Consider the following 72,089-nt stretch of genomic DNA (forward strand, 5'->3'; position numbering starts at 1 on the left):
AGTTAGCTTTGAAAAATCCTTCTTAAAAACAAACTACTATTGATCAAAAAGAGAATGGAAAATGATGACTTCGAAAGATAGAACAAGAAAAATCTTTCTGAACAACTGTTTGAAGAGAAAATAACTTATCTGAATGGTATAACCGATTCCAATGGTCATGTCGTGCATTTTTGGATTAATCAACCCAGTCTGTTTACATCAATCAATCTTTCTGATGTCCCTACTTTGCATTTCAAAGGTCCCGCAACCCATCTTCTTTTCCCGAAACAACATCTATATTCTGCTTAATGTCTCGACGGATCCTTTCTATCAAGCTTATCTCGTTTGCCCCCTTTTAATTCCTTGTCGCCTTATAGTTCCCTTCGAGGGGTTTTCACTAATAAGACTCTCTCGTTTTTCTCAACTCTCGTCGCCTTATGATGCCTGTAAAGGTTTTCACCAATAAGACTCTCTCACTTTATTTCTCTCAACTTCCGTCGCCTTATGGTGCCTGTGAAGGTTTTCACCAATAAGACTCTCTCATTTTATTTCTCTCAATTTCTGTCGCCTTATGGTGCATGTGAAGGTTTTAACCAATAAGACTCTCTCATTTTATTTCTTTTCAGCTGGGGATTGGGTTGTTACTGATAAGATTCTCTCATTTCATTTCTTTTCTGTTGGGGATTCTCTCATTTCATTTCTTTTCTACTGGGGATTCTCTCATTTCATTTCTTTTCTGCTGGGGACCAGAGTGTTACTCTAGACTTCCATTTGCCCGACTTGGCACTTCTCGGATACTGATCGGAAGGTCTTTTGGACATAAATATGGGTTTCTGGTGTATGGCTAAAGAAAAAATTTAAAATAATTTTGATGGGTAAAACATTACAACTCTTGGAATAAACTTTCTTTCCAAAATTATAAACACAACTTCTGCCCCAGTTTTTCTTGCTTGGGGATTTTTGATTCTTATTACACTATGACCGAGCCGTGAGGCACCTACGTATCCTTTTTGAGGAATCAGGTCAAACGTAGTTCCCATTTCCTTTGTTTTTCTTGTGACTTTTCTTTTGTTTTTATTATCATTATTTTTCTTTTCTCCCTTTTTTCATTTTCATTATTGATTCCAAAAGAGGGGTATGAAAGAATAAATAAGGCTCAAAAGGGGAAGCAAAGGTTGAAGTATTTGGATGGAAGAACAAATTGCCTTCATCATTTCATTCTCCGATATCATGCCAAATGCAAACAAACAACAATTACAATTAAAAGAAATCATACATAATATCTCTTAACTGCGTCAGAATTGATAGCCATGTCGATGCACTTTCCTTCGATATCTGTTAAACATAAAGCACCATTGGACAACACTCTGGTTACAATTAATGGCTCTTGCCAATTCGGGGCGAACTTGCCTTTTACCTCAGTCTGATGTGGAAGGATGCGTTTTAGCACTTGCTGGCCCACTTCAAACTTCCGGGGACGCACCTTTTTGTTGTATGCTCTTGCCATTCTCTTTTGATATAACTGGCCATGACACACAGCTGCTAATCTTTTTTCATCAATCAAGTTCAACTGCTCCAGACGAGTTTTGACCCACTCATCATCATCAATCTCAGCTTCAGCGACAATCCGAAGGGACGGGATTTCAACTTCCGCAGGTATTACGGCTTCAGTTCCATATACCAACAAATAAGGAGTTGCACCTACTGAAGTACGGACAGTGGTGCGATAACCCAACAATGCAAATGGTAATTTTTCATGTCATTGCCTCGAACCTTCTACCATTTTCCGAAGTATCTTCTTTATGTTTTTGTTGGCTGCCTCAACTGCTCCATTTGCCATGGGACGATATGGGGTGGAATTGCGGTGTGTAATCTTAAACTGTTGACATACCTCTTTCATCAAATTGCTGTTAAGATTAGCACCATTATCCTTGAGGATCACCTTTGGGATTCCAAATCGACAGATGATATTTTAGTGAACAAAATCGACCACTGCTTTCTTGGTCACAGACTTGAAAGTTTTGGCCTCAACCCATTTGGTGAAATAATCAATGGCTACCAGAATGAACCTATGCCCGTTGGATGCTTCTGGCTCAATTGGTCCAATGATATCCATGCCCCAAGCGACGAAGGGCCATGGCGCTGACATTGTGTGCAATTCCGATGGTGGAGAAACAAATCTCCGTGTATCTGGCACTGATGACATTTGCGCACAAAACTAATACAATCTCGCTCCATGGTGAGCCAATAATAACCTGCTCGGAGAATTTTCTTCGCCAACACATATCCGCTCATATGTGGTCCGCAGACTCCTGAATGTACTTCGGACATGACAGCCATAGCCTGTCTAGCATCTATGCATCTTAACAATCCTAGGTCTGCTATTCTTTTATACAGAACTCCTCTACTCAAGAAAAATCCACTTGCCAACCGTCGAATTGTTCTCTTTTGATCCCCCGTGGCTTGCACTGGGTATATCCCCATTCTGATGTATTCCTTGATATCGTGGAACCATGGTTCGCCATCCAGTTCTTCTTCAATCATGTTACAATAAGCATGCTGATCTCGGACTTGAATATGCAAAGGATCGACATAAGCTTTGTCCGGATGGTGCAGCATTGATGCTAGGGTAGCCAAAGCATCAGCGACCTCATTATGGACCCTTGGAATATGCCTGAACTCCACTGATCTAAACCGTTGGCAAAGATCATGTAAGCATTGTCGGTATGGTATGAGCTTCAGATCTCGCGTTTCCCATTCTTCTTGAATTTGATGTACCAGAAGGTCCGAGTCTCCCAAGACCAAGACTTCCTGGACATCCATGTCCGCAGCTAACCTTAAACCCAAAATGCATGCTTCGTACTCAGCCATATTGTTGGTACAATAAAAACGAAGTTGAGCCGTAACAGGATAGTGATGCCCTGTTTCAGAAATAAGCACAGCTCCTATTCCAACTCCTTTCATGTTAGCAGCCCCATCAAAGAAAAGTTTCCAGCTTGGTTTTTCGGCCTGTTCTAGTTCATCAATATGCATCACCTCTTCATCAGGAAAATAAGTCCTCAGTGGCTCATACTCTTCATCGACCGGGTTCTCGTCCAAATGATCAGCCAATGCTTGGGCTTTCATCGCAGTCTGAGTCACATAGATTATGTAAAACTCTGTGAGCCAAATCTGCCATTTTGCAAGTCTTCCTGTCGGCATAGGCTTTTGAAAGATATACTTCAATAGATCCAAGCGTGAAAAGAGGTAAGTAGTGTATGATGACAAATAATGTTTCAACTTCTGTGCCACCCAAGTTAGGATGTAACATGTCTTTTCCAAGTGAGTGTACTTAACCTCATAAACTGTGAACTTTTTGCTAAGATAGTAGATGGCCTGTTCCTTTCTGCCGGTGGCATCATGCTGCCCCAGTACACAACCAAATGAATTTTCTAGGACAGTCAAGTAAAGAATCAAAGGTTTCCCTGGTTCTGGTGGTACCAACACAGGCGAGTTAGACAAGTATCCCTTTATCTCGTCGAATGCTTCCTGACATTCATCAGTCCACTTGACCGCAGCGTCCTTCTTCAACAACTTGAAAATAGGCTCGCAAGTCGTCGTGAGCTGAGCGATAAACCTGTTGATATAGTTCAACCTTCCTAACAGACTCATCACTTCAGTTTTGTTCCTCGGAGGTGGCAATTCTTGTATGGCTTTGATCTTTGATGGGTCCAACTCGATGCCTCGCCGGCTGACTATGAATCCCAACAGTTTTCCGGATGGGACACCAAATGTACACTTGGCGGGGTTAAGCTTGAGTTTGTACCTGCGAAGCCTCTGGAAGAATTTCCTCAAATCCCTGACGTGGTCGGCCTGATGCTTTGATTTTATGATCACATAATCTACATATACCTCAATCTCCTTGTGTATCATATCATGAAACACAGTAGTCATTGCCCTCATATAAGTTGCCCCAGCATTCTTCAAACCAAATGGCATTACCCGGTAGCAATAAGTTCCCTAGGGTGCGATGAATGCCATCTTTTCTGCATCTTCTTCATCCATTAGAATCTGATGATACCCGACATAGCAATCCACAAAGATCCGATCTCACGCTTGGCACAATTATCGATCAAAATGTGGATATTGGGTAGTGGAAAGTTATCCTTCGAACTTGCTTTGTTGAGATTGCGGTAATCGACGCATACTCTGATCTTGCCGTCCTTCTTCGGTACAGGCACGACATTAGCCAACCAGACAGGATATCGAGTGACCCGAATAACCTTTGCATCCAACTGCTTGGTAACTTCTTCTTTAATCTTCACACTCATATCAGTTTTGAATTTCCTCAACTTTTGCTTGACGGGTGGGAATGCTGGATCAGTGGGCAATTTGTGGACCACTAAATCAGTGCTTAAACCTGGCATGTCGTCATATGACCACGCAAAAACATCTTTGTACTCAATGAGTGCTTTTATTAACTCCTCCTGGATTTTTGGCTCGAGGTGGACACTTATTTTAGTCTCTCGGACGTTGTCTGTGTCCCCTAAATTGACGGCTTCTGTGTCATTCAAATTGGGTTTGGGTTTTTCTTCGAAGTGAATTAACTCCTTACTAATTTCTTCGAAGGCTTCATCCTCATCATCATATTCTGATTCGTAATCACAATCTACTTCTTGAACTATCATTTCGGAATCAGATTGATTTTTAAGACTGGGCTGAGGATTCCTTATGCACGCCATGTCATTAAGACCAGTATAAAGAGAACTGTACAAAAAAAGAAAAGAAGAAAACAAAATTAAAATAAAATAAGGAATGAAGAAGAAACTTTTTTATTTTATTGAATTACGGGATAACAAGGTTTCACACTTTGATGAACACAACAAAAATAAAAGAAATTTGGATTACAACCCTGGAATAATCCAGAAAACAGGAAGGAAAATCAGAGCCAACTACCAAGACTCCCTCCGAATGGGAAAAGGAGTAGCCATCCAATTGTTGATTTTTGCCTTTGGCCCCACAAACTGCACATCCGCCTTGCTGGACCCCTCCCCAACTTCTACCATGTTGATTTCGGTGAATAATCTTTCAAAGCTTTCATTTAAGTCTCCATCTGCACCAATCAATGGCCCTGTAACCTTGGACAACAATTGTTTTTTGATGCTCGGCCTGACAAAAGATCTAGACAGGCGCGAGATTGGCTTGGAAAGGACCCAGACTCTTTTCTTCAACTTGCGTGCCCGTCTCACATCCGCCACTGTAGGCTTGAACCCCAGCCCAAAGGTATCCAGATTTTTGGGTAAAGAAACCGGTTGAACAATACCCTGAAGATCAGCCCCTAAACCTTTGCCTGGCACAAACCCGTTTTTCAACATCTTCGAGGCTACCCTGACAGTTACAACTGCTATTTTGGGAAGTGGGATGCTTTCACCCTCGGGAACTTTGTCCACTGAAACTGTATCGAAGACCTGGTAAACCCAGGGCCCCTTGTCATCGTCAGCCTCTATGAAGGGTACGATGGCATCACTTACAGCGCTTGCATTGTCTTTCCCATGTACTACGATCTCTTGCCTATCCCACTCGAATTTGACCATCTGATGTAATGTAGAAGGCACTGCTTTGGCGGCGTGGATCCAGGGTCTCCCCAACAAAAGATTATATGACACTGCCACGTCCAACACTTGAAACTCCATGGTGAACTCGACCGGACCAATTGTTAATTCAAGTATGATGTCACCCACTGTGTCTGTACCACCTCCATCAAACTCTCGAACATAGATGTTGTTCTTGTGAATTCTGTCACCATCGACCTTTAGTTTGTTCAACGTGGTCAAAGGACAGATATTGGAACTGGACACATTATCAATCAGTACTCGAGTGACTACCGAGTCTTCACACTTCACGGTCAAATAGAGGGCTCTATTATGTTATGTACCCTCCACGGGCAACTCATCATCTGAAAAAGTGACCCTGTTGACCTCGAAAATCTTGTTTGCTATTTTCTCCAGATGGTTCACAGAGATCTTATCCAGAACATGGGCTTCGTTCAGAATTTTCATCAATACCCGGCGGTGCTCATCTGAATGGATCAACAAGGATAACAATGAGATCTGTGTCGGGGTCTTCCTCAACTGCTCCATAATGGAGTAATCTTGCGCCTTCATTTTCTTTAAAAATTCTTCCGCCTCTTCCTCGGTAACTGGATTCTTTGTCGCTACTGGATTGGCCCTTCTTAACTCTGCGGGAGCAAAACACCTTCCCGAATGAGTTAGACCTTGGGCTTCACACACTTCTCCTTTGACTTCTTTCCCTTTGTAAATCACCGTCACCCGTTCATAATTCCAAGGAACAGCCTTGTTGTTGATCACTGGAAGCTGAGTTACCGATTTTATAATAACAGGCTCCGTGCGAGCACAACAAGTTTACTTGCAACCCCTGGCACTACCACTTTAGCTTTCTCGGGTTTCACTGCAACAAGGCTCGACGACCCTCTCTCGGCTACCACAGCTGGCTTATCATCTACCCCTCTCAACTGGACCACTGATTTCCCACTGGTTACTTTTTCTTTTGAGCTGGTTTCGCTGGAACGGATCATCATTACTGTCTGTGAGGGCTTCCTGGACTCCCCCTTTTTGTGTATCAACTCAATCATGTGTGTCTCATGGTGAGCTGGCAGTGGATTCTGATTAATATTTGGTGCTTCTGGGGCTTGAACCTCGATCCGATGAGTATCGATAAGCTCTTGCACAGTTGTTTTCAGCTTCCAACATTTCTTTGTATCATGCCCTGGGGCCCATGAACAGTACTCACAACTCACCGAATGGTCAAGATTTCTAGGGGGAGGATTTGGCATTTTAGGCTCAATTGGATTCAACATGACCAACTGCCTCAATCTGTGGAAAAGACTGGTATATGATTCCCCCAGTGGAGTGAAAGTCTTTTGCTTCTGTGACCTCTCATTCTTGAGGGCTGGGTTTGGTTGAAAACCTGTCCCGAGGGATTTCTGTAGGCCCTTGGGGGTGGATATGTGTTTTGTGGAGCTGGGTATGGATTTTGTGGAGCTGGCGCGCGCCATTGTGCGTGTGTCAGGGTTTGGGTATAGGCTTGTGCATGATGGACGAAAAAATGGGGATCTGGCCGTGGGTAGTAGTGTTGTGGAGGGCTATATGAAGTGTGGGGGTAATTTTGGTGGTAGGGTCGTGATTGGCTATAGTAGGGTGACGGGCCTCTAGATCCGAACTAGGCTCCGGACTCAACAGTCGTGACATCTTCTTTCTTCATCTTCCCAAGTACACCCCCAGTGCCGCTTTGGATGGCCTGAATGGTTGCCTTGATCGCTGAATAGCTCATGATTTTGTTGGACTTAAGCCCCTCCTCGACCATGCCTCCCATTTTTACAACCTCATTAAAAAACTTGCCAATTGCGGACACCAATGACCAAAGTAAGTTGGCTCCAGAGCCTGCAAAATGTAATCGACCATCTCGCTTTCTTTCATTGGGGGATCTACCCTTACTGCTTGCTCCCTCCACCGGAAACCATATTCTCTAAAACTTTCGATGTGCTTCTTCTCTAGTTTAGTCAAAGATAGTCGGTCTGGAATGATCTCAAGATTATACTGAAAGTGACAAGCGAATGCTTGGGCCAAATCGTCCCATGTGTACCACCTGCTATGATCCTGTCTGGTGTACCATTCTAACGCCGATCCACTTAAACTTTGGCTGAAATATGCCATCAGTAATTCATCTCTTCTGCCTGCTCCCCTCATCTTGCTACAAAAACCTCTCAGATGAGCCACCGGATCACCGTGTCCGTTGTACAAGTCGAATTTGGGCATTTTGAACCCTGCCGGTAGTTGTACATTTGGGAAAAAACACAGGTCTTTGTAAGCTACACTCACCTGACCTCCTAACCCTCTCATATCCCTGAAGGATTGTTCTATGCTTTTCATTTTTCTGAACATCTCTTCCTGTTCAGGATTTCTGGCCGGTTTTTCTGCTTTACCCGGTAGGTCAGAATGTGGATCATGTGGATATGCTTCAGGTGCTTTGAAGGTAAGCTCTGGGGGATAATACTGGTTGTCCTGAGCTTGGGACACAGGTTCACTCGGGGATTTATGGAGTGCAGCTGGTGGAGATGCCACAAAGACAGGGGTGATTGGCGGAGGAGGGTATGGAATTGATTTTGGTGGTGGAGCATGTGGCATTTGAGAAGTAGTGCCATGGTAGTGTTGATAAATGGGAAAACCTGGATCGGTGGCGGGATGATCCTGAGACTGAGCTAATGGTGGGGTAAAAGCAGGGTTAGCAGGGTAAGCTGGCGGTGATTGCCCTTTGGACCAGGCTTGGTACATTTCGGCCATCTGTTGCTTAAGCTTGAGCATCTCCTCTTTCATTTTATAGACGTCCAACTCCTCTACCTCAACACTAGTGTCGACATCTGGGATAGATATGATTTCCGGTATTGGTCTCTTCGATCTGGTTTGGTAATGATAATGTGCCAGTATCCTCTAAATAAACTAACTGCTTGAATTCTCTGGAAGTCAACAAACTTGTTAGTTTTTAGAGTTTAACACATATGCAATTACACGTTGGGATGCAATGCACCTAGGCAATTAACCATTTTCTATCATGCATTTGCTTCGTTTGCGTGCGTCATTTCCGGCCTCTCATAATTGTGCCCCTTCTTTTAAGCTTTCTTTATTCTATCCTTCTTTATTTATTTTTCATTTTCCCCTTTTTCTTTTTTAGTGGTGTTCGAATCCTATAGAGATTGCCTACGTATCATGTCCCCGCATGAATCAGACCGTGCGTAGTTCTGCCCTATAAGTGCGAAAAGCAAAGAGATAAACTTTTGGAAATTTTCCATTTTTCATTAATAAACATTCTATTACAAACCAGACGCTTTTGGAAAGGAAAATAATAGACTCGAAACCAAACCAAGTACGAACTCAATAACTTCTGACAGACTCTGATGCGAAAGAAAAAAACAAACTCTAACAGACAACAGACTCTAAGGAACAAGAAAGTGCAGATTCGAACTATGAACACATTAAAGTTTTAAATTTGGGTGCCAGCGGGGCGTCATTCGGCCTTGTCGCGGGCTTAGGTGTAAGGCCCCTTTCCAGCTGTTCCAATACATACATGATTTGCTTCACAAATATCATCACCACCGAGAAGAAAGTAGTGCGGGTCATGTTTTCACACACCTGACATTTCCTGTTAATAGCATGAGCAATAGTCAAAATCTTGTCCCTAGTTCGGTCTTTCTCTAGGAGTAGGCGTTCTATCTGATCCCTTCTAGCCTTCAAAACCCGAGAATCATGCAGATGTTGTTTCTGTAACTGCTGTATTTCATCTTCCATCAAGGCCATTAGATTATAGCGGTGTTTACTTTCGGTTTCAAAAGCCTTGGCTTGTTTAGCCGCCTTGTTCTCTAGGGTGGTCACCTTCCTTTTTAGACCGGCAATGATCTTTTCATAATCTTTCCTCGCCTGTTGTAAGTACTGTGTGCGCTCTTTTGTTCTTTTTTCCCATTGTGCCTGGAGTTGTGCTATGGTACCCTCAGATTTCTTCAAATCATTCCGGCACTCACTGATTTCTTTTTTCAACCCTTTTATTAACCGTTCATCCGACCGACTCCTTTGTTGGTTGTCATCATCTATCCTTATTTGTCGGATTTGGGCTTTCGGTGCCTCATTTTCTTGGGCCTATTTGTTCTTTTCTGTCATGCCCCGAACCTGGGCCTAGACGTAACACGACACTCGGTGCCTGACTACATGTGACCGAGCGAACCAACTGGCTGGCTGAATCAACATGTGGTGTAACTATGAGCTAGAGATAAATATAAAACATGATAATCTACTAAAGAGTCTGACTAAAATATCATAGATGCGGAAAATACTAAAAGATCTGCAAGTATAAACAAGTAGCCGACAAGGCTAACACATGAAATCCTGCTAAGATCTGACTGACTGGGTTATAGTCTGCGAAGCCTCTAAAGAATACTGAAAATGCTAATTGTTTACCGGAACAAGGTCCCCGGTATACCTTATTAACTGAAATACTAGAATGACTAAAACAAAAGAGAAATAAGGCCCCGGAAATAAAGCCCCGGAAGACTGGGGCTCACCAATAGCTGATACGAGATGTCCTAGCAAGCAGAATCGTCAACCTACAAAGCGTTACCTGCATCGCGAGATACAGGCCCCGGGCAAAAGGGACGTTAGTACATTTGAATTGTACTGGTATGTAAAATAGCTGAACAAAAGAACTGTCAATACTGAAACTGAAACTGAACTGCTAGCTGATAAACTGATAACTGAACAAGGAAGTAAGGATGTGAATACTCCCTTTTTTTTTGAATGATGAACAACCTGTTTAACTGAATATTAGAAGTAAGGATATGAATACTCTCTCTCCTGAATGATGAACAACCTGTTTATCTGAAGAATAAACTGCGGCCTCAGGCCCAATATATATATATATGTGCACAAACTGCGGCCTCGGTCCCAAGTATACGTATACATAACTGCGACCTCAGGTCCAAAATGCATAAAGCATAAACTGCGGCCTCAGGCCCAAATGTAGGTGTTCAACATTCAGGAATTTAAATCAGGAACTGAGAATCATACTGTAATATGTGATACTGAAATAATGAGCCATACCGGCTTACATGATACAGGTATAGTGAATAGGATTAAACTAAGATAAGTATTCGTAATAAGTTGATTTGTCATAACTGAAACTCATAGAATATCAAATGATCATGAAACTATGTCATCTAGAGAATATAAGTTCTACTTCCATTCATGGAACCAAGGCATAATTACTTTCTGAGGAAACTAGTAATGTTCATGATGAATGGGACGTAGGGAGAATCATAGATATTCCCAAACGTAAAGAGTTAGCCTTACATATCTCAATTTGCCCCTTAGTGATACTACAATGATCCACACTACTACGAACCTTCAATCTACAACAACAACATCCAATGGAACCCAATATTAGTAATAAATTCCATAACTTATGCCATTTCGGCATATTATCAAACACCTTGAAGGCATAGATATTTACACCTCATAACTATAGTGTTGGTTCATCCAACTATCACCATTAACCAACAATTCATTCCACCATCATTCCTAACAAATTTATAACTTCCAACAACATATGTATGACCATCCATTCACACCCAACCAACAAATCCTATCAAATAATCACCTTTAAATCCCTACCATGGTCATGCATTTAAATTGGGAATTTATGACTTCCAATCACCATACCATAAGTTGTAATACTTGATTCATACTCATAATTCTATAATAACACCATATATGTAAGTCTAAGGGTGTAGGATTACCTCTTATAGACCAAATCTTGAAAGACAACTTTTGGGGTGTTCTTGAGATTTTGAAGAAATCCTATGAAACCCAGTCAAAATCATGTTGTAACTAGTGATCGAGAAGTGAAATCACCATGAAAACACACTTAAAAACTCACCTTAGGTGTGCAATTGGATGCCTTGGTCGAGTTGAGGTGTAGAGGAAACCCTAAGCTTGAGAAGTGACTCAATTTTTATTATTTCCGGCCTTTAAAGTATTTAAAACTTTTCAGATGCGAGAGTTCGCGCGCGAGGCAGAATGCTCAGCAAAAACGCGCGACTTCATGCTAGTGATACCTGCCCAGTAAAATGGTCATTACTTTCTGTATACAACTATAAATGACAAACGGTTTATTGAGTTGGAAACTAGACTCAAAGGGCTTTAATTTGATAGGTTATGCATCACACAACTCGTTATATAACCGGAGATATGATCGTTCAAAGTGAGGTCTTGTGCGCACTCATTTACAGATTTGTCTAATATGAAACTTTTCCAACTTGGCTTAGACTTAGGCCTCTCCTTAGACCCCAATTCACCTCTAATATGCCTCGTACACTTATTATCATAACCACTCAATTACCATCACGCTAATACTCGTTTAATGCATCCACAACCGATTCAAATTATGGGGTGTTACATTATCTCCCCCTTGGGATCATTCGTCCTCGAATGATGGTCCTGGCTGCAACTACGGCTATCTATGGTCATTAAATGGGTGTTATGGAGATATGAGAATACTAAAATATTATGAATACATGTATATCAAACTGAACGAGCACGTGATCACTAAATACTAAGCTAAGTAGATATTGTAGGACACAGAGATTATAATATAAGACCTGAATGGAAAGGTTAATTACCTTCCACATTTTCCTTTTGCTCTTCAAAGAGATGGGGATATCTGGACTTCATGTCTTCCTCGGCTTCCCATGTAGCCTCTTCAACCTTTTGATTTCTCCAAAGCACTTTTACTGAAGCAATTTCCTTAGTTCTGAGCTTGCGGATTTGTCGATCAAGAATAGCTACTGGAATTTCCTCATAAGACAGGTTGTCCTTAACCCCTATAATCTCCATAGGAACCACAAGTGACGGGTCTCCCATGACTTTTTTCAACATGGACACATGAAACACTGGTGTACAGCAGCTAGTTCTTGTGGCAATTCTAACTCATAAGCCACCTGTCCGATCCTTCGCAGGATTCTATATGGACCAATATAGAGGGGGATAAGTTTCCCCTTCTTTCCAAATCTCATAACGTCTTTCATGGGCGATACCTTCAGAAATATCCAATCATCAACTTGGAACTCTAAGTTTCTACGTCGTACGTCCGAATAGGACTTTTGGCGACTTTGAGCTGTCTTCAAATGCCTTTGTATCAAATTAACTTTATCCATGGCCTGATAGACCAAATCGGGTCCTAACAACTTCGCTTCTCCGACTTCGAACCAACCAATTGGTGATCTACACCTTCGCCCATACAGAGCTTCATATGGTGCCATCTTGATACTAGAGTGATAACTGTTATTATAAGAAAACTCTACAAGAGGTAGATGATCGTCCTAATTACCTTTAAAATCAATAACACATGCCCTCAACATATCCTCAAGGGTCTGAATGGTGTGTTCCGCCTGGCCATCTGTCTGAGGATGAAAAGCGGTGCTGAAATTCACCCTTGTGCCCAATCCCTTCTGAAAGGATTTCCAAAAGTTTGCTGTGAATTGAGCACCACGATCTAAGATAATGGACAAAGGAGTCCCATGCAATCAGACAATTTCTTTGATATACAACTTGGCATAATCCTCGGCCGAATCTATAGTCTTCACTGGCAAGAAGTGAGCTGACTTGGTAAGTCGGTCTACAATCACCCAAATCGAATCATGCTTCCAGAACGAGCGAGGTAGACCTGTTATGAAGTCCATGTTTATCATCTCCCATTTCCAGATGGGAATTTCTATATTCTGAGTTAAACCGCCAGGCCTCTAGTGTTCGACTTTCACCTGCTGGCAATTTGGACACTTAGCCATGAAATCTGCTATATTCTTTTTCATATCATTCCACCAATAAACCTCCTTAAGATCACGATACATCTTTGTGGAACTTGGGTGAATAGAATACCTGGAATTGTGGGCCTCTGACATAATCCGCTCTCTGAGCCATTTACATCTGGAACGCATAGTCTGCCTCTGTATCTCAAAGTGCCATCATCTCCCCCTTGTTCAAAAGCCATAGTCTTGTGTTTGCGAATTCCTTCCTTCAGCTGCAATAAGTAAGGATCACTGAACTGTTTTTCTTTTACTTCGGCTACTAAGGAGGATTCAGCCCTGTTCTGGAGAACAACGCCACCATCTTCGGAGTCCAAAAGTCGAACTCCTAGATTTGCTAAGCGGTGGACTTCCTTCATCATAGTTCACTTGTCTACCTCAACATGAGCTAAGCTCCCCATAGAACGCCGACTGAGAGCATCGGCTACAACATTTGCTTTCCCCGGATGATAGAGGATATCAACATCATAATCCTTAAGTAATTCGAGCCACCTTCTCTGACGTAGATTTAATTCTCTTTGATTGAAGATGTACTGGAGACTCTTGTGATCTGTAAAAATGTCAACATGTACCCCATACAAATAATGGCGCCAAATCTTAAGCGCGAACACCATAGCTGCTAATTCAAGGTCATGAGTCGGATAATTCTTCTCGTGAGCCTTAAGCTGTCTCGACGCATAGGCTATGACTTTACCATGTTGCATTAGTGCACACCCCAGACCAACCCCTGAAGCATCACAATAAACAACGAACCCTTCGCTTCTTTCTGGTAGTGTCAAGACTGGAGCTGAAGTCAATCTCTTCTTTAACTCCTCAAAACTTTTCTCGCACGCGTCCGACCATTAAAACATGACTTTCTTATGAGTTAATCTAGTCAAAGGGGACGAGATAGAAGAAAATCCCTCTACAAAACGCCTATAATATCCTGCTAGGCCCAAGAAACTTCTTATATCGGATACTGAGGTGGGTCTAGGCCAATTCTTCACTGCCTCTATTTTCTGAGAGTCCACCTTCACGCCTTCCCCTGAGATGATATGGCCCAAAAACGCTACTAATTTTAACCAAAATTCACACTTAGAAAATTTGGCATATAGCTTGTGATCCTGCAGTGTTTGCAACACAATTCTGAGATGTTCGGCATGGTCAGTCTCGCTGCGGGAATAAATCAAGATGTCATCAATAAACACGATAACAAACAAATCAAGATAAGGCTTGAAGACCCTATTCATAAGGTCCATGAAAGCTGCTGGTGCATTCGTTAAACCGAATGACATTACCAAATATTCGAAATGCCCATATCGAGTCCTAAAAGCTGTTTTTGGAATATCAACTTCCTTAACCTTCAACTGATGGTATCCCGATCTGAGGTCAATCTTGGAATAATACTGGGCGCCCTGAAGTTGATAAAATAAATCATCTATTCTGGGAAGAGGGTACTTGTTCTTGATGGTGACTTTATTCAACTGACGATAGTCAATGCACATGCGCAACGACCCATCCTTCTTTCGGACAAACAAGACTGGTGCGCCCCAAGGTGAGACACTTGGCCTTATAAATCCCTTATCTAGCAGGTCCTTCAACTGGACTTTTAACTCTTTCAACTCTTCTGGGGCCATTCTGTAAGGCGGAATGGATATTTGCTTAGTGCCTGGAAGTAGATCAATTCCAAAGTCAATCTCTCTATCGGGAGGAATTCCAGGGAGATCTTCGGGAAACACTCCTGGAAACTCATTTACAATTGGTATCGACTGGAGAGTAGGGATCTGAGCATCTGCATCCTTAACTCGAACCAGGTGATAGATATATCCCTTGGAGATCATCTTTCTTGCTTTAAGATAGGAAATAAACCTACCCCTAGGTGCTACTGCATCACCCTTCCATTCTAAGACTGGTTCACAAAACTCAAAACTTACTATTTTGGTTCTACAACCAACTTTGGCATAACATGACTCTAACCAATCCATGCCCATGATCACATCGAAGTCTAACATCTCCAATTCTACTAAGTCTGCTACAGTAAGACGATGACGCACTTTAACTGGACATCCCTTATAGATATACCTTGCTATAACTGATTCTCCAACTGGAGTGGACACTTCAAAGGGTTCACACAACTTTTCTGGTTCTATCCCAAATTTCTTTGCAATATATGGGGTTACATAAGATAGGGTGGATCCTGGATCTATAAGAGCATAGACATCAAAAGTGAATATTGTTAGCGTACCTGTGACAACATCTCCACGAGCCTCTGTATCCTGACGGTCTGCCAGTGCATACAAGCGGTTTCGACCACCGCATGCATCATTAGACTTTGTTGCACTGCGCCCTTGTTGGGCCTGAGAGTTATGATGGGCTGCTGAATTAGTGGACTGAGCTGCATTGCCTCCATTGTTCTGTTTTGCCGATGGACAATCCCTCAAGAAGTGGCCCTGCTGACCGCACCCAAAGCAACCATTTGTGCCCAAACGACACAACCCTGGGTGCCTCTTACCACACATATTGCAAATAGGGTAACTAGGGACTTTGTAGCCCACACTAGCCTGTGACTGCGAGTCTACTATTTTGAAATTCTGATTTTTCTTGTTAAACTTCGACCTCGGAACCGGTGCACTAGCTGAAGATAGAGCAGGTCCTGATTTTGATTTCTTGAAAAACTGGCGATTGCCTCCTGCTTGAAATCCCCCATGGTTGAAATTTCCTGCAGACTTAGCTCTCTTGCTGAATTCCCTCTCCTTCTCTCTCCGTAGCCGCTCTTCTTCCTTCAACCTGTCTTCGTTCCCTTGAACAAAGGCAACCATCTTAGTGATGGTCATGTCATTATTCTGAGCAGCTATATTAGCATCAGCAAACAATTCATCTAAGATCCCCAACACAAACCGCCTAACTCTGACCCTCATTTCACGTACCATTTCTGGAGCATACTTGGCTAGAGAGACGAACTTGAGGTAGTACTCATTCATACTCATATCATTCTGTCTGAGTCTCTCAAACTCCAAAGCCTTAGCTTCCAAGACCTCAATGGGTAGAAAGTGCTCAAGGAACGCATCTGCAAAATCCTTCCAAGTCGCAGGATCTGCATCCTCCCCTAGGGACTCTTCCCATGTTTCATACCACATGTTGGCAACATCCTTCAGCTGGTACGCAACAAGCTCTACTGCCTCAGTGTCTGTAGCATGCATCACTCGAAATATCTTCTGAACCTCATCAATGAAGTTTTGCGGATCCTCATCCTTTTTAGACCCTGTAAAGACGGGAGGTTTCATGTTGAAGAATTCCCTAGACCTGGAACTACCCGTCTCACAAACATCACTTGTTCCCTGCCTTTAAGCCTGATTAGCAACAATCTGGGTGAGCAACTAGATATCTCCCCTGACATCCATGTCTGAAGCACTGGGCACTAAGCTCGATGCAACTCCCTGGGCTGGAGTGTCCTCCTCCTGAGCAGCATTAGTTGTGGCCCCCTGGCTAGTAGCTGAGGCCTTCCTGGTGTACTTTCTTTTTGCAGTCATTTTTCTGAAATATGCAATTCGCACGGGTTAGAAAGATTCCTGAAAGCAAATCTCTAACTGCATGATCTAGAGTATGAAAGAAATGGAACAATCCTAGATGTCTTGGTGGTCAACTACTTACATGTGTGGCGCGCACACACACATAAAAGAGACCCCACTAGACACGGCTTCGTAGACTTCCTAGGACTCTTGAACCTATGGCTCTGATACCAAGCTTTGTCATGCCCCGAACCTGGGCCTAGACGTAACACGGCACTCGGTACCTGACTACATGTGACCGAGCGAACCAACTGGCTGGCTGAATCAACATGTGGTGTAACTATGAGCTAGAGATAAATATAAAACATGATAATCTACTAAAGAGTCTGACTGAAATATCATAGATGCGGAAAATACTAAAAGATCTGCAAGTATAAATAAGTAGCCGACAAGGCTAACACATGAAATCCTGCTAAGATCTGACTGACTGGGTTATAGTCTGCGAAGCCTCTAAAGAATATTGAAAATGATAACTGTTTACCGGAACAAGGTCCCCGGTATACCTTATTAACTGAAATACTAGAATGACTAAAACAAAAGAGAAATAAGGCCCGGAAGACTGGGGCTCACCAATAGCTGATACGAGATGTCCTAGCAAGCAGAATCGTCAACCTACAAATCGTTACCTGCATCGCGAGATACAGGCCCCGGGCAAAAGGGACGTCAGTACATTTGAATTGTACTGGTATGTAAAATAGCTGAACAAAAGAACTGTCAATAATGAAACTGAAACTGAACTGCTAGCTGATAAACTGATAACTGAACAAGGAAGTAAGGATGTGAATACTCCCTTTTTTTTGAATGATGAACAACCTGTTTAACTGAATATTAAAACTGCGGCCTCAGGCCCAATATGTGTATATATATATATATGTGCACAACTGCGGCCTCGGGCCCAAGTATACGTATACATAACTGCGACCTCAGGTCCAAAATGTATAAAGCATAAACTGCGGCCTCAGGCCCAAATGCAGGTGTTCAACATTCAGGAATTTAAATCAGGAACTGAGAATCATACTGTAATATGTGATACTGAAATAATGAGCCATACCGGCTTACATGATACTGGTTTAGTGAATAGGATTAAACTGAGATGAGTATTCGTAATAAGTTGATTTGTCATAACTGAAACTCATAGAATATCAAATGATCATGAAACTATGTCATCTAGAGAATATAAGTTCTACTTCCATTCATGGAACCAAGGCATAATTACTTTCTGAGGAAACTAGTAATGTTCATGATGAATGGGACGTAGGGAGAATCATAGATATTCCCAAACGTAAAGAGTTAGCCTTACATACCTCAATTTGCCCCTTAGTGATACTACAATGATCCACACTACTAAGAACCTTCAATCTACAACAACAACATCCAATGGAATCCAATATTAGTAATAAATTCCATAACTTATGCCATTTCGGCATATTATCAAACACCTTGAAGGCATAGATATTTACACCTCATAACTATAGTGTTGGTTCATCCAACTATCACCATTAACCAACAATTCATTCCACCATCATTCCTAACAAATTTATAACTTCCAACAACATATGTATGACCATCCATTCACACCCAACCAACAAATCCTATCAAATAATCACCTTTAAATCCCTACCATGGTCATGCATTTAAATTGGGAATTTATGACTTCCAATCACCATACCATAAGTTTTAATACTTGATTCATACTCATAATTCCATAATAACACCATATATGTAAGTCTAAGGGTGTAGGATTACCTCTTGTAGACCAAATCTTGAAAGACAACTTTTGGGGTGTTCTTGAGATTTTGAAGAAATCCTATGAAACCCAATCAAAATCATGTTGTAACTAGTGATCGAGAAGTGAAATCACCATGAAAACACACTTAAAAACTCACCTTCGGTGTGCAATTGGATGCCTTGGTCGAGTTGGGGTGTAGAGGAAACCCTAAGCTTGAGAAGTGACTCAATTTCTATTATTTCCGGCCTTTAAAGTATTTAAAACTTTTCAGATGCGAGAGTTCACGCACTTGTTCGCGCGCTTGTTCGCGCGCGAGGCAGAATGCTCAGCAAAAACGCGTGACTTCGTGCTAGTGACACCTGCCCAGTAAAATAGTCATAACTTTCTGTATACACCTCCAAATGACAAACGGTTTATTGCGTTGGAAACTAGACTCAAAGGGATTTAATTTGATAGGTTATGCATCACACAACTAGTTATATAACCGGAGATATGATCGTTCAAAGTGAGGTCTTGTGCGCACTCATTTACAGATTTGTCTAATATGAAACTTTTCCAACTTGGCTTAGACTTAGGCCTCTCCTTAGACCCCAATTCACCTCTAATATGACTCATACACTTATTAACATAACCACGCAATTACCATCACGATAATGCTCGTTTAATGCATCCACAACCAATTCAAATTACGGGGTGTTACATTTTCTCCTTGATCGGCGTCAACTTGCAGACTATTTTAAAATTCCAGGTCTCTAATATGTTGCTCCAGCTTGCCTATTTCTGCCCTGTAACTCTCTTCTTTAGCCAACCAATCCCAATGTTCTTGCGATGCCTCGACGAACTCCTGGAGATGGGGTCTTTTGGCTGGCCTCCCAAACTCGATTTCTCTCTTATACCAAGCAAGGTATCCCGGCGAAACTTCACCTTTGGACCGATCACGTACACACGTTTTTGCCATTAAGTATTGACACTCGCTCCAAATTTGGCGGACTGTTGCTTCAGGAAATTGTCCGTGGGCCCGATCTCGACTATTTGGCCACTAAGATCTTCATCTTTCGGAACTATTTGGCATCTCCCCAACTGCCTCAAAACTCGATAAGGGGTATAGGGCTGGATACTCCTGAGCCCCATCAAAAGAAAATGGGGTCCAGTGGCTGGCATATATATGATTTCATCCACAGGCAACCATCCAAATGTCCATTCTATTTGGCCCGCAGTGACAGAACGGAGGCGCGCTGTCCACTTTGTGACCCCTTCTGGCAAGCTGATTCCGTCAACCCTCGTAGGAAATTCCTCTATGCACGTTTTCTCCGTCGACCCATAACTCATAAATTGAGGACGACGACATAGGTGTTCGATCATCCACATCTGCAGCAACGCGTTGCACCCCTCAAAAAAGCTTCCCCCGGCTTTGCAGGCTGTGAGAGCGCGGAAGATTTCAGCTACTATCATGGGTGCGAGGGTGTTGTTGGCCTGAGTAAGTAAAGTGCTGACAACCCCAGATACTCGTATGTCAATGTTCCCGTCTTTTCTAGGAAACACCAGGAGTCCAAAAAGGCTACCATGAATGCAAAATACCTATGTTCTTCCTACTTAAGCGATTTCCTTTGCTACAGATTTTGTTTTCCGGCTTATTGAACCCCCTATGTGGCCATATCTGTTGTATATAAACCGCAAAGTACAAAAACCAGCTGCCAAGTCTGGATTATGGACCCCCTGCTTATTTTCAAAGAGTCTAGGAACCTATGTACGGCTACGGCCTTTGGAGCAATCAGGTACTGGTGTCTCAGAGGAACCTTGGGACCCCTGATGTATCCGGCTATTTCTTCCAATGTTGGGGTAAGTCCAAAATCCGAGAAGTGAAATACGTTGTGAGCCGGGTCCCAGAATGCGACCAAGGCCTTTTATGATATCCCCCCTAGGATTAATTTTCAGCAACCCAGTGAGGCCTCCCATGTATAGATTGACTGTGTTGCACCCTGATTCGCCCAAGTCATCCCACCACATGTGCAACTCCAAAGGGATCTTGTTCAAACTGTTACGTGCAAATTCTGACTTGTGCTCATTCTGCACATTTATTAGGGTGGTTAAGCAAAAATCACGATTCAATTGACTCAAAAATCACAATTCAATTGACTTGTGCTCATTTTTTTTTAAATAAATCCCGGTTTTGCCAATACGACCTTTTAGCACCTCGGGGTCGAAGATTTTAAGGCTGTGTCGGCTAACCGGTGAAAGCCTAAAAAAATGACCACAGGCGGCTGTTCTTGCAAAAATAGCCTTCATGCGCCCTTTTAGGGACGTTCGGCTATTTCTAGCAAGAATGACATCACCCTAATTATTTTCAAATAAAATTTTTGTTCTTTGGCTAATTTCGCAAAAGTGAAGTTGGACTCGATGAGGGTTGCCTACGTATCTCACACCCTGTGGGAATCAAACTGGCATAGTTCGGGCCGATAAAACAAACTTCTTTTGAAAACCAGGCTCTTTTCATTGGCAAATAAAACTATATTTTTCTTTTTTTTTCTTTTTTTTTTATTTTCTCAAAAATTCGGCAGAGTTTTGACACTATTTGGACATTGGTTTTTTTCAAAGCAGGCGATTAACTCTCTTTAACCCTCATACTGCTATTTCTCTTTCCTCAAAATATTCAAAAGTCGGTCAGCATGCAAGTCCGAAGCAAATAAATGCACAAGTAGCAAGTAAGATGTATGAGGATGGTCTTTTTCATTTTTGGTACACCTGTCCTAGACAGACTCAACCCCTATGTTGAGCCTCCAAAGTCAAATGCACGTGATGCAAACAAACGTTCCTACTAGGGATCCGACATGAAGCTGAGTTATTCTAGGTTCATAACCTGGGTATTTGTTCTAGACTGTGTACCCGAGCGGACAACTCGAGTCGAGGAGGGGGCTACGTACCGGGAACCAAAAGGCCATCCGGTTTAGTAACTTGTCCAAGCCTCTTTCTTATTTCAAGGTATGACACTAACAGAATAGGGAGTCTCGACCAGCGAGCACATCCCCAAAGGTGAGAAGAGAAGGGTTTCATAGCAGTTTATATACAGTTCAGATAATATTAAAGCGGTAAAAGCAACATTTAGCACATTAGGCCCAAACATGTAAAAAATCAGATAAAACAAGCCAATTATAACAATTATTTAAAGCTCGAATTCTGAACCCTGAACCAGAGATTCTGGGTTCGGTCCCCAGCAGAGTCGCCAGAGCTATCACACCTTCTTTTTACCTGCGCCCGCAGGGGCGTAAGGGAGTTTTTCCAATTAAAGGATAGTCAAAACGGGATTTTATTTAAAGATTCAGAGTTGCCACTTGGGAGATATATGGTGTCACAAGTCACCGGTTGAATTCCGAATCGAGGAAAAGATTGACTCTGTATTACAGTCCGCGAACCAGAAATCCGAGTAGGGAATTCTGTTAACCCGGGAGAAGGTGTTAGGCATTCCCGCGTTCCGTGGTTCTAGCACAGTCGCTCAACTGTCATATTCGGCTTATTTATCTGATTTTAATACATGTTGAACCTATGGGCAAATTTTAACTTTTTCCGCTTTTATTATTATTATTTTTAACGAGAATTGCAACGTCGTAAAAGTACATCTCGAACCACGTCACATCAATGCACCCGTGGTTATTGACACATTTCAACTCTGTTGAGATTTGGATTTGGGTCACATAAATGTGCACCCGAGTTTAAGAAAGTAAATTATTAAAAGCGCATCTAGAATGACTAACGCATTATTATCTTTAGGGAGGGCCGTGAAATTCACTAAACGGCCCATCCCGAATTCTAAATGTTTTATTTTAACCATTTATTGAGGGCCCCGCAATTTATGCGTCTATTTGGCGAGACTCATCTCATCTATTATTTATTTTAAAGGGAAAATCCTAAGGTAACTATGATTTCTATTTTTGTTGATCTCTAATAAATAAACAAGTGCAGATCCTAATCGATTTGTTTCGGGGTTGGAGCAGACTAATTGGTGATGATGTACCAAAGCCAAACATCGGTCTTCGAAACTGGCCATCCGTATATCTCAGCCCAAGTCCAAGCGCATACGGTCATAAAACGGGACCTGGGCTGCACGTTTATCAATCGGGAGATTACACCTCTTGTGGGAAAAGGAATGGTTAAGCCCACGTGATTAAGCTAAACATGATAGTTCAAATTGAGCAATGACCAGTTAACAATTGTTCTGATGCATTATTCAGATGTTGCTGATCAGAATAACATCTTAATAACTAAGTGAAACTTATCAGGTTTAATGGATAAATCCAATAGACGCGCACATTCTGATCTTTACTAACATTCTTGTACTAATTTGAAAATACTACTTCAAGCTAATATATCAGTTGGTGCTCAAGGTAATTAATCATATGAGGTAACAATTAACTAAGTGGCTGATTGATATAACTACTACAAGCTTTGGCTTTAGGTGAAGGTGCATCAACCTGTATTCATATAAACAACCAGATTACCTATGACCAATTCAAATAGTTCACTCAATTGGGGCAGTCCAGTACAACTACCTTAACTACAACAATCCCTATTTCAATCCTCAAAATGCAACTAACATCTACTGCACAATAAACGGATCATAGAAAAACTTTCAAAATAACAGCTATCAAACATGCAAATCCCCAGTTAATAAGGAACACAAGTTCTCATACTACCTAACAGTCTGTACTAAATGATAGTTAACACAATCCAATTGTAGTTCAAATTATACAACAACCCTGTTCGAATCTGGTTCATATAATTACAAAACTAATTTTTGTTCAATACAATTGAACTATCTAAAATTTAGATTAAGTTACCAACCAAAATTAAAAAATACTAATTATCTTCTAATAACAATTATCATAAACAATCAAATACCAACCAAAATAAAATCACACAATTGGAGATTAAATTAAAAATGCAAAGTACATATTTTTTGTGATTTTCATTATTATAAATTCAAATATTGTTTAATTAATTCCTACTTGTAAAGTTAAATCCTAAATGCACATATATTTATTTTTTTTGTATTTTTTTCTTAATTAAAGTAAAAATAATCACGCACCGACAAATACAAATAAATCACAAACAACACAAAACTATCTTATTTTGAATTTTCTGGGAGTAGTTCTCGTAGGGCAAAAATCACGTGCTCACAGTGTCAACCAGAGTTTTGCTAATGTAATAAATCAGAGATTGCGTACCTTTGTTTTCGTGGACCAACACTATGCTTACCGCGACCTCTGATACGGCCAAGTATATTAGGAGGCGTTAGCCAGGTTTTGCTTTGGCGAGTAGTGGGGGCGAGGACAAGTATGCCTTTAGTTCTCTTAAGGAATTGATGCATTCTGAATTCCACTAGAGCCCGTTGTCTTTTTTCAGCACGTTGAAGCATTTGTGGTACTTGTCGGATGACCGTGAGATGAACCTCGACAGGGAGGCTATGCGGCCAGTCAGTTTTTTCACCTGTTTCTTACTGGTTAATACTTCAGGTATCCCTTCAATAGCTTTAATTTGATCGGGGTTGACCTCGATGCCTCTTTGTGACACCAGGAAGCCAAGGAACTTGCTTGAGATTATGTCGAAGGCGCATTTTTCGAGGTTCAATTTCATGTTGTACTGCCTTAATATACTGAAGGCCTCTTTTAGGTGGTCGATGTGATCTTCTTTCTTTTTTGATTTGACCAATATGTCATCGATGTAAACTTCTATTATTTTGTTGAGTTGATCATTGAACATCTTGGTGACCAACCTTTGATACGTTGCCCATGCGTTCTTCAACCCGATGGCATGACTCTGTAATATTACGTTCCCTGATGGGTGATGAAAGTATTTTCCTGGTCCTCCTCCTCCATGAGGATTTGGTTGTAACCTAAGTAGGCATCCGAGAAGCTTAACAATTCGTGCCCCACTGTTGCATCAATGAGCTGATCGATATGCGGCAACGGAAAGGAGTCTTTCGGGCAGGCCTTGTTTAGGTCTGTGAAATCTATGCACATCCGCCACTTTCCGTTTTTCTTTTTCACCATGACCACATTGGCAAACCATTGGGGGTATTTTGATTCTCGGATGGAACCATTAGCGAGTAGCTTGTCCACCTTATCACTGACAGCCTCGTTGATTGCGGCGTTGAATTTTCTTCTTACTTGTTGTATTGGGGGTAGAGTGGATCGACATTCAACTTGTGTGTGGCAACATCTTTCGGGATACCTGGCATATCTACATGGGAGAAGGCGAACAAATCGGCATTGTCAATTAAAAATTTATGAAATTTACCTGGTTCAGGAGTTTATGTCCGATGTAGGCCTGTTTTCGTTGTTGTCCAGTTAGACGGGATCGGGGTCTTCTACCGTTGACCCTGTAGCTTCCACGATGTCGGGGTCTCTAATGACGTCTTTTTGTGCGTCGAGTCCGGCCCCCGACTTTGGTAATTGCTACGCTTCTAAGTCTATTCCCTTTAACTGTTGAGTATATGTGCAATCCTAAGCGATACGATAGCATTCTTGGGTTGTGCGTTGTTCGCCTCGGATGTTGAATATCCCCCATGGAGTAGGGAATTTGATTACTTGATACAGGCTTGACGGGATGCCCTCATGGCGTGTATCGATGGACGCCCTATGATAGCATTGTAAGCTGTGTCCTGGTTTATGACATGGAACGTTGTTTCTAGGGTGACGCCCCCGGACAGAACGGGTAACGTTATCTCCCCTGAGGTTCGCTCAACTACATTGTTAAAACCTGTTAGTGTTATGCAACATGGAACTATCTTGTCTTCGAGTCTCATTTGTGTGAGAACTCGAGGGTGAATAATACACGTGTCGCTTCCGTCGTCTACCATTATTCTTTTCACATCAGTATCCAAAATACGTAAAGTAATGACAAGAGCATCGAAATGAGGGAAAGTTAAACCGTCAGTATCTAACTTATCGAAGATGATACTGTCTCAGAGGTCATTATACCGTTTATGGGTGATCGACTGCTTCAGTTTGTGTGTGGTGGTAAACTTCACGTGGTTGATTGATACTTCATCGCCTCTGCTGATGATCATTTGGATGGTGCAAGCGGGAGAGGGTGGCTTTGGAGGGCCTTGGTGTTGCTTACGCTCGCAGCCGAATTTGGCTCGTCCTCGATCGATCATCATCTCCCTTAGGTGCCCTTGGTTCAGCGTGTTTACTACCTCTTGCCGTAGGGCTATGCATTCCTCGGTGTTGTGACCCCGTTCTTGGTGAAATTCACAGAGGATGTTCAACTTTCGGGTACTTGGGTTGGACTTCATTTTTTGCGACAACTTTACCTTCGTGCCAAGCTTCTTCTAGTGCGTACACTATTTCTAAAGGGGAAACACAAAAATTGTGAGCAGATAAAAGTGGAGACATACCTCTTTTGTTTAGTTGAGTCCCTGTATGTGGCATGAACGACCCTTCCGCATGTCGAGGAGACGGTAGGATGGCTGTTCTAACATAGGGTTGATGCCTTTCTTGGTTGAGGCAGGGAATTGACTGATCTCTTTGACCGTCGTTACGTCGTTCTTTTCTCAACTCTATTTGGACTGATGTTAATCGTTGGGTCGGACCATTAAGGTCATCCTCATCTACTCTCACCTCGGCGTAGTAGGCATTGTGGATTTCTTCCCAAGTGGTGGGAGGGTATTTCATGAGCCTGCTTAATAACTTTCTGGTTGCTCTCGACCCATTTTTGTTCAACCCATTTTGGAAAGCTGCCGCTGCCATCCTTTCTGATACATTTGGTAAGCTCATTCTTACTCTATTAACCTGGGGGAGGAAGTATCGAAGTCTTTCGCCATGCGATTGCCTAACGGCGAATATATCATTTACCCTGGCCTCCGCCTTTTTAGCCTCAGCGTGGGCGGTGACGAATTTGTCGGCCATTTCTTCAAACGTTGTTATTGACCCGTGACGGTAATTGTGAATACCATGTTAAGGCTCCCCCCGTTAGGGTCTCGCTGAACTTTTTCAGTAACACTGACGGTACTTGCTCATTCGAAAGGTCGTTGCCTTTCACCGTTGTGACGTAATGAATGATGTGATATTCGGGATCTATGGTACTATCGTATATCTTCAAATACGGTGTCATTTTGAAGGTCTTGGGTATTGCATATGGAGCCGCTTCCTCGTTGTACGGTTTTTCAACGAATCGGCCAACATCCTGATTTGGTAGCAACTTTGGGGTGCCCGGTATCTTATAGACCCTTTCTTGATGTTCCCTCATCTGGTCGCGGAGTGCTTTATTCTCGTTTTCCATTTCTTCCATTTTCTTTAGAATGGATGCAAGTACGTCATTACCTGCATCAACAATGATGTAAGCGTTACCTGTTTGGGGGGGCGGGCTGTTCGCCGGTGGTCGTTGTGGCATTTGCTTCTGCGACGTTTCTATTTTCCCTTTAAACGGGTTTGTCGAGTATGTTGTTTAGAGTACTTGTCAGCTACTCTTCCAGTAAGTTTTTTTTACTGCTGGTGGTGCTTCCTCAGCTGTAGACGTGGAAGCTCCCCTTTCGCGTGAAGCGATTACACTTTCATGAGGGGGAGGTGAATCACTCTGCCTGGGTGTAGCGCTTGGCGTCACATTCTCATTGTTTTCTCTGTCATCCTCGATGCTATTCAAAATGTTGGTAGTGACACCCGCTATTGCTTTCTGTCTTGCATCTCCTTTTCCTGTCATAGTTAGTTTGTGCAAACGAGGAAAAGATAACTGTCTTTTTTTATGATCTAGAAGGAACTAAAATTTCAACTAAAACCTCCCCATAGACGACGCCAAATTGTTTGACCAAAAAGTGTTAAACCAATTAATGATGAAATAAGGATGAATCTTATTTAAATTTAATAAATTCTAGATTGAATATAGTAGGATATTTGCAAGATGAACAGTGTCTGAGAGTATTAAATAGCAGATTTAATATTCAATGATTAGCAATGAATATGGTAATGTGAGAATGCAATAAATATAGTTAATGACAGTAAATGTAATAAGAAAGGATCTACCACCCAATTATTGTATGATTGAGATATTCTTTTCTCTTGTCAGCAATGTGGAAGGGTGAGAAGTGAGGATGGATATGAAATCTTTGGATCTTGTGAACAAAGGTTGAACAACATGTGCTTGAATAATGTAATCAGTGAACAAGACAACTTTTGTATATTCTCTCTTTTAGTCAACCTTTACAATGTGCTCTTATCAAAAAGTAAAGATCCCATTTCTGTTCTCTATCTCTTCTTATTTATAAGGGATATTCCCAAGAAACCCTAAAAAGTACAATGTAAGGAATATCCAAGGTGAATATTCTCGTTGTCCTTTTCTAAGCCTATCCTAACGTTACAATTACAACTCCAGTTGCTCGTCCTCGACAACGATCCTTCTAAGGACGACCCCTCGTCATAATGTAGTGGTCGACCCCATCCTTGACATTGCTTATCTGCAATTACCGAGTTGCCAAATTTTGACCAATACAATAACAACATCCCTATATAATAACACTTCACTATAAAAGCCAAGCTTTTCCGGAATAAAATTTTCATATTATGTTATAATATATGTTCTATATAACAACACTTCGATATAACATTCAAAAATATTCGGAACAAACGAGGCTGTTATAGTGACTGTGCCTATTTTAATAACTTCCAAGTTAAGTCAAGCATATATAAAAATTAAAAACTCAAATAAATAAGGTTCTTTCTCTCTAAGAATTACACGTAAAGATCTTCTCTATATTTTTACACGTGATCAATAACATTAGAGGCAAGACGAAAAGAAAACTTCATGGATGATGTAGCAAATAAGGTAATAAAATACAAAAAAAAATATAAGATTTCAAACGTCTAAGGAAAAAGGACATTTTTCAATAGGTATGGTTGAAATTCATTGAAAACATATAGATGAGCCAATATACGAAATTTGAGGAAGATTATAGATGATTTGGACTGATTTGGTATCAAAATTTGTAGTTAAAATTGAGTTAAAAAAAATTCTTTTGCGACTCATATATCAAACATGTATCTCACACACATATATACATAGATATACATGATACATATTTGATATAAATATGATATATATATATATGATACACAGTGTGAGACACATATAATTTTTTTTCATGTTCATTTCTACTTCCACCTTTCAATTCAAACCATCTCAAAACTCCACTAAATCATCCCAAAACTGAGATTCAAGCTCCTTTTGATGTACCCAATTTGTTCGAATAACACCCGCTCAAAAGAAAGCAAAATTTGACCTTTTTTTTGCTACAAGCAGCTAACTGGCTAATATTAGTAATATTTTATAAATTGACCAATTTTTATAATAAGCTACTTATAAATGGACATAGTTGGTAGAGTTTTCATATTTTAATTTATATATTTATGTGATATGGTTTGATTCCCCACAAAATTTAAGAAAAAAAAATTACTTTTAATACTCGTGATTTAAAATATGCCATACGATTTGTGTCTAGACGTTTGGAAATAAAAACATAAGATTTGGAGAAAAATCATAGTTTTTGAAGTTAAGTTAAAAAATAAGATGTGTTTGGATATACATTTTATTTGAATAATATTACAATTTTATGAGGAAAAATATTATTTACTTGAAAAAATAGTACCTGAAACTCATCTTTAAAATATTTTGAAACTCATCTTCAAAAATGCTTATCAAAATAATAGCGCTGATGACAATTCACAAAATTTTACAAATTGGCTCAAAATTCAAGATGGGATGAGGGCAGCCAAAAATTAAGATGAAATAGTTGAGCAGTCGACGTGCAGTAAATATCAAGATGGCACCAATCAATATATACCGGGCTCGTTTGGTATAACAAATAGGGATTTTTTCATTCTCATATGCTATTTGAAATTTTATTATTTTTAATGTTCATGTTTAGTTAGTTAACTCGCATAAACAAGTTTTGTTTACAAAATATATACTATCCATTATTTGTGCCTTCAATCAAGAAATTTACACCTTTTCCTTTTTTCTCTCCTCTTTCCCTTTTTCTCTCCTCATCTTCCACCCACTCTTGAATTCTTCGTGAAAATACCTTCTCGCCTGTAGGTAAAATCAACGAATAGCTAAGAAAAAGACACGAGAATGTTCAAAGGGATATCTTATATTGCGTGGGTGATTCTGTACGATGTCAACAACTTCTTGGTTACTTAGGTGTTCCCAGAGACCATCTGTACACATACAACCAAAATTTTACCCCCTATACCTCCCCTCATTTTGTTGGAATATTACTCCAAAATTTTAAGGATGACATGTCTTTGGTATACTCTATAACTTAAGTTTCTAGTTTCAAAACAGTATGGAGTTAAGATAATCAACAAAATATTAAAAGAAAATAGGAGGACAATTGTTTAATTAATCCTCACTATATAGTATACCTATAGAGTGGAACGTAATGAAACTTTAACTTACAAGTATATATTAGTACTTACTGACCGGCATTTACATCTATACCCACTTATTGTGTTACGTTTTAATCTTGTACCCTCTTTGCACAAAAAATTGCAAGAGTACCCGTTTTTTCACATAACTTCAGCATACAGGGCTGAAGTAGCAAAGGCAATCACACAAAACTTCAGCATTCTAGTAGCCGGGCCTAAAGTTCAGCTCTAGAGCTGAAGTTTTTGTTTTGTAACTGGCGAACTTCAGCTCTAGAGCTGAAGTTTTTGTTTTTGTAATTGGGGAACTTCAGTTCTAGAGCTGAAGTTTTTGTTTTGTAACTGACGAACTCCAGCTCTAGAGCTAAAGTTTTTGTTTTGTAACTGGGGAACTTCAGCTCTAGAGCTGAAGTTTTTTTCTTTGTAACTGGGAACTTCAGCTCTAGAGCTGAAGTTTTTTTCTTTGTAACTGGGAACTTTAGCTCTAGAGCTGAAGTTTTTGTTTGTTTATAATTTCATTTGAGTCGCTGTAATTTTACAAAGGTTCCGCTTTTTATTGTGCGTAGGGAGTATAATAATTTGTCTTAAATGCAGAAAATTGCAGCAGTTGAAAATACAAAACGTATGAACTTTTCCATTCATTCGCAGGTGAGAATTCTTCGTTGCCTTCGAGATTTTATCTTCCAGTTGATGTTCATGATGCTCTGAGCATTGAATCTAAGAATTGAAAATTTAATATTATTCTTATACATGGAGGAGATCTTGTCTCTCTTGTGAGTATTATTTGTATTTAAGAATAATCGTATTTTCACTACTATTATTTTTATCAAGATAGAACCTTTACAATTGAGGTGTCCGCGAAAAGGAAAAAATGATTGAAAATTTATAGGACTCACCGGAGAAATAAGAAGAAGCAGATAGGGATGGACCTTACTTCTGGAAAAAGAAAAGATAAAACTTTGAGGAGGAGAAGGAGGAGGAGAAAGAGGGCTGAAATTGTTTAAAAAGTGGGTACAAGTTAAAAGTTTTAAAAAAAAATGGGTATAGGTTAAATGGGGGCGACCAAATAGGGCGCCCCGTACAATTTTTACCTTACTGACGAAGATTAAGAAGAAATGGATATTTTTTGCTGGGGAATATGCAAGCACAACAGTATAACAAAGCTCTCATTTCCTCAGGACAGAGTTTTGAAAGTTGTTCATAATTCAGCAAAGATGATTATATACAACTACAATATCATATCACTTAAATATAATTTTTATACAATATGTCTTTTGTATATTTTGTATTTGATTTATACACAGTAAAAATAAATTTCATACAACTAATTATATATTATACAACTTATCTATAACTTATCTACAATTTTTACACATTATTTCTACCCAGAATACAACTTAAATACAAATTTTATAGTAAATTTATATAATATGTCTTTTGTATATTTTGCAACTGATTTATACATAGTAAAAATAAATTTCATACAACTAATTATATATTATACAATTTATCTACAACTTAGCTACAACTTATTTACAATTTTCTTATATTATTTCTACTCAGTTATATACAACTTAAATATCAAGTTCGAAGAAGAACTCAATTTATAATGAAGAAATGATAGTAGCTCTATGTTTTATAGGCTTTATCATATTCAGTCGGAAGAGTTTAGGCAATACTTTCAAAGTGACTCTCGACGGGAGAATCCATGCTATTCAGGAAGAATCGCAGCAATTCCCTGCAACTTAAATATAGTTTTTATATAATATTGTTCAACTTTCATACAATAATTAAATATATATATATATATATATATAAACATAATACAATTTTTCTATAATTTTACTACAACTTTACTACAATTTCTGCAGTATAATGTATGCCATGTCGTCTTCTTCTTCTTCTTCTTCTTCTTCTTCTTCTTCTTCTTCTTCTTCTTCTTCTTCTTCTTCTTCGAGTTTCAATCTGAAATTCAGCCAAAATCAAGCCTAATCTTCACCAAAACACCCTCAAAATTGAGATAAACTCCAAACAATATTTTCAATTGTTTTCAACAACACCTAATCCAAACAAATAATGGTTTTTGAAAATCCAAATTCGAATTCAAAGGTTCAAAGCTTTTTAATGGCTATCAATTATGGAATTGCTGCTCTCTTTTCCTTTGCTTTACATTACTGGAATTAGAGATTGAGAGATAGGGAGAATTCCCAATTGTTTGCAACAACACTCAATTCAAACAAATAATATTTTTGAAAACCCAAATTTGAATTCAAAGCTTCAAAGCTTTTTAATGGCTGTCAATGGTTGAATTGTTGCTCTCTTGTGCAAGATACGTGGGGGGAAGGGGGATGTATAGAGAGAAATGTGGGGGAGTGGGATTTGTATGCTACAGTGATTGTAGTAATTGATTAATTATCCTTAAATCCTAAAAATGTACATAATTGGTAATTTTGTATATAGGAGGTAATTAAAGTGAAACTTGAGTAGGGAGGGTAATAAAGTTTCCAATAATGTATAAGTATGTAAAAATCCCCAAGAAATATGGGATAATTAATTCCAGGATTAAATTTGAGATGAGTTTATCCCATGTTTGGTTGTGATAAAATTGCGGAATAACTAATTTCGAAATTAGTTATCCCAAAATAATTAATCATACAATAACTTATTTCCCAACTAAACGATCCAACAGAGTATTAATATTGTATCTACTGCCTTTTATGACAATAAGTGGAACAACAATTTTAAAGAAAGAGGGACTATTAGCATAAAAAGGATCTTTTGAATACTGAATTTGTCATGCGTCATGTTAGAGTGTTAAGAGATAGACAGAATAGAATCGAACAAAAATAGAAAATTCGTATGGATGACTTAACTAATTTGGAATTTACGTAGAAGTGGTTGAGTTGTTAATGTTATGTATGTATATTTATTGAACCGGTACCCACTCAGGTTGTACTCGTACCTAAAGTAAATGACTAAATGCCTATTATAGCTTTGTTAGGCGAGGTATGTGACACCGCTTGGTTCCATATCCAAAAGTAAGGTGAAAGCAAATTAAAGTTCTGTATTATAGGAATATGATCCGCAATTGGCCTAATATTCGGCCTACTATATATTTCATCTAGTAGTAACAAAATGGTTAAAAGAAAATAGTTAACCATCTATATTATGCACTAAAAAATTGATTGTATAATGAACTTCTATAAACGGGTCAAATATGAATAAGAACCACATTATCCATCAACGGGAAACTAATGGATATCAATAAGTTTAACTTTTACTTTTGTAAAGCTTCAAATTGGGGGTTCCTCAAGTTTGGGAGACTAGGAATTCTCCCAAAAGTGATCATATTCTAGAAGCCATGGATAATATAGTTACCTATATTATCAGCCGATTAACCCATTTTTTATCCGTATTAAATATGGATCGGGTCGGATAATTTATCCGTTTTCGACCCGAACTATATCCTCCCCGCCCCGCCGGTTTGTCACTCCTAATTTCATCCTTTGGGGGTGTTGTGGTTGTCTTCTATGAATAAAGTTTATCAGTTTCCTTAGTTTAAGTGGGGAGTTTGGGAAGGGGCAGAACCATAATGCGGGCTACGAGTTCGGCCGAATCCCCTAGTTTTGGTTCAAATCCTGTATTTATTTTTTAAAAATTTATTAATTATGTACAAATATTAATTTAGAACCCAGTAACTTAAAAAGATCAGAATTCCGAATTCATAAGTTTGAAATCATAGTTCCGCTGCTGAATTTGGGGATTCACTTTTTATCCAATATGTATCGTCTATGATATGAACTACGTTCGAATTATCTTCGAAATGCTTAACTAGTTACTCATATTACCTTTATAGTGTTGTCAGTGTATGGGAAAAGGCTGGTTTGCGATAGTTAGACGAATGACGAGATGATATGTGGGACTGACGATAGGTAAGATATGAGTCAGTAAATTATTGGCACCGGATACAAGCATGTGATCGGTGTTGATTGAGTTCTGAAGGCACTGAAACCGAGTGTCACGTTCCGAACTATCCCCTAGATGTGATTGGCACCCAGCTAAGATCACCTGCTGGGCAAACCCCTTTGTCATACGTTTAACCATTTACACAAACGCTGAGAGAAAATAAGTGCATGTCTAAAAGTATTATTAATAATTAAAGACGAAATAGTTATCAACCAATATCTTAGTCAATTGATAGAAAAATCAACAATCACTCAAAAATCAACAATCATTCTAGCCCAAATCCCACACTAAAACCATAGAGCATCTAACACAGTAATGAGTTTAATTGTCGGGTATGCAAACTCCAAGGAAAAAAATAACTAACACGAACTAGATAATGCTGAAACGAAAGCCTCCACGAATAATGTGGTGGCTCACCTCAGCAATAAGATCCACTCGAACGAACTCATCAGCCACTAGCTCTATTTCCCGCAACAGCATCTGCATAGAAATGCATGTACGAAGTGAGTCACGCATAAATATAATCCCAGTAAGATCCTCGACCTACCACTTTGAATACCTCCGGAACAAGTGTTAGAAAATACAACATATCACAACAAGAACAATATGATAAATACGATGATTATATAATAACTCAATATATGTATATCAACATAGTTAATAAGAATTAATCAACAAGAGTACCCATATCTTAATACAGTACATACTAAGGACTTGTCATAATTGCAGTGAAATAAATTAACCAACACTTCTATAAGTCCACAACGGCACCACAATGCCTCAAATATGTAACAGAGCATACGGAATGCCCCAAATAAATCAAGAAATATACACATGCTCGAGTGACGTACAAAGACATACACAATGCCCCCAACATCATAGCTCACACCCGTATCAAACTATCAAACCCAACACCATGGCTCACAGTCGTATCAAACTATCAAACTCAACATTTTTTTTGTAATTTTTTATAAAATAATATATTTGCGGCTAGTCAAAGACCACCAATTCTGCCAAGCGCAAGTTTGTTCTAATACATGGACCAAGCAGACAAAACATACTTTCAAAGCGGATTTTGGAAAAAGCAAGCATCAAACCTTAAAGTCTCACTTACCTCGCTAACAAGAAGTTCTCCAACTTGCAACGCCTAAAATACCAACCAAACTACCTCAATCTATCCAAAATATTGAATAACACGTCCTAATTAGTCTAGGTGAATAATTTTCATAATCATAAGACAAGGCAAGATCAAAGTCAACCCCGATCCAATTAATAGATAATTTGTACACAAACATAGGTCAACAGTAGTACTTCAAAAAGTACCAAAAAAATATAGTAGCTTCAGAAAAACTATTTCATGACTAATACTATCATATAATTATTTTACTTCCTCATTGCCATTATCATTACTTTCAATCATTACATCATGATTAAAAATTATATTTTATGTACTAAATAATAAAAAATCTATAACTGTAGCTTCTTAAATATGTTCAATCCCCCAGCAATGTACGTTTTCCACAAATTTCTCATATATATCCTTTATAAGCTAATAATCATTACTATAATCATTAGTTCCCTCATTATTATCCAATCATCATTCAATCTTTATGTTTTCATAAAGCAAAAGCCGAAACCAGTATCCAAAATACTTTCCATGCAAATTCAATTTCTTGTACTGTTGTAAGAAAATACCTGATTTCTTTTGTTTTTTTCCACGCCAAATTGTAGTCAACTAATTTTAACCCCCTTGTTCCACCATCCGTCCTATATTGTCATGTACCCTTTTTTCAGTGTGGCTATATATATATATGGTGGTTTTTGGCTGGCGAGACTGCTTCTACAGGGAAGGGGACTAGGGGAGGATGCTCGACAATAGGTCCGAAGAGAAAATATTTTTACTGACATGGCTTATTTTGATTGGCCGGTTACACTGCCACATAGCCGAGCTTGCACTTCACGAATATTCTCTGGGGCTGATTTTTTTGTGTTCAGTAGGTACACTTTGATGAGTAGTAGTTTGAGTACTTAATAGGTATAAGGGTTAGTTGAAGTGTTAAAATAACAATTGGAACCAACTTTAAGGGTCGGTCTATGTATTTGGCCTTGTATTAAATTATGATCAGATCTATTAGATGACATCTTCTCAGTTAAATCCAGCTACAAATCACTAGCTACTATTGAAAGTACTCAATACTCTTACAAATGGATTTGGAAGCTCAAAATCCCTTCTACAATATCTTTTTTCCTATGACTCCTTTCACACAACCGACTACTTACTGCTACATGCCTATCCCAATTAGGTATCATCACTTCCAATATTTGTAAGCAATGCCAAATGGATCCAGAAACTATTCCACATATCTTCCTCCAATGTCCAAAAGTTACCCAACTATGGACACATTTAAACATAATTCCTCCAACACCTTCTTATACGCCTCCTACAGGAACATCATCAAATCTTTCTCATAATTCACAATGGTTATATAACCTCATACATATGCCTTCAAAATCAATTCCATATAACATCCCAAATACTGTCTTCTTTTCCTTTGCACTATGGCATATATGGAATGTTTGTAATAAAAACACATTGGATAATCAAAATATGAACATTAATCTTCATTTGATTCAAACTACGACTGCTGAATACTTTTTCCTAACCCCACAACACAGCCCCCAAAAAACAAACCATACCTCTTAATATCAAATGGCATCCCCCAACATCACCACCTTACTATAAACTAAATATCGATGGTGCATCTTCCCCTGCTCAAAACAGCTATGGAATAGGAGGTATTTTTCGCAACACACAGGGACACTGGGTCATGGGCTTCGCAAGAGGACCAACTCCAGCAACTGCCATCCAAACAGAACTACTAGCATTACTCAAGGGGTTGCAGCTTGCTGTGCGTCACCAATACACACCGCTTACCATCGAAACAGATGCACACGACATCCTGAGTATGTTAAATACGTCTAACATGCATCACACTAACATTTTAAATGACTGCAGGTTATTGCTTCAACAACTGGGTAGGCCTTCTCTACAACATGTCTACAGAGAGCAAAATAGTGTCGCAGATAGTCTAGCTCAATATGGGGCCAAGCAAGCAGTTATCAACAGTTGCATCTCTTTTGTCACACCACCACCTTTTATTGCAACTTTCTACAATCAAGATCTAGCGGGAACCATGAACATGAGACTTGTTAACATGAACAAACAACTTAACCCTAATTTGTCTCCCGTTTGTAATACTAATGTTTTGTGTAGTAATGCACCCATGTAGGGGCACTTGTAGTAGCTTCTAATAGTACTAGCTCTAGTTTACTATCTAACATGCCTCTAAGGTATCTAGCTCCATGTACTAATGTAATGTTTTAATATTTTAATATAACTCCTTCTTTCCGACCAAAAAAAAAAAAAACTAAAACCACAATATTTTTTTGCTCTTCATATTAGGTCTTTTCATGTGGGTCACCAGAAAATATATATATAGGTCTAGCTCTAACTTTTTACCAATATTTATCTCAATTACTTTATTATTCAACCAATAGATGTAATAATAAATTAGGCCCATTAACCATTTAAATAAATTTGAAAACTCTTAAATTAATCAGTTTATATAATTTTCGGTTATTACAACGAGAACAAAAATTTGAAAGAGGCATCGGTCGGAAAAGACAACATTCATTGAGCAGCCGTTATAAGAAATCTCTATATTAATGACCAACCGTTATACAATTATTAATAGGGGTTTTATTCTAATTCAAGAAAAGTTTGATTTGTCTCCCTGAATAGAGCTATAAATAGGAAATTTTGTATTCGTTGTTGGACATGAAACATTTTATACGCAAAAACTACAATCGACTCTTATTATATCAAATTGCTCTTTTTACGTTATTTTTAATATTGTTCTTGTTACTACTATCGGAGAAGCTAAACTCATAGCCAGGCTTGTATTACTTTTAAGTTACTTTATAATCTTATTTCTGTTCTTATTTCTTCCATATTTCTGGAACAAATTAATTCACGTGTCTATAAGCCACGTTACAAATTCAATTGTACTGTTTTAGGGGTAAATACTTTGACACCCACCGTGGGGGCATAAACAATTGTGTAATTGTTTTTGATCCATACATCTGTTATTAACAAATTTTGGTTCTTTTCTTAGCAAAAGAAAAATCATATATGACAGATAACGGTGTGAACAATGCTTACATCGTTAGCATTCTTCTCCCACTTCTTCAAATCCTTAGCATCGCAGTCAACTCTTGTTTTGGAACATCCTCACCTTCAACATTCTTCTTGAGTGTTGACAGTGAGCCACCAGTGATTATATCTCATAGCTCATAATTTTTTGCCTGCAAATGATCTCTTGTTCTTACTTTCCACTATGAGTAGCACTGGCCATTGAAGAGTGGTGGCCTAGCAGTGAATTGCCCTTCCCAATTTTTAGGTGGTACACTCATCTTGATCTTTTCCTAAGATATTAGCTTCTTGAAGGACAACTTGCTCGGATACCATATATTCATTTAGCACTCCTTTAATTTATTGCTATGAAATACTGCCTCGCTCCCAAATTAGTTGTTATGATTAGCTTCTTGAAAGTTAATTTGACTAACTTTTGAAGCTATAGATAAACTCAATATTTTAAAACGAAAATTTAGATATTCAAAATTATATGAAAAATACTACAATGTGTGTATTTTCTTATGTCCAATATGATGGAAAAATATATTTTAAATATTAGCCAAAGTTCATAAAGTTTGACTCTCAAAAATTTTGGGATGGAGAGAGTACATGTACAATCGTAATTGATGTGGCAAATTTTATATCTCTTAAATAAAGAAAGTGACCTTGAGCTGGTATTCACCCTGGACCTAGATTTGCTCATGAAGTCACAAATACGATGATGTTTTCTTTTTCGTCGTTTTGTTCTTCTATCATGACCGAATTTGTTGTTAAAATTGTTCATATTCAGATATATAACATTCAATTACTCTTTACAATGGGTAATTGAAGGTGTTTCTTGGAAGTGTCATAACAAATTTATAAATTCATGTAGAGATGAGTTATAAAGAATATAATGAATTACTAACTAATTTTTATCAAGCGGTATATAAACTTTTTATTTTTAAAATTAGATAAACATCATGAATGGAACATTATTGATAAATAGTCTAACCAATTAGTTATCATACTACCATTGATTAAATTTTCGTTAAAGAATAAGGAAATAAATAGACACGTCCAATTAAACAATACTAACTAATAAACCATAAATTTAATTTAAATTTCTGATACCATGCTTTCAATTCATGAAACTCTCATAAGTGGATCTTGGACCGTTCAAAATGCTTGGAAAGCTTAATTTCCAAGTTAATGTTCACTTCAAAAATGCGGAGGAAGATTTTTTGTGAAAGGAATTTAAAATTATGAAAATTATTTTTCAATACAATATAGACAAAAAAAAATCTTCAAATTTTGCGAAAACTGAGGTGGCAGTTGTTTGATTTTCTCTAAACTCATTTTTCCTATTTTAAGTTTTAAAAATTTTCAAAACGGTAACAAATTCGGAACTCTTACGTATTTGATTTTGAAGCAAACGCTAAAAACTATAAAAAGTCATTTGCACCCCTCTAGCCCATGCCGTTGGTTCAGAGCCGCTGCCTTGGCTAAAAATTTCCAGGCTTTCGTCAGACAGAACCGATAAAGGGTTTTTTGGTCCTTTCCGATTTTTCGTACTCCATATAAATATTTCCGACTTTTATCATCCTCTTCAAAATCCTTTGTCCTCCTCTTTGTTTCTGGAAACTTCTGTGAAGAAGCTCCAACCTCGTCACAGTTCAAATCACCGCCTAGCAAATACCTAATTCACAGGTTCGTTAATTTCTGTAAAGTGTATGCAATTTTGTATCTTTTGAGTTTTGAATTTTAAGTTTCGACGTATCATCGTTTGTTTGTGTATCTGCTGTGATTAGTTTGATTCTAATTTATCTTAAAAGGCAGATTAGGGTTTTCTAAAACGTAAAGGTTCTCTAAATTCCGTCTACTAAAAATTCCAAGCGAAACTGAAAAGCCTCTTGGCAATCACGGAACCTAATGGCAAAGTAATAATAGTAGTTAAGCCTTAAGCTTAATTAATTGATACTCAGTTGGTGGATGCTGAATGATTTTGTTTATTTTATTTGTTTAATGATGATTAGTAGAGTAATAACAATAACTAAGCCTTAAGCTGTTTTAACATTTAATTTCTGAATTATGCTGGAAAATAGCCTAATTCATGGAAGGATGGATATGCATAATAAAAGTTGTCTTAAAAGATCTACGGTCTATCCAGTACATGCAGATGAAGAACATAACGTAATGGAAGTAGAAGATCTATATATATAGGCGATACATGAATACCTATCCTTCCTGTATGAATACGCTAGAGAAACCTTTAGAGAAAAAGTAGCAGAGTGTCGGAATGAAGCATGTTCAAATGGAGTAGAATGGATATAGAGTATTCATACAGCTGATGCTAACCAGTTTCAGACTAAGACGTAGCAGCAGCAGCAACAGTAGTAGTCAGGAGTATTTGTTGCATGAATGTGTATGAGTATTTAATGTGCACGCTCTTGAATAATCAGACATCCATATTAGGGATTTATGAATCATGTAGACCAGATCCCAAGTGGTTCAGTGTAAGTAATCACATTAGTAACAGGTGGGAGTTACTATGAGTAAACCTTAAGAACAAAGAGTGTGAGGGAGGAAGAACACCTCAAAGAGAAGAAACCTTTAGCTGTAAATTGACAATGTGGATATTAATGTGACTTTTAGTTAATGCTCAGTGCCTATTGTTCTAGCGTCTATGTTTTTTTTTTCTTTTTGGTTTTTCAATTAGCTTTTGAGTCCACAGATGTAATTGTTTACAAGTAAAGAGGGAAAAGTTATTGCAGATTCTTTTGGTCATGAAATATTCAAATGAGAGTACATTGTTGAACGTGTTTCCTTTCTTGCTGTCCTTCATACCCCTCCCCCCATGGTTAGCTGTAATCATTTATTTGTCTTCTTGCTCTTCTCATTTCAGAAGTGCATTGGTGCATTGGAGTAGAAGCCAGTCCAGCGACTCCCATCATCTCAACATGCCGAAAGATAGAAGGATGAATTCCTTTTCCTTCAACCGGGCAAACGCATCTCCTTATGCTTGCAGCTCAAAGAATTCTGACCTCGAGTCCCAGAAATCTTTGCCACCAGTTGGGAATGAAAGAGAATGGGAAGAAGCTAGGTGTCCACTATGTATGGAGCATCCACACAATGCTGTCCTTTTACTTTGTTCTTCACAAGACAAGGGTTGTCGGCCTTATATGTGCGACACAAGTTATCGACATTCTAATTGTTTTGATCAATTTTGTAAGTCATCTGCTGTAGGAGCTCAACAAGAGGGAGATAATTTATCAGGAACTGCATTCCGCAGAGGAAGTTGGGGGCAAGCATTATCAGGAGCACCTAGGTCTCATGTGCAGCAGCAGCCTGAGCTTGTTTGCCCTCTTTGCCGGGGACATGTCAAAGGATGGATTATTGTAGAGGCTGCTCGTAATTTCATGAACTCCAAAACAAGGAGTTGTTCCTTGGAGACATGCAATTTCGCTGGTAATTATGCTGAACTAAGAAAGCATGCAAGGACTCAACATCCCTCTGAGAGGCCATCTGAAGCTGACCCTAGCCGACGGTCTGACTGGACAAGGTTGGAGCTACAAAGGGACTTTGAAGATGCTTTTACTGCATATCAGGCACCATTTGGTGATGACTTTCCAGGATATGACTTTCTAACTGAGCTGCCTCTCGACGATGGTCAATTTGACCTGTTAGATGGTTACTTAGAGGCTGAGGAGGTACTAAATGAAGACATCAATATGTTATTGGATTTTGAATTTGAGCTCTCGTTCTCTTTCCTGAATGAGTTCTCTTTGGTGCCTTCGGCATGGGATTGGGATGAGTCTCCTAGTTATGCTGGTGGGAGCGCCTATCAATCAGCGAGTAGTTCTAGGTCTCAAAACAGGGGATCTAGAAGATCAGCATCAAGGTCCAATAACCACGAGGCAAGGCCAACAGCTACAAGAAGCACAAATCTGTCATGGAGGCGCAGACCTAGCTCATTTAGGGAACGGAGACGGAACAGATGAATTTAACAATTGGTTATAACTATAGAGTTTAGCTCATGGCTTTTAGTTTGAGTTCCTATTTCTGCTAATCAACAATGAATGGAGGAACTTCCCCTTCCGCGATTCATCTAATCTTTATCTTCAAGTGAACATTGTTATGGTATATCTTGCATTCTTATTATGGACTGTTATAGTGTTGGTCCATGTCGTTCTTTCCTCTAAAAATCCAAATTCCAACTTTGGTATAATTTGCAAGTCTTTCTTCTACATATTTTAGAAGGCTATGTGTTGGTTTGAACTTAATTTACTAGAGCGTATAATGGTTCCACTTTTAGTATCTTCCTGCTCTTCCAGTAACTAGTAGTAGGATAGTGTATAATCATATCAATGAATACATAGCTTTAAAGAATTAGATTAATATTATTTATTTGTTTTAATTTAGTTTAACTGGATACAAAATTTAAGAAAGTAAGAAAAGAAGACTTTTGAAACATATGATCGTGTACATACCATTAATATTTGAGTGACTATAAAATTGTCATTAAAAGTAAAATAAAAACGAATAGGGAGAAGGGTCAAATATACCCATCTACTATGAGAAAAAGATCAAGTTCACCCTTTGTTATACTTTCTGTCTAAAAATATTCTTGTTATTATACAATTGGATCAAATATACCTTCCTCCGTTAAAATTGTCTAAGGTGGACGCTCAATCCCACGTGACAATGACATTTTTGGCCACGTGGCATGCCACCTTATTGGACACATGGCATGCCAGTATAGGAATGCCAGATCTCATGCTCTTGTCATCAATTCCAACAAACTACGATCAATATGCTCAGTTTCATGCCTTAACAGGCGGTCTAAAGAAGAAATCATAGACATATCTTGTTCCCTGCAATAATTTTATGCGGAGACAAGACAATTAGTTTCTTGACACTGGTACAGAATGAAGAACAAGCATCTCCTGCTTCTACTGGATCTTTTAAGTGAAAATGAAGCAGATGCAACAAAAGTGTTGAAGCCCTTATGTCACACCTCCTTTTTCACTACACCCCCGGAAAGGGGCACATGTATAAGAGAGTTTTTCCAATTTAAGTGACAATCGAAACGGGATTATTTTATTTAAAATTCAGAGTTGCCACTTGAGAGATTTATGGTGTCCCAAGTCACCGGTTCAAATCCCGAATCGAGGAAAAGATTGACTCTGTATTACAGTCCGCGAACCAGAAATCCGAGTAAGGAATTCTGTTAACCCGGGAGAAGGTGTTAAGCATTCTCGAGTTCCGTGGTTCTAGCACGGTCGCTCAACTGTTATTATTAGCATAATTATCTGATTTTAATACATGTTTAGCGTATGGTATATTTTAGCTTATTAACCGCTTTTAATTAATTTTAGGAAGATTCAACGTTATCTAAAACACGTCTTGAACCACGCCACATAAAATGCACCCGCGGTCTATGACACATTTTATTTAACGTTGTTGAGATTTGGATTTGGGTTACATGAAATGCACACCCGAGTTTAAGGAAATCAATTTAAATAGTGTGCCTAAAGCAACTACGCACTTTCAAGTTAATAAAAGGTTTGCGAGGGCCATGAAAAATTTAGTAATGACACACCTCGAACTATATAAACTAAATAAATTTAGTGGCCTATTAGCAACACTCCTATATTAAGAAAGTTTAGTAGCACTACACCCACAATGCCTAAGTAATTCATGGCTTACTTCTGTCTTCCTCATCACTAGAAAATATTGCATAAACACTGTTGCTTTGTTTATATTGTATTTAATGCAAGGCGCTAAAAGCCACACTTTGTAACACAAGCAATGCGGCTAATCAGAGTTAACTACATAAGACTAAAAAGAGAGTTGACAAGCAATAGAAGAAAACCCAACGTTAATGGACATAATTAGACAACGCACATAGCAAAACTATTGTAGTTAAATTTCCTAAAGTTGAATTCACCCACCCCGAAAACTTGCTCCTCCTCCTTACTTGCAAATAACCATCAATAATTGTACCCCAGGAAACCACATTTTGAGGCATCTCATTAAACAACATACTAGCATCCTTTAGACACCCACTAAAATAAAATAAATGAAGCAAACCGATGGATAAGTGAACGAAATCCATAACCCCAACTTTCAATACCAACCCATGAAGCATTAAAAAAAATCTTCCTACTTCAATTCTTCAATATCGTTCTATACAAATGCTCTCAACCAACAAATATACTTATGGAATAATACAAATAGACAAACTTATATCTGAGTGTTTAACAAACGAATTAGCCTAACAAATAGACTAGGCATAAATAAGCACATCAAAGAACTGAAATGATGTCAAATTAGGAAGTAAAAGAGAAATGAACCTGAAATAGTCTTTTAACTAACGAAAATTCCAGCGACTAAACGGATGAAACTTACCGTATCTATGTCCGGATCTTGACATTGCGATAAAAGTCCAAATAGAACCAGGATCGAAACTACGAGCCTAACCTCGAACGGCAAACTCGGGATCTCTTGCAAACTCCATACAAGCAAAAATAAATCAATTCCTTGATTCAATTGAATGAGAATTCTTGTCCGCTTTTCTCCTCTACTTGTGTGTATGCCTATTTCTTAAGGTTTTGGTGTTTCAATTTTGTGAAGAAAAAAGGGGTAAGGGTTATGCGGGTCTGATTTTGTGGGAGTTGCGACTGAAGATGTTAGAGTCTAGGGTTGTTTTGTTCAGGAAGAAGAAGCTCGATCTTCAAGGGTCGTTGTTTGGTGTTCGGCGGCTGCTGATCCTTAGGCCTAGGTTAGCCGTTGCTGTTTTTCTTTAATCCATGGTGAATGGGTGGGGCTTTTTGAAGAAGAAAGCAGAACGGTGGGGTAGTTCTTTTGGTGTAACGACTGAGGAGTCTATTCTTAGGGATATCAGGCTTTGTTCTTGTTTCTGTCTTTTTAGCTGAAGGCTGCTCTAGTTGTATATATTTATCCATTGTAGGCGTTGAGTCTATATATCTAGGTCCTAGAGTTTAGGTTTATATTTTGTGTATTTGCTCTTTGGTCCTTAAAGTCTTTTATTTATTTTTGTTTCAAAGAAGAGTCTAGAAGGGTTCCTAGGATTAGCTTAATGAGTATTGGATATTGAGCTTAAGGAATGGGCTAGAAACTTGGGCCTTTATGACTAGCTATGTTTAAAATTAGCTTAATTAACTAAAAATATTATAAAAAATATTAATTAGTTCTACTTAAGTAAAAATAATTATTAAAGAAAAAAGACTGACCGTTAAAGCAAAACTATTTTTTTGTATTTTTTTCAAGGTTAAAAATGACTATAAAACATTAATGAACCTATTTTTTTGTAATTTTTTGTTTTCTTGTAATAAAATAAAGTAAAATAGTAAAAGTGAGCTGAAATAGCTATATTAGGCCTAAATTAAATATTTTACGCTAAAATATAAAAAATCTTAGGGAGCGTCAAAAATTACATGTCTACAGCTACCCCTCTTTGACTGGAAACGCGAAGAGTTTTCAGACAAAGAATGACTAGACATGTTTTTTGACCCGACCCTTATTTGGGGGGGCTAAAACTAAGAAAAAGGGAATGTGACCGAGCCTTGGTATTTGAGCTGCCTACATATCCTTGGCTATAAAGGAATCAAGCCACGTGTAGTTCAGAGGTGAGTGAGATGATGGAGTACCGAGGTGGAGAGCCAGTCGAGGTGCCGTTCTGCCGAGGTTCCGGTCCGTGGTTCCTGTTATTACATCAAAAATCAAATAAAAAAGACTAACTAGGCCTTTCAACTTCAAGTTACAAGATTCCTATCTATAAGTCTTCTGAAGCTTGATCTTGAGTCTTGAATGGTTCTTCATGTAGACTTTAGATTTTAACCTTGGCGCTTGTTAGCTGCAGGTGCTAGCTCGTTCTTCTTCAGCTTTTTGGATCAAGACCGGACCTGTAGTGCTTGTGACTTCCATCATGTCTTAAGTAGTTCACATCCTCCATCAACTTCTGCATTTGGATTAACTTCTTGCCCTTTTCCTTTTTTCTTTATTGTGACTAACTTCTGTTGATCACCTCGGACTGTTGACTCGCATTCTTGCCGTGTGCTTCTTTGGTTGCTGACTTGAATTGCAATCTGAGATGCTTTTCCTTTTCTTCAGGTGGACGCCTCATTGTTGAACTCGAACTGTATTCCCTTGCTTTCCAGGTGGGCGCCTGACTGCTGAACTTGAATTGTATTCCCGTGCTCTCCAGGCGGGCTCCTGATTGCTAAACTTGAATGTATTCCCTGCTCTCCAGGCGGGCTCCTGACTGCTGACTTGAAATGTATTCCCTACTCTCCAGCGGGCTCCTGATTGCTGAACTTGAAATGTATTCCCTGCTCTCCAAGCGGGCTCCTAATTATTGACTTGAAATGTATTCTCTGCTCTCTAGGCGGGCTCCTGATTGCTGACTTGAAATGTATTCTCTACTCTCCAGGAGGGCTCTTGACTGCTGAACTTGAAATGTATTCCCTGCTCTCTAGGAGGCCTCCTGATTGCTGACTTGAAATGTATTCCCTGCTCTCCAGGCGGGCTCCTGACCTTAACAAAATAAACAAAAACAAAGAAAATTTTCTGCCCGTTTGGCGGCTGGGCACAGATGTGAGTGTAAAACTAAATCATATTACCAAGTATTACTAAGAATTTGAAAGCTAGGTCCCATTATCCAGGGGGTCCTGACAATTCTTACCTAAACGATAATTTTAAATCTAAGTTATATCTTCTAAAGGTGTGACTTCCGCTAAATCTTGTTATCTAAGAGGCTCTTAAAGCTATATCCCATTATCCAGGAGGGTCCTGAAAACTCCTAATTACATCTTATCTTAAACATACAAACTTTGAAACCAACTTATATTCCTTGGGGTACATTTATGCTACTTATAATTGTTTCGATTTTTAAACTAAGTCCCATTTTACAGGAGGGTCCTGAGAGTTTACGGTCAAACATGTCTGGTGCTTGCTTTTCCTTGCGGAGGGTTTCTCCGAAACAAATGAAATTTTCTGCCCCTGTTTTAATCAAAAAAAATCTTGTCAGTTTAAAATGCGGTGGTTGGTTTGTACTTTGAGGGCGATTGCTCCTTCACTTCCCATGATAACTAATTTCCACTCGAGGACCTTGCTTGCTTATGGACTAACCACTTTCTTTGTCATCCTTATCACAGAAAATACCCCTTCTCCGTTCAGACCCAATTCCCTTTATCCGTTGCATTGCTCATGAACTGACATTTACCAACCTTTGTATTTCACCGAAAATACCTTTGATCCGTCCACCTAACACCCTCCATCTGTTGCATCGTGCTCTTGTGTTGACATGAATTCCAAAGCACGTTAATTGCCATCCACTTAGTGCGCATGCTGTTTCTTCTTGACTTAAATCACTAGCCTTGGCCTTGAAGTCTATTGTTCCCTCACTTGTCACGATAACTTTGATTTCTGCTTGGAATATCTTGCTTGTCACTGGTTAAACACTTTCTTTGTTGATCTCATCATAGAGAATATCTTTGACCCGTTCACCCAACATCCTCTATCTGTTGCACTGTTCACGAATTGAAATATGTCAAACCTTTGTATTTCTCATGGACTCCAAAGTATGTTGATTGCTACCAACTCAGTGCGCTTGTTGTTCTTTCCTAACGTATGCCACTTTGATGTGCTGGCCAGATACCGTCTTGTACAATTGGAAAGTTGGTGGCAAATTTTGAAGTCATTTCTCACTTATTCTGACCAAACAAACTCAGGAAGAAGAAGTAAACAAGACAAAAGGAACAGAGTAAAGGACAAAGGAAAGAGATGATTCCTAACAAAAAAGCTACAAAGTAGAAACCTATCAGACGTGGATACCAACTCTAATGACCATGACATGCACATGTTGATTAAGTCGCCTAATCTGTCAAACAAGTCTGATGTTCAACTCTTGTTATACCCCTGAACCGTGAAACTGGACTTCAATGCTCCGATTATCCAATCTGATTCACAATCCTTATTCGACTCGTAGTGCCCGAAGGGTTTTCACCATCAAGCCTCTCTCATTCTGTTCTTTCTCTCAACTTACCATCGCCTTACGGTGCCCACGAGGGTTTTCACCAATAAGACTCTCATTTTTGGATTTCTCTCAGCTCATGTCGCCCTACGGTGCCCGTGAGGGTTTTCACCAATAAGACTCTCTCATTTTCATTATTTTTTTGCTTGGACCAGAGTATTGCCCCTGATATGAATTACCTCTCCTTGATTGACTTGGCATCTCTCGAAGACTGATCGGAAGGTCTTTCTTTGGACCGTAACGTGGGCTTTTAAATAGGGTTAAAAAGAAAGGATGTCAAAGGCTCAAAAACAATTCACATGGGTTCAAAATTACAACTTTCGGAATCAGATTTCTTACAACAACCACAACTTCTGCCCCAGTTTCTTGCTTGGGGACTTTTGGATTTTTATTTTGATGAGACCGAACCGTGAGGCTGCCTACGTATCCTTAAAAGGAATCAGGTCGAAAGTAGTTCATGACATAGGAATTACTTTGTTGTTGTGATTTTCTCTTTTCTCTTTCTTTTCTTTCTCTTTTTTGCTTTCTTTTTCTCTTTTTGTTGTTTTTATTCTTTTTTTTCTCTTTTTTTTTCCTTTTTTTATTTTCATTTTTCTTCTTTCCCTTTTCATTCTTTTCTTTTCTCCTTTTCCTTTACTTATCTTTCACGCTTATGTTTCTGATCTTTGCTACTGATTCCGAAAGAGGGGTATAAAAGAAAATAAACAAGGCTCAAAGGGGTGACGAAGGATAAGGTGTTTAGATAGCAGAACAAAATGCCATCGCCATTCCAATCTTCAAAACATGCCAAGTACAAACAACACAATTAAACAAACCAAGGAAAGCATTCGTAACATCTTTTGATTGCGCCAGACTTGATGACCATATCCACGCATTTGCCTTCTACATCTGTTACATACAAAGCACAATTGGACAATACTCTCACTCTCACTACCACGAACGGCCTCCCTACATATTTGGGGCAAACTTGCCATTATCTTCACCGGATGCAGCATGATGCATTTTAGTAGGGTTTCTTTATGTTCTACCTGCCCCAGTTTCACACAATTCAGGCTTGAAGTGATCTCAAAATGCCTTTAATTATCCCCCTCAGATGTCCCTATCATCTTCAAAATTGTTTTATTGCTTCATGACTAAACTGACTTTTAAGATCAGGCTGAGAATTACGCGTGCATGTCATGTCACTAGAGTCAACAGGAAAAGAACTATAAAAAGAAAAGAGAACGAAACAAAAATGACTAAAAATAACAGAGAATAGAAAGTTGCATTAGACAGATGGTAAAAGGGTTTGAACAACAAAACAAGCAAACAAAACTGGGGTTACAAACCTAGAACAAACCTAGACAACACTAGACAGGCTACTATGACAAAACAAACTAGGCAAAATAAAAGGATAGAAGGATTTGAGTCACTAGACAATATCCGGATTACAACTCTGAAATAACCCGGACAACAGAAATGACAACAAAATAAACCACCAAAACTCCTCCCTAGCTAACCAAGAAAGGAGCGTCTTTCCAATTGCCAAGCTCGGCATCTTAGCCACTGAATTCCGCATCAACTTTACTAGGACCTTCACAAACTTCCATCACATTGTTCTTAACAAATTGCTTTTGGGTTCCCTTTGCTGGCTCGTTCTTAAGATCAACCTCTGATAGCACTGAAAACTTTGCAGCGCGTGGACCTTCGAGGATCTCAGAAGAATTTTCATATTCCTTTTCAAAACATATTATACTCACCATATGCGTCTCATTATGAACATGCGATGGACTTGGTCTAGTGTCTGCTGCATCTGGATTTTTCACGACAATATCACCTGCATCAATAAGCTTCTGAATTGCTTTCTTCAGATTCCAACACTTCTCTATGTCATTCCCCGGGGCATCTGAGCAATATGCATACCTTTGAGAAAAATCAAACTTCTTTGACAGAGGGTTTGACATTTTTATATGACTCGGCTTTAAAATGTCCAATTGCTTCAACTTTTGGAACAAAATGGCATATGATTCTCCAATAGGTGTGAAAGCCTTTTCTTTTTTCAGCAACCTCTCATTCTTAAATGCTTGATTGGGCCGGAAAACTGATCCAGGGGGTTTTCGGTAGGCTCGTGGGGGTGGATAGGCATTTTGTGGAGCTGGGTACTGGGAAAGTGATGTACGATTTTGGGAGTTCCGTGGAGAGAAGTGGTATTGGGGAGGATCATCTGGCGCACAAGGATATCCACGGGGACGATGTTGAGGCTGGAAATGTTGATCGGGACAGCCCATCGGATTATCTTTTCTATTTCTCTTTCTTCCACCCAAGCTTACTGGGGTGTTCTGAATGTCTTTCGAACAACTCATGATTTTGCCTGACTTGATTCCCTCTTCCACTAGCTCCCCTATTTTTAACACATCTTTGAAAGACTTTCCCATGGACGGGATCAAATGACTGAAGTAGGTGGCCCCCTGGGCTTTTAGGAAAAGCTCAACCATTTCTTCTTCACCAATCGGGGTATTGACTCGAGCAGTTTGCTCCCTCCATCTGAGCCCAAACTCCCTAAAGCTTTCCTCCGACTTCTTTTCCATTTTAGATAGGGAGGAGCGGTCTGGGGTAACACCTGATCTGTATTGAAAGTATCGAACAAAATCTTGAGCCATGTCACCCAATGTAGCCCACTTACCAATATCTTGACGATTATGCCATTAGAAAGCTGCCCCGGTCAGGCTCTCACTGAAGTACGCCATTAACAAATAATTTTTCTCGCCAACACTTCTCATTTCACTGCAATAATCCCTCAAATGGGCTACCGGATCTCCACACCCATCATACAAGTTAAATCTTGGCACTTTGAATCCCGCGGGCAGGCGAACGTTAGGGAACACAGACAGTTCTTTGTAAGCCATGCTACCCTGGTCTCCCCTTCCTTGTTTGTTCTTTAAGGATTGTTCTATGCCTTTCATGAGGGTATCCCATCTCGCCCTTTTCTTCCTGTGAACTCTTCATTTACAACATGAGGCCCATCCCACGGACCCCGCTTGTATGAGTTAGGAGCCTTGTGGGCATCCTCTGAGGGGTAGTTTTGGTCATGAGCTTTGAGTGGATATTCATTGTTGGGAATAGTGGATATGACAGGAGGGCACTTTTGGGAAAAGATAGTTGGAGGACGAGTGATGGAGCTACTAGGGTGGTTGGGAAAGTTGTGATAAACGGGTAGATCTGGAGAGTATGGAGGATCATCTGGCATTGTGTCCGGAGTTTGGGTAAGGGCAGCATCTAGGAAGCTAGGTGGTGGCGGGGGTGGTGCCTTCCCAGTCATCCAAGCCTGATACATGTCCGCCATGTGTTGTCTTAACATCTTTACCTCTTCAACCAACCTATTGTCCTGTTCAACCAACTGCTTTCGGGCACCAGTATCAACCAACTCAGTTCTGTTGTTGTCTGCCATTGCCTTTTGACTTTATATTGTAGAGAAGAGTTACCGCTTTAAAACCACAAACCAACCATCCTTCTGCTATGAATATAACAAAAATGAAGCCATCACGTTAGCGTTAGGGCATTTAACATAAGATAATCTCACATTATGTGCAATGCACCTAGACACGGTTATCGGTTCTAAAATGACTTCGAGGGTACAAAGGTCAGTTGGCATCATCCCAATTTGTTCATTTCATTCTCTCCTTTCTTTTCTTTCCTCGCACTTCTTAGCTCGCTCATTTTCTTTCCCCCTTTCTTTCTGATTGTCGCTCTTTTTTCCTTCTCAATTCTCACCTCTCATAATTTCACCATCTTTTTCTCTCTTTTTTTTCTCTTCTTTTAAAAAAATGAAATAATAAAAAAAATGATTCGATCAAACCCTATGTAGGTTGCCTATGTATCATGACGCCGCATGAATCAGATCTTTGCGTAGTTCTGGAAGTACGGGAATAAAGTAAACAAACTGACATTCTCCTTTTTTCTTTTTCTTTTTCTTTTCTTTTTACCTTAATGACTACTCTGGTGAGAAAAGAGAAATAAATGAAGTAAATCTTTTTTTTTTTGAATTTTCTAAACTTAATGTTCTATAACCTATTTTAAACTCAAGCTTAACGGAATTTTTTTTCTTTTTTTTTTTGAAACGAATACTCTTTTAAGGAAAAACTCTAGAAGAGAAAGATATTTTTTGATTCCTCTTTTTTAAGAAGAAAATCTAAAGAGTGAACCACAGAAAAATATTTAAAATTTTCATTTGATATTCTGATGCAAGGTTTCGAAACAAGCAAGAAAAAGATAAAATAAAATATTTTTTGGATTTCAATTTTGATTGCCTAAAGAAGAATTTCTATTGATAAACAAAGGATAAAGTATGTTTTTTTTCTATGTACAATATCCTAAAGTTCTAATGAAAATAAAAAGAATTTTTTTTTCATTTTTCACTAATTTTCCCAAGAAACACCTCAAAAGAAAATCTTTTTGGATTTTGGAATTAATACCTTAAAGAAGGATTTTAAAGAAGTACTAAAAGAAAATTCTCTTTTTTTTTTTAATTTTGGTCCTAATATAGTAGAGAAAATATAAAAACAATTCATTTTAAATCCTAGATATTAATTGCCTAAAGGAAAAACAATCTCAAAGGAGAATTTTGTTTATTTCTTATAACAAAAACGCAAAATTTCTTCTTTTTTTTTCCTGAATTTTTGACTTGTCACACATTTTCACATACAAAATAAGAAATACAATAACAAAAGACTCGACAAACTTAACCTGACTATTACAAACTCTAACATCACCTAAAAGACTAAATACTACTATACAGGACTAGAGAATAAAACAAAAACAATTGACTCAAAAACATAAAATGGCTCCTCAAGCAGCTCCTGAATGCAGTGATCCTGGGGTATCTGTCATGCTCAAACTCCAGTAAGTAGATCCACACCTGTATGAGAAAACTTAAACTAGCATTATGTGAGACAATAACATTCCCTAAGACACATGCAAGACATGATTGAGGCTATTTTTGCAAAATGGCTTATTTGGCCAAAAGGTGGCTAGAAGTGCAAAATTTGGCTATGACCCCGCAAAGGCAAGAACCTAAGATTTACTAGGAAGACCGGACCCTATGTGGGTTGCCTACGTATCCCGCCCCGAGAGACGAGAATCAGGTTCGCGTAGTTCGGGCAAATTGGATACGGGCGAGAAATAAAAATAACAACTAATTTAGAGAAAATATTTTTTTCTTCTTTTTTTTTTTTTGAAAAATGATGAAACATGTAAACTCTTCTTCTTATTTTTTATTTTCTTTTTCCCCTTTTTTTGATTTTTGAAAAATGATGAAAAAGTACAAAAATCCTTTGAATTTTCAAGCTCTTTTTTTTTTTCTTAACAAAATATAACAGAAAACATAATTAGGCCCCACTCGCTTTATCTTCACATTTCACCCTCTCTTTTTATATTTTTTTTCTTCTTTCTTTTTTCATTGTTTTTTCTTAATTTCTTCATTTACCCTCAGCTATCATTGGTCCGCCAAATGACCGTTTTACCCTTGAATATATGCAACATGTAGCACATAAGATGCATCAGGATGGTCTTTTATTTTTTGGGGTATACCTGTCCTAGTCGGACCCAACCCCCGTGTTGAGTCCCCAAATTTGAATGCACATGATGCAAACAAACGTTCCTACTAGGGATCCGGCATGAGGCTGAGTTATTCTAGATTCAAAACCTGGGTATATGTTCTAGACTGTGTACCCAAGCGGACAACTCGAGCCGAGGAGGGGGCTACATACCGGGGAACCAAAAGGCCATCCGGTTTAGTAACTTGTCCGAGCCTCTTTCTTATTTCAAGGTATGACACTAACCGAATAAGGAGTCTCGACCAGCGAGCACATCCCCGAAGATGAGAAGAGAAAGGTTTCATAGCAGTTTATACAGTTCAGATAATATCAAAGCAGTAAAAACATCATTTAGCACATTAGGCCCAAGCATGTAATCAGATAACAAATAAAGCCAAATACAACAATTCATCTAAGCTCGAATTCTGAACCTTAAACCAGAGATTCTGGGTTCGATCCCCAACAGAGTCGCTAAAGCTGTCACACCTCCTTTTTCACTACACCCCCGGAAAGGAGCACATGTATAAGCGAGTTTTTCCAATTTAAGTGACAATTGAAACGAGATTATTTTATTTAAAATTCAGAGTCGCCACTTGAGAGATTTATGGTGTCCCAAGTCACCGGTTCAAATCCCGAATCAAGGAAAAGATTGACTCTGTATTACAGTCTGCGAACCAGAAATCCGAGTAAGGAATTCTGTTAACCCGGGAGAAGGTGTTAGGCATTCCCGAGTTCCGTGGTTCTAGCACGGTCGCTCAACTGTTATTATTGGCATAATTATCTGATTTTAATACATGCTTAGCCTATGGTATATTTTAGCTTATTAACCGCTTTTAATTAATTTTAGGAAGATTCAACGTTATCTAAAACACGTCTTGAACCACGCCACATGAAATGCACCCGCGGCCTATGACACATTTTATTTAACGTTGTTGAGATTTGGATTTGGGTTACATGAAATGCACACCCGAGTTTAAGGAAATCAATTTAAATAGCGCGTCTAAAGCAACTACACATTTTCAAGTTAATAAAAGGTTTGCGAGGGCCATGAAAAATTTAGTATGGCACACCTCGAACTATATAAACTAAATAAATTTAGTGGTCTATTAGAAACACTCCTATATTAAGAAAGTTTAGTAGCACTACACCCACAATGCCTAAGTAATTCATGGCTTACTTCTGTCTTCCTCATCACTAGAAAATATTGCATAAACGCTGTTGCTTTGTTTATATTGTATTTAATGCAAGGCGCTAAAAGCCACACTTTATATTGTAGTTAAATTTCCTAAAGTTGAATTCACCCACCCCAAAAACTTGCTCCTCCTCATTACTTGCAAATAACCATCAATAATTGTACCCCAGGAAACCACATTTTGAGGCATCTCATTAAACAACTTACTAGCATCCTTTAGACACCCACTAAAATAAAACAAATGAAGCAAACCGATGGATAAGTGAACGAAATCCATAACCCCAACTTTCAATACCAACCCATGAAGCATTAAAAAAAAATCTTCCTACATCAATTCTTCAATATCGTTCTATACAAATGCTCTCAACCAACAAATATACTTATGGAATAATACAAATAGACAAACTTATATCTGAGTGTTTAACAAATGAATTAGCCTAACAAATAGACTACGCATAAATAAGCACATCAAAGAACTGAAATGATGTCAAATTAGGAAGTAAAAGAGAAATGAACTTGAAATAGTCTTTTAACTAACGAAAATTCCAGCGACTACACGGATGAAACTTACCGTATCTATGACCGGATCTTGACATTGCGATAAAAGTCCAAACAGAACCAGGATCGAAACTACGAGCCTAACCTCGAACGGCGAACTCGGGATCTCTCGCAAACTCCATACAAGCAGAAATAAATTAATCCCTTGATTCAATTGAATGAGAATTCTTGTCCGCTTTTCTCCTCTACTTGTGTATATGCCTATTTTTTGAGCTAGGAGATTGTGTTTTTGAGGGTCTTAAGGTTTTGGTGTTTCAATTTTGTTAAGAATAAAGGGGTAACGATTATGCGGGTCTATTTTTTGGGAGTTGCGGCTAAAGATGTTAGAGTCCAGGGTTGTTTTGTTCAGGAAGAAGAAGCTCGATCTTCAAGGGTCGTTGTTTGGTGTTCGGCGACTGCTAATCCTTAGGCCTAGGTTAGCCGTTGCTGTTTTTCTTTAATCCATGGTGAAGGGGTGGGGCTTTTTGAAGAAGAAAGCAGAACGGTGGGGTGGTTCTTTTGGTGTAACGGCTGAAGAGTCTATTCTTAGGGATATCAGGCTTTGTTCTTGTTTCTGTCTTTTTAGCTGAAGGCTGCTCTAGCTGTATATATTTATCCATTGTAGGTGTTGAGTCTATATATCTAGGTCCTAGAGTCTAGGTTTATATTTTGTGTATTTGCTCTTAGGTCCTTAGAGTCTTTTATTTATTTTTGTTTCAAAGAAGAGTCTAGAAGGGTCACTAGGATTAGCTTAATGGGTATTAGATATTGAGCTTAAGGAATGGACTAGAAACTTGGGCCTTTATGACTAGCTATGTGTAAAATTACCTTAATTAACTAAAAATATTATTAAAAATATTATCAAAAATATTAATTAGTTCTACTTAAGTGAAAATAATTATTAAAGAAAAAAGACTGACCGTTAAAGCAAAACTATTTTTTTTGTATTTTTTTCAAGGTTAAAAATGACTATAAAACATTAATGAACCTATTTTTTTGTAATTTTTTATTTTCTTGTAATAAAATAAAGTAAAATAGTAAAAATGAGCTGAAATAGCTATATTAGGCCTAAATTAAATATTTTACGCTAAAATATAAAAAATCTTAGGGAGGTTCAAAAATCACATGTCTACACCTTACAATCGCCCCTAGTGGCTGCCGTTTTTGAGGAGGAAAGAAAGAAGCAGCTGGATATGAGTACCTAATTTTAGGTTGTAATAACTCTCTCTTACATGCATGTTCACCTGCTGAATGATCAAATTCCATGAACCATATCCAATTTATGTCTTCTTTAAAGTATGTAAAAGATCACAAACTTAAAAATAGCATCATCAAAATATTTCAACACTCAAGAAGCTACATAAAAGGTAACGCTTGGCTGTCTGCTTCACAAGATGAACAACTAGCAGAGAAATAAAAAAGATAGAAACAAGAAACAATTTGGAGATGGCCATGGCCGATAGCTCTAGAAGTCCTTTCTAGCTAAAGTAATCTTTTGACTCAATTTTGAACTTAAATTCGTGCGAAAAAATTAAAAATTACTTTCTTGTTCCTTTCTTTGACAGGTAAAAGGTACTAGTGGTGGAAAAAAAGAAATGAAGGGAGAGGGGTAATATGGATTGGGGTAGTGAGGTGGCATGCCACATGGCTAAAATATCAATGCATGTGAGATTGAGCATCCACCTTGGACAATTTTAACGAAGAAAGGGTATATTTGATCCAAATGTATAACAATAGGGGTATTTTTAGACAAAAAATGTAACAAAGGGTAAACTTGATCCTTTTTTTGGTAATTAAAGATGTATCAATCACCAAAATATTTACAATAAGAACCATAGCAAGACTGGATCACAGTCTGCAATCTAAGCAAGAACACAAAAGATAATTAACTACTAGAGCTAAACTAAATACTAAGCTGCTGCACCAATTTTTTAATTCTAGTAGATGCCCTAATATTACAAACATAAGCAGTTTCCTTCACCAATTGGTTCTGACTCTTTGCTTTGCTTTCAAATCTTCGCTGATTTCTTTCAATCCATAGTGTGAGCACGTGATTTTTGTTTTGCGCGACAATCGCTCCAAAAGAATAAAAAAAAATATAATAATAACAATTGGTCCTGCTGTACAATTTTTGGATTTCTGTACGGCACTTTGTTAATTATTTGTGACTTTTGCCCATTTTTTATTTTTATTTAAAACAAAATACAAAAAATGTGTGTGTCATGCATAATTCGAACCGTAATCCGGTTGTTAAATAGAAAATCATAAATAGGCATCTTCGTCTGTGATTTTGTTTTGTTTGATTTTACCTGTTTTGAAATATTTTAATGTGTGTGCAAATAATTATATTAAGTGTGTATTTAATTTTAATTTGATTTTGTTTAGGTTTGTTTTTTTTAAATAAAGAAGAAAAGAAAAAAAAATCTCTTTCCAGACTTGGGCCAATTTTAAATAAATTGGCCCAAACAGACTAAGCCCAAAACCCAGGCCTGCCCGGTCCAGACCAGTTGATACCCAAAACTTCCAAACGACACCGTTTGAACCTGGTTTGATCTGGGCCGTTGATCTCAGATTGATCAACGGCCAAGATCACCTTCCCACAGCCCACTGATGACCCCGACCCGTTTCCACCCGGACCGACCCAAACCCTTTACCCTTGAAACGACGCCGTTCCCTGTTAGTCGAAGGATCCTGGACCTTCATCACATCTCATCCAACGGCCAGGATCCACCTACCCACTAACTATATAAGCTTGTAACCTTACCCTGCCCCCCTATCCGAACCCCAGCCTTCGTCGTCTTCACCAGAGCTCCAAACCCTAGAGCCGCACCTGTATCCTTCACCATAAAAACCGGCGGCACGGACGCCGGTGACCCCGTCCTTAACACCATAGAACCCCCTTGCCGTCCGGAACACGGATCTGTTAACCACGTAGTTCGAATCCCTTCCCACTTTCTCGAATCTTCATTTGAAGATTCGAGTCGGAACCCGATTTACACCAATCGACCTCAACTTCACACCAGGCAGTCCCCGGACCCCCCTCGTGACCAAACCATGCTTGGTTTGGTCCGAATCTAACCAGGGAAACACGAATCCCAGATCTAATTTTTGAACCCTAGTTTTCCCCGTGCATGTTCCGTGTCTGTTCAAGCCAAAGAGATTAAGGTCTAATGGACCTTAATCGAAGTGTTTCTCATCTGAGAAACACTTCGATTAAAGTCCGTTCAGCCTTAAGAAAGGTCTGTTAGAATCCAAGTCAAGATTTTCTGATTTTTCGGGTTTTAAGGTAAGTTTGCTTTCCTTTCTTTATTTGTTTTAGTCCATGTGATTATTCTAAAAGCTGTTCATGTTTGGTGAAATCTGTTGTTTTGAGTTTTATTAACTGTGTCCTGTCCACCTTGCCCGAGCCTTTGTGTTTGATTGTTTCTTTCTTCTACTTGTTACTGATAATGTGTATATGTTTATGTGCTGTGCGAATAATTGAGCTTCAAATTTGAACTGATTAGCTGACTCCTCGAGTACAATTCTGCTTAGTCAGTATAATTCGAATCATGTGTCCTATACTGTTAAATGTCTGATTTTGGTTTCGATTGTATGTGTTATGACTAATATAGTCGAGTCGACATGTGTCGTCAATTAGTTTCAGATGTTTGAACAATAAAAAATCGATCTGCTTCTTTTGAGCATTGTCTGAATCAGTTAGGAACTGAATTTAACTACTTACAGTTGTTAATTTGAATCAGAAATGTAAAAAAGGAATGTTTGTTTAATTTCTGAATTGGAGGGCATGTGCACTATCTGCACAACATGTGCATTTGTGCACCACAGGTGCATTTGTGCACAGCCTGTGCCCTGCATAAGGGCTTTTGAATAAAATAATTGACAGCACATGCTGTCAGATATATATTCTGTTGCCCATTACCCTGCTTTAGTTAAGAAGTATTAAATCTCTTTTCAAAAGGGTAAGTCTGCCAGGGAATGTGATGAGTTTTCTAATATTAAATAGCTAAGTGGAACTGAAAAGGGACAACACATGGGAGGGTATTCTTTTGGTCTAAACAGGCTGTTAAAGGGATGACTCTAGGCTTATAAAAGGGGGAGAGCTGAAATACATAGGGAGATAGGTAGCATAGATAGGGACAAAGGGAATGGTTAAGAAAAGGATAGAAGATATCAGATAGATCTGGGAAGAATACATACATATACACACATAGACACACCCACAGATAGAGATTGATAATAAAGGGAGGGGAATACACTGATATAAGAGGGATTGACAAGAAAACAGGAAAAAGGGGAGTTGTCTGAAAACACCCGGACAGAAATAGAAAAAGAGAGGCCTAACTTAGAAAAAAGGAACTGCATTTTTCATCTTTGTCTTGATTCTCAACTAGTCTGGATTTGCCGTTCCATATTGATTTATCTTGAGTTTTGTTTTGAGATTACTGGTTGTGTGAAGTGTCAGTCCAGTTCTGGATCCATTCTGGTTAAATTCTGATTCTATATTGCTGGGAATTTGCTACATTCTGCCATCTTTCATTGGCTCTAAGTTGCATTTTTGCACTGGGAATTTGGCCTGCTGTTGTTCATCTGTTACTGCTGTTCCGCTTGCACTGTTGCTCAACTGACTCCCCTACTTTCTTCATTATAAGCATTTCCTCAGGTACACATTTCGAATCTGTCTGATGTTGCAATGAAAGTTGAATCGAAAGATCTGAAGGAGTTATAATCATCTGTGGCATTGCTTACGATTTTTTTTATATAAATGTCGTTAAGATATGTAAGTTTTTTTTTAGCCTAATAGAGATACATTAGTAAGGTTGTACTTAATTAAAGTCTATGCCAATCTGAAACTGCGACGTTTTATTCATTTAGTAGTATACAAGATGTAAATACAATTCATGAAAATGTGCAGCTATTTAATACGATTGTTAACTTAAACTCGCTCTTTCAGCATGCTTTGAATATGTAAGGACAAATGGCTGTTTTAAATCTAGCTAAAGATAATACAGTTTCAGATTCTTGAGTTTTAATTTCAATAGGCAGTTTATAGGATGGGTTTCAAATATCATTAGTCGCATTTTCTAATAAGTGGCTTTAATTAATCTTGTCTAAATAAGTAAAGTTAGGGAGCTCTTGTAGCAGCCGTAACATTTCATCAATCTTGTATATAATTCTCCTATCAAGTTAAAAGCATGTTTCATGAGGTACAACGTTTCTTCACTCCGCAAATAATTAATCAGACGATTAACTAAAATCTGGATTTGGCTTAGGCATATAATTGAATTAGCATGCATCTTTTCTTCTATTTTTAGAGACAAACACATTAGAAATGTAGTCGCTTTAGGATGTTCCTTAAAAATAATGAGACGAGCCTCACCAAATAAAAATGCAAATTCCGGGGCCCTCAACAACTAATCATAATATTTAGAATTCAGTCTAGGCCGTTTAGTGAATCTCACGGCCTTCTCAAAAAAAATATAATAACGCGTTAGACTCTTTAGGCGCGGCTTAATTAAATCATATTCTTAAATTCGGGTGCACATTGATGTGACCCAAATCCAAATCTCAACGAAGTCAAAATGTGTTGACGATCACGGGCGCATTGATTGTGACGTGGTTCGAGATGCATTTCCACGACGTTACAATTTTATAAAAAATAAATGATAATAATAAAAGCGGTTTAAACTTAATAAAAGCACATAAGTCACAACATGTATTTAAATCAGATATTTAGCCATTATAACAATTTAAGCGACCGTGCTAGAACCACGGGATTCGAGGGTGCCTAACACCTTCCCTCGGATCAACAGAATTCCTTACTTAGAATTTCTGGTTCACAGACTTCATTTGGAAAAGTCGAAAATTTCCTCGATTCGGGATTCAAGATAAACCGGTGACTTGGGACACCAAAAGCCAAACCTTTCCCAAGTGGCGACTCTGAATTGAATAAATAATCCCATTTCGAATATTGTCACTTAAATTGGAAAAACTCCCCTCGCGCATTTAACCCTTCGGGGCCGGGCGCGCAAAAAGGAGGTGTGACAGCTCTGGCGACTCTGCTGGGGACACGAACCCAGAATCTCTGGTTCAGGGTTCAAGAATTCGAGCTTAGAATAATTGTTATATTTGGTTTTATTATCTGATCTTTATTACATGTTCTTGCATAACGTGCTAAATGTCGTCTTTTACCGCTTTGATATTATCTGAACTGTATATAAACTGTGCCGAAACCCTTCTCTTCTTACCTCCGGGGAGAAGCTCGCTGGTCGAGACTCCCTATTCTGTTAGTGTCGATACCTGAAATAAGAAAGAGGTCGGACAAGTTACAAAGCCGGACGATCTCGCGGGTCCCCGGTACGTAGCCCCCTCCTCAACTCGAGTTGTCCGCTCGGGTACACAGTCTAGAACAAATACCCAGGGTATAAACCTAGTATAACGAAACTTCATGCCGGATCCCTAGTAAGAACGTTTATTTGCATCATGTTGCATCTGACTTAGGGGGCTCAACACAGGGGTTGGGTCCGTCTAGGACAGGCAACCTGAAATGAAAAGACCACCCTGCTGCATCCTATTTGTTTTGCGCATTTATTTGCTTCGGTTCCGCATGCTGACCGGTTTCTAAAAAAAAAAGAGGAAAAATAGCAGCGTAGGGAGATAATTGCTTATTTTGGGAAAATAAAACCTATGTCCAAGTAGTGTCACAACCTCGCCGGAATATTTCTAAAAAAAAAAGAACAAAACCAACATTTATCTTTTAGTTTGATTTACTAAAAAAAAACACATAATTTTTTTTTCTTTTCTTTTAAAAATCAAAAAGGGTATTTATTTAAAAGTAAAAAAAATTGGAAATTCATAATGTGTTGTTTCTTTCGTAGCACCTCTTTATAAATTCCGACTAATAGTCCAAATACTTCCTTAAAAAAAAAAATCTTTAGTCTTTATCTCTTTTCGAAAGAAAATAATAATAATAAAAATATTCTTGCTTTCTGGGTTTAATTGATTTTCTCTATTCATGATGTACCGAACTACGCGGGTCTGAATTCTCACCGGATGTGAGATACGTAGGCAAACCTCATCGGTTCCGGCCCCAATTTTCAAAAATCCAAAAAAAAAATATTTTTCTTTAGTTCTTTCTTTATAAATGTTTCTTTAGAAAATACAAAAAAAAAAGAAATAAAAAATAATATAGAAGTTTTCTTTAAACTCAAGTTAAAAAAAATAAATAGTCTCCTTCTTTCTGAAGTCTTTCATATGAAAAAATGAAATAAGAATTAAAAAGCAGCAACAAAAATCCAAAAAATATACTCTCTGCTTTTTTTTAGTCTCTTTTTTTTTTGTAAAATGTCCAAAAAAAAAATATTTGAAAAATTGAATTTCAAAATATTAGGATTTTTCTTTAGAAGTGCTTTTGTAAATAAATAAAACCCAAAATTCCACATCATTTTCTTAAAAGTCCCTCTTTCAAAATTTAAGAGGCAACATCATATACATTCTTTCTGTCGTAGAAAAGGTAAAACAAACAGAAAAAAATCAACCAAACACATTTTCTTTTTGTTCAAAAAAAAAAAAACATTTCCAAAGTTCAAGTCAAAAGCAAATAAATTTTTAGAAGTCTTTCTTTAAAAAAAAATAAAATAAAAATCAAAATAAACAAAATTTTCTTTCTTCTTTTAAAGCATTTCTTTCAAAATTCCAAAAAAAAGGGGTTAGTCTAGTTACTCCATTTTCAATGCCCGAACTACGCCGGTTTGATTCTCACCGGATGTGAGATACGTAGGCAACCCTCGTCGGGTTCAACCCCATTCTGCTAAAATAGCCAAAATCAATAAAAAAAAAGGGGGAAATATGTCAAATTTTAAAAAAGAGTCATAAATAAGTCAGGTGATGTTGTTTTATCATAAATAGCCGAATGTTCCCGAAAAGGGACGCCGGAAGGCTGACTTTGCATGAACAGCCACCTTTGGGTCTTGTTTAGCATTTTTATCCAGTTGACCCACACAACCTTAAAATCCTCATCCTCAAAGTGTTTAAAGGCCGTGTTCAAAACTCGATCCCCTCTTTAAAATATTTTGAGTCGAGTTATTTTTTTTGTTAAAATCACCTTAATAAATGTGCAGGATGAGCACGATGCAAAATGAACATTTTTCAATAATGACCAAAATCCCTGTCAAGTTACGGCTATGGTGGAATGATCTAGGTGTTGAAGGACAAAATGAGGTTAAGAAATATCTGAAAGGTCTTGTGGGTTTGTTGGAAATCCAGCCTCGGGGAGATATCATAAGAGCTTTGGTTACCTATTGGGACCCGGCGCACAATGTTTTCCATTTCTCTGATTTTGAACTCACCCCCACTTTGGAGGAAATGGCCGGATACATCGGGAATGCTGAAATTCCCTTGAGGCAAAAATACTTGGTCGCCCCAAGAGTCGTCACGGTACATCGGTTCCTAGATTCATTGAAGATACCTAGAACAGTCCACAACCCGGATCTGGCAGCCGGATTTTGTACTCCATGCTTCATATATGATAGGTACGGTCATGAGGGGGGATTCAATAATCCAATCAACAAACTGTGCAGCAAAGGAGTTCGTCAGAAGTGGGACAAGCACAGACAGGTAGCGTTCATGATGACGTTCCTGGGCCTTCTGGTATTTCCAAGGAAAGACGGGAACATTGATTTGAAGGTATCCGGGGTCGTCAGCACTTTGCTCACGCAAAGTGACAGTACTCTCGCGCCTATGGTGGTGTCTGACGTCTTTCGAGCTCTTACAGCTTGTAAAGCTGGGGGAAGTTTCTTCGAAGGTTGTAACTTGCTCCTACAGATATGGATGACCGAGCACCTCTGCCATCATTCCGAGATTTTGAGCCATGGTTCCCCGGAAAAGACCTGCATAGAAGAATCTTACACGAGAACCAAAGAGATCAGTTTGCCCAAAGGAGTCCTGGCATGGACCTCGTTCTTTCAAGCTCTTACAGCCAGCCAAATACAATGGACGTTGGGATGGTTGCCTGTTGATGAGATCCTTATATACGTCGGCAGCTAAAACTCATTTCTTACTGATGGGGCTTAAGAGCATTCAACCTTACGCACCCTGCCGAGTTTTGAGACAGTTCGGAAGATGCCAGACAGTACCTCATGAGGAAGATCTTAGCACTCAAGCAGTTGAGATAAGTCCTAACGGACAATTCCCAGAAGCAAAGATTCGCCAAATCTGGAGTGAGTGCCAATATTTGAAATCAGATACTTGCGTGCGGGATCGAGCCAAAGGAGAGACGGCGCCAGGTTACCTTGCATGGTATAGAAGGGAACTTGAGCATGAAAGGCCAGCTAAGAGACCCCACATCCGGAATTTCACCGAATCATCGCAAAGGCAGTGGGATTGGTTAACAAAGGAAAGAGGCTATTGCGCCGAAATCAGCAGGTTAAAGCAACAAGTGGAAAGTTTGAAATATGAGCACAATGTGCAAGATGCTACCAATCTGGGAGAGCGGAACAGGTTAATTCAGGACAATGAAAGGCTTAGAGCCCAGATCAAACAGATAAGGGTGGATGCGGATAAACAGCCAAGGCATCGATTAGACGAGCAGCTGATAAAAAGGCTAAAAGGTGAAATCAGGGAATGGCAAGATAGTTTGGAGAAATCTGAAAACGTCATAGCAGAGATCAGGGCACAGTGGGATACAAGAGCAGATAAGCATCGCCGATACCTGAATCAATTGGAAGGCGACCACGAGAAAACTGTTGCTAAAATAAAGAGAGAGATGGCTACACTTGAGATCAAAGCAGCTAATCAGGCCAAGGGTTTCCAAATTGAGAGCAGATACTGGTACGACTCAATAGCCCAGATGAAGTTGGAAGTACGACGACTGAAGCACCAGCATATACAGGATGCTCAAGTATTCAAGATATGTAGCGATCAGATAAAATGCCTACTCATAGAGAAGAAGCAAGCCAGAGATAGGATCAAGGCCATCGCCCATGCCATCACCAGACGATGTCTACGATGTGAGAACATGTCCAGCGTTACCGTCTTCTCGGCAGTGATGGGTTATGTCAAGCAGACTATGCATGAGTTGGAGCAACTTGAGAGGGATCTCGCGCCTAAGACCGCGGCGAGGCCGAACGATGCCCCGCGGACACCAATTTTCAAAACCATAATGCACTCATAAGTCAAGCCTGTATCTTAGCATCTTCTGCCTGTTTTTTCCCATCAGGGTGATTTTTAGTCTATTTTGAGTCTAGGTTTATTTTCAAAGTTTGCTCTTTCTTTTGCAAAATGTAGTTTGTAATAGACCATTTCAACAATAAAGAGGTTGTTTCTTTTACGCTCATTTGTGTTTTTCGAACTACGTAATGATCTGATTCACGCAGGCATCGTGATACGTAGGCAATCCTCATCGGATCCGGTTGCATTTCTTTTACTGCAAAATAAAAAAAATAATAAAATAAAAACAAAAAAAAAAAAGAAAAAAAGGGGGAAAACTAATAAGAGGAAAAATGCCGGAATGACGCATGCTCTCGTAACAAACATATAGTAATCCACTTAACTGTATAGGTGCATCATGCCCAACGTGAGATTAACTATCTGTTATTTGCTGCAAATTAACCGTGCGCTTGTCGATGAGCCTCAGGGTTTTTGGAAAGACAGTTGGTTTGGTGAAAGTCTGGCCTCGCACTCATACTTCACGAGGTCAAGGAGAAGTGTTCAACTACCTGTTGTTAGGACCAGAAGCAGTACTCACACTTACTTCACCAGGTCAAAAGGAAGTGTGGAAATGTCTTCAGAAATTCCATCGCAAACAATCCCTGTTTCCGAGGAAAGCTCGATCTCAGCCGTCCTCACACCTGAATCCGCAACTGCGGAGGAAAATAGAATCCTACGGCTCCGCATGCTGGAAATGCTGGACGACTGGAATAATGGGAAAGAGCCGCCAAGTGTCGTCCCCGGATTCCCTGAATTATTCTCCAGGTCAAGTGGGACTTCTAATGTTCCCATAAATTATCCTGCTACCCCATTCGGGTACCCAGCCACCTCAGCCTTCTCTGCTGGATCGCCTTCTGAGCCTCATCCCCGAATGTCGGCCACTGATGCAAGCATGAACATCTTTACTGCATCGCCTTGCCCGATCACGGCACAGCCAGCCACGTACAAGCCAAGCTTTGACTCATCCTCCTTTACATTCCAAGCACCATCGTTCTCAATGGAACCAACTAGGTTCGATACCAGTACTAATCCTCTACCGCCTCAGTGCGAGCTTGCACCTGGGCAGGATCAGAACCCCAGAATTGCAGAACAAAATGAGATTGCCAAGAGAATGAGAAGCCTTGAACAAAGTTTGAAGAATATGCAAGGATTGAGCGGACAAAAGAGCGTCTCTTACGCCGACCTGTGCATGTTCCCTCACGTGCACCTGCCAACGGGTTTCAAGACCCCAAAGTTCGAGAAATACGATGGGCACGGTGACCCCATTGCACATCTTAAGAAATACTGCAACCAATTACGGGGAGCCGGCGGAAAAGAAGAACTGCTGATGGCGTATTTTGGGGAAAGTCTAGTAGGGATAGCTTCGGAATGGTATATGGATCAGGAAATGTCCCGATGGCATATATGGGATGATCTCGCCAGAGATTTTGTAAAATAATTCCAGTATAACATCGACATTGCGCCAGACCGAAACTCTCTGTCGAATTTGAAGAAGAAACCTTCGGAAAGCTTCAGAGAATATGCTATTAAGTGGCGTGAACAGGCGTCGAGAGTGAAGCCTCCCATGGATGAAGTGGAAATGGTCACTACCTTTCTCCAGGCTCAAGAGTCTGACTATTTCCAAAACATGATGTCAGCCATGGGTAAGCCATTCGCGGAAGCGATCAAGATTGGAGAGATGGTGGAAAATGGCCTGAAAACAGGTAGGATTTTGAGTCAAGCAGCCATAAGGGCGACCTCCCAGGCCGTCCAAAGCGGGTCCGGAGGAACGACAAGGGGGAAGAAGAAGGAAGAAACGACTATGGCAGCCTCGGAAGCAAGGGAGTATCGTCATCCCAGGCCCCATTTTCCGGAAAGAGCCCCACAACACTACTACCCCCACTCAAATTTGGCATATGCTCATCAACCTTATATGGTCATGAATGCCCAACCTTATACCCATCCGCCACAACAAGCCAACCGAGGCCCAGCTCCACCTCCCAGAAATCAGCCTCCTTACCGCAACCACTATAACCCACAACCCCCGCATAATAACTTCCGCCCTCAGGAGCCACCCAGAAGGCGGACTTTTACGCCCATCGGTGAGCCATACTCAACTTTGTTCCCAAAGCTGGTCCAGTTGGGTTTCTTGCAACCAATCCCTCAAACAAGACAAAACCCGACGTCACCTTCTTACAAAGCTGGAGTCAGATGCGCCTATCATTCAGGAGCCGAGGGACATGACACAAATGACTGCTGGTCGTTGAAAAGAGTGGTCGAAAACTTGATAGAGCAAGGGAAAATAGTGCTAAGGGACGAGGAGATCCCGAATGTAACTAACAATCCATTACCTGCTCACAATAATGGGCCGCTGATCGGGATGATTTGTGAAGACAAAGAGTTCGACCCTGCTCTGAAAGCCATAATTGCCATTGTCGACACGGGAAAAAGGCCCGAAACGGACCAAAAACCAGAAAAGGGGGAAGAGGCCAAAGCTATAAAGAAAGTGCCTGAAAAGAAGGTGGAGAAGAAAGTGGTACCGGTAAAGGATGGAGTCCTTTACATACCACGAGGTCAAGTTGAGAAGACGCAGAACTTCGGAATCAAAAAGACAAAACCTATGTACGTGCCAAAAGGGGCCTATATGGTCCGGGGGACGATTCAACCACCTCGGCCGAATGAGCCAGTGGTTATCGGACGCGTGCCACAAAAGCCAATGACCAACCCGTCCACAGTGCCGTGGAATTATCAGAAGACTTTGGTAATGTACAAAGGTAAAGAGGTCATGGGAGAACTTCCAGAAAATACTTTCATAGGAAAGTATTCAAGTACTCAAGAACTGAACAACGCCACACAAAGGCGCTTCCCGCCAAAGAAGCCCGTGAGTGTTGAAGAAGCGGAAATGTTCTTCCAACAAATGAAAATGCCGGATTACGAAGTGATAGATCAACTGCGCAAGTACCCCGAGCAAGTGTCCATGCTGTCATTGTTAATGAGGTCGACCGAGCATCAAGAGATCTTCGCCGTCATATGTGCCAGTTGAAACCTCATTAGAACAATTAGAGCGGATGACAGAAAGATTCTTCGCCATCAACCAAATCTCTTTCAGCAAGAACGATCTACCCCCGAAAGGAGCGGCACACAACAAGGCTTTGCATTTAACAGTTAAATGCGAAGACTATTATGTCAAGCGGGTAATGTTGGATGGGGGCTCAGGCGTTGACATTTGCCCGTTCTCCACACTACAAAGAATGGAAATTGGGACCGGAAGAATCCGACCCAACAAGGTCTGCGTAAGGGCTTTCGACGGCATCAAGAGGGATACCATGGGAGAAATAGACCTGTTGTTGGTCATAGGACCGGTCGAATTTCAAGTGACTTTCCAGGTGCTCGACATGGATACATCCTACAATTTTCTCCTTGGCAGACCTTGGATCCATGCGGCAGGAGCCGTGCCTTCCACTCTTCACCAGATGGTGAAGTTCGAGTACGAAAACCGAGAAATCGTGGTCCATGGGGAAGATGAGCATGCTATTTACCGGGACCCATCCATTCCATATCTGGAACCGAGAGAAGGGAGCGAACACACGGTCTATCAAGCTTTTGAGATTGTACTGGTAGAGCAGCACGAAGAGGGAATACCCTGCCCCCAGCCTTTCTTGTCTAACGCCTCAGTTATGGTGGCCAAAGAGATGATCCGGCATGGATTTAGGCCAGGGAAGGGGCTTGGACGAACCCTTCAGGGAATAACAGAACCCATTACTTTGCCAGTCACCAAGAAACCTTTTGGACTAGGTTTCAAACCTACTCCATCAGACAAAGAGTGGGCAAAGAAAAGGAAAAATGAGGTTTGGAAGTTACCTCAACCACTGCCGGATTTATATGCGACTTTCATCAGGCCAAGGTACGCTGAAGAAGAAGATGATGAGGTCTTCACAGCTGAGGAAATCGAGGAGATATGTGGGGCGATGAGGGAAATGCTCTACGAGGTACAAATGGTTCAACCAGGTGAAGGCACAAGCAATGCTGAGATGCTGTACATGGGGCCGAATGCCCAACTTCAAAACTGGGAGGCCACGCCATTCCCGACTAGACGAAAGTCCGGGTAGACCTGTCCTGCCACCTTTCCTGTGTCACGAGTTATCTCTAGGACATAACTTGAACGTTTTCTCCTTTTCAATTGTTGTTTTGAATTCCTAAGTTGTAAACATTGTTGTCTTCCAACTTTCCAAAGAAAATAAAAAAAAGGGATCATCATTGCTTTCCCATTCTTTCTTTTGTTCTGATTTTTATTATTTTTCCTTTTATCTTTCTTTTTAGTCATAATAATGCGGCTTTGAATATGACATGCTTGCGGACTTCACGCCCAGATCACAATGAGTTATTTAACTGCGAATTAATGAACCCAGAACCAGAATATGATGCGGAAAAGGCTTTTAGGGAGATAAACCGAGAGTTGGAATATTTCGAGAATAAACCTAAGCCAAATCTGAATGACACTGAACCGGTAAATTTAGGAACCCCGGAAGAAATCCGGGAGACCAAGATAAGCATTTACACGGACAAGAAAACGCGAGAGGCGATAATTCAACTTCTTTTTGAATTTAAAGACGTGTTTGCTTGGTCATATGATGACATGCCGGGACTAGGCATTGATCTAGTGGTTCATAAGTTGCCGATTCATCCTGATTGTCCTCCGGTTCAACAAAAGCAACGAAAGTTCAAAACTGAGGTCAGTGACAAGATTAAAGAGGAGATCACCAAACAACTGAAAACGGGAGTGATTCGGGTAGTCCAATATACAACATGGTTGGCGAATGTGGTTCCAGTACCGAAAAAGGATGGGAAAACTCGGGTATGTGTAGATTACCGAGATCTGAACAGAGCAAGTCCTAAAGATAATTTCCCGCTGCCCAACATCCACATCCTCGTTGATAATTGTGCCAAACACGAGATACAGTCTTTTGTAGATTGTTACGCTGGGTATCATCAGGTATTGATGGATGAAGAGGACGCCGAGAAAACTGCCTTCACCACGCCTTGGGGCACCTACTGCTACCGGGTCATGCCATTTGGTTTGAAGAATGCTGGGGCTACCTACATGAGGGCCATGACTGCCATTTTCCATGACATGATGCATCAGGAAATAGAGGTGTACGTGGACGATGTGATAGTCAAGTCCAGGACGCAGGATAATCACATCCAAGACTTGAGGAAATTCTTTGAGAGATTAAGGAAGTATGACCTGAAGCTGAACCCAGCCAAATGCGCTTTCGGAGTTCTGTCAGGCAAACTTTTGGGCTTCATCGTAAGCAGGAGAGGAATCGAGCTAGATCCAACTAAGATAAAATCCATCAGAGATCTACCTCCCCGAGAACAAAGAAAGACGTGATGAGTCTGTTGGGCAGGTTGAACTACATCAGTCGGTTTATTGCCCAGCTGACAAGCACGTGTGAGCCCATATTCAAGCTGTTAAGGAAAGATGCAGCGATCAAATGGACAACTGAGTGTCAAGAAGCCTTTGATAAAGTCAAAGAATACCTTTCGAATCCCCCAGTCTTGGTCCCTCCAGAACCAGGGAGGCCACTTTTCTTGTATCTAACAGTCTTGGAGAACTCTTTCGGTTGCGTCCTCGGGCAACACGACGTAACCGGAAAGAAGGAGCAAGCAATCTACTACTTGAGCAAGAAATTCACCGGCTACGAGGCCAAATACACTCTGCTGGAAAGGACATGCTGCGCTCTCGCATGGGTTGCTCAAAAGCTGAGACATTATCTCCAAGCCCACACTACGTTCCTCATAAGCAGGTTGGATCCTTTGAAGTATATATTTCAGAAACCAATGCCTACTGGGAGACTGGCTAAATGGCAAATCTTGCTTACGGAATTCGACATAGTCTATGTCACTCGCACAGCAATGAAAGCCCAGGCGTTAGCAGATCATTTGGCCGAAAATCCGGTCGATAAGGAATACCAGCCATTGGATACCTACTTTCCAGATGAAGAAGTAAACACCGTAGAAGTGGTCTCGGAGGAAGCTCATATTTGGAAGATGTTCTTTGATGGAGCCGTGAACGCCAAGGGTGTAGGGATTGGGGCAATTTTGATCTCGCCTTTTGGTCAGCATTATCCCGCCACAGCTAGACTTCGTTTCTTTTGCACAAATAATACAGCTGAGTATGAAGCCTGCATCATGGGCATGCATATGGCAATCGATCAGGATGTCGAAGACTTACTGATTATGGGAGATTCTGACCTGATTATCCGGCAAGCTCAAGGCGAATGGGAAACTCGGGATGTCAAACTTATCCCTTACCGACAGCATGTGGAGGACCTCAGC

The 72,089-nt window shown here is 39.5% G+C and overlaps 2 protein-coding genes and 1 long non-coding RNA gene across 3 annotated transcripts; 1 reads left to right on the plus strand and 2 right to left on the minus strand.

The window, feature by feature from the left end:
- Nucleotides 1–13,855: 13,855 nt before the first annotated feature.
- Nucleotides 13,856–16,644, minus strand: LOC142174574 (uncharacterized). The gene is made up of 2 exons (XM_075240394.1): nt 14,897–16,644; nt 13,856–13,931 (listed from the first exon to the last, which is right to left on the minus strand). Exons 1-2 carry the CDS (start codon nt 16,642–16,644, stop codon nt 13,856–13,858), a joined length of 1,824 nt encoding a protein of 607 aa, XP_075096495.1.
- Nucleotides 16,645–39,806: 23,162 nt separating this feature from the next.
- Nucleotides 39,807–42,456, plus strand: LOC107792147 (uncharacterized). The gene is made up of 2 exons (XM_016614339.2): nt 39,807–39,919; nt 41,115–42,456. Exon 2 carries the CDS (start codon nt 41,170–41,172, stop codon nt 42,208–42,210), a length of 1,041 nt encoding a protein of 346 aa, XP_016469825.1. The 5' UTR covers nt 39,807–39,919; nt 41,115–41,169; the 3' UTR covers nt 42,211–42,456.
- Nucleotides 42,457–52,853: 10,397 nt separating this feature from the next.
- Nucleotides 52,854–56,162, minus strand: LOC142174897 (uncharacterized). The gene is made up of 2 exons (XR_012703978.1): nt 55,600–56,162; nt 52,854–53,160 (listed from the first exon to the last, which is right to left on the minus strand). It is a non-coding gene; the product is annotated as an uncharacterized LOC142174897 (long non-coding RNA).
- Nucleotides 56,163–72,089: the final 15,927 nt, after the last annotated feature.

Source organism: Nicotiana tabacum, chromosome 20, assembly GCF_000715075.1.
Source record: "Nicotiana tabacum cultivar K326 chromosome 20, ASM71507v2, whole genome shotgun sequence".
Taxonomy (NCBI): domain Eukaryota; kingdom Viridiplantae; phylum Streptophyta; class Magnoliopsida; order Solanales; family Solanaceae; genus Nicotiana; species Nicotiana tabacum.

What these genes read in the sequence shown, in the direction of transcription:
- LOC142174574 (XM_075240394.1), bottom strand. Translation starts at nt 16,644, where the DNA reads ATGAAACCTCCCGTCTTTACAGGGTCTAAAAAGGATGAGGATCCGCAA. An exon ending in CCTTGGGGCGCACCAGTCTT is followed by an intron (nt 13,932 to 14,896) that starts GTTTGTCCGAAA and finishes ACATTTTTACAG; the next exon opens with ATCACAAGAGTCTCCAGTAC.
- LOC107792147 (XM_016614339.2), top strand. Translation starts at nt 41,170, where the DNA reads ATGCCGAAAGATAGAAGGATGAATTCCTTTTCCTTCAACCGGGCAAAC.